The sequence below is a fragment of the Thalia democratica genome, chromosome 3 (genome assembly GCF_965202585.1).
Source record: "Thalia democratica chromosome 3, ktThaDemo2.hap1.1, whole genome shotgun sequence".
NCBI classification, from domain to species: Eukaryota; Metazoa; Chordata; class Thaliacea; order Salpida; family Salpidae; genus Thalia; species Thalia democratica.
The window spans coordinates 44,542,461-44,614,549 of record NC_139167.1 but is presented as its reverse complement, the minus strand read 5'-3'; positions in this window follow the sequence as shown (position 1 = coordinate 44,614,549).

The window sequence follows — 72,089 nt, the reverse complement described above, 5'->3', positions numbered from 1 at the left end:
TTCTTGTAATCAATCATATATCTAATTATAGAAACCTCATAGGTTAGGAATATTAGTTTTAATGTATTAAAAATCCTTTTGACGTCAAAATCAGCAGTTTCAGACGAAATACTTGCAATAAATATTGTTTATCATACATTATTTGAGTTATTTTGATTTTTGTTATTTCGATTTATGGTTATTCTATTCTAGTAATAATTTGTATAGCTAATTTAATGAACGTCTTTGAATAAAATTCTAACTTTAAACATATTAAAATTACTATAGACGTTATAATAGGCTTTTTTAAACAGAATATTTGTATTAAACCATTTTTATCGTACGCTATTTAAATTATTTTGATTAATTGAATTAATATTCTCGTAATATATCATACAGCTAAATATATGAACCTCTTTGGTTAGGAATATTAATTTTAAAGTATTAAAATTCCTTTTGACGTCAAAATCGGCTGCTTAAGTCGAAATACTTGCAATAAACATTATTTAACTTATATTATTTAATCTATTTCGATTTTAGGTTTTAATATTCTTGTAATATTTCTTAAAGATAATTTAATAAACGTTTTCGGTTAAAAATATTAGTTATAAAGTATTGAAACTTCTTTAGACGTCAAATACGGCTGTTTAAGTCGAAAAACTGCAATAAACATATTTTATCGTACATTATTTGAGTTATTTTAATTTTTGGTTATAAAATTCTTGTAGTATTTTGTAATAATTATTTACTAAAAGTCTTTGGTTGAATATATTTGTTTTAAAGTATTATAACCTCAGTTGACGTCAAAATCGGCTGTTTAAGACGAAATACTTGCAATAAACATTGTTCATCGTACATTCTTTGAGTTATTTCGATTTTGATTATAATATTCTTGTAATATTTCATAAAGGTAATTTAATAAAAGTTTTTGTTTAGTAATCTTATTTTAAATACATTATAAGTACTAAAGACGTTATTTGAGGCTGTTCTAAACAAAATACTTGTATTAAAACCTTTTTTATCATACACTATTTGAATTATTTTGATTATTAGTATTAATATACTTATAATATATCATACAGCTGATTATATGAACCTCTTCTGTTAGGAATATTAGTTTTAATGTATTAAAACTCCTTTTACGTCAAAATCGGCTCTTTAAGCCTAAATACTTGCAATAAACATTGTTACTCTACATTATTTAAGTTATTTAGATTTTTGGTAATAATATTATCGTAATATTTCGAATAGTTAATTTAATAAACGTCTCTTGTTAGTAATCTAACTTTGAACACATTAAAATTACTGTAGACGTTATATTAGGCTGTATTAAACAATTTTTTTTATTTTTTGTCGTACACTATTTGATTATTTTGATTATCAAGTATTAATATTAATGTAATATCACAGACAGCTAATTAAATAACCTTATTCGGTTAGTAATGATAGTTTTTAAAGTATTAAAACTCCTTTTGACTTATTTAACTTATATTTGAATTATTTCAACTTTTGGTTAAAGTATTCTTGTATTATTTCTTAGAATTAATTTGTTAAAAGTTCTCGGTCATAAATATTAATTTTAAAGTATTCAAACTCATTTTGACGTCAAAATCGGCTGTTTAAAACGAAATTCAAATATTAAACATTGTTTATCTTACATTAATGAGTTATTACGATTTTTGGTTATAATGTTATTATAGTATTTCGTAAAGGTAATTTAATAAAAGTATTTGGTTAAAACTATTAGTTTAAAGTGTTAAAATCTAATTTGACGTCAAAATCGGCCGTTTAAGACGAAATACTTGCAAAAAACATTGTTTATCGAACATTATTTGTATTATTTCAATTTTTGGTTATAAAATTATTTTGATATTTCTTAAAGGTGTTTAATAAGCGTTTTTTTTTTGACAATATTAGTTTTAAAGTATAAAAATCTCATTTGACGTCAAAATCGGCTGTATAAGACGAAAAACTTGCAATAAACATTTTTTATCGTACATTAATTAAGTTATTTCAATTTTTGGTTCTAATATTACTTAATATTTCGTATAGGTAGTTTAATTAACGTCTTTGGTTAGTAATGTAACATAAAATATAATTAAAGTACTAAAGACGTTATAATATGCAGTTTTAAAAAAGTACTAGTATTTAACAATTTTTTATCCTACACTATTTGAGTTATTTTGATTATTGGTATTTATATTCTTGTAATGTATCTTATAGCTAATTATATGAACCTCTTCGGTTACGAATATTATTTTTTAAGTATTATAAACTCCTTTTGACGTCAAAATCGGCTGTTTAATTTAAAATATTTGCACTAAACATTGTTTAACGTATATCATTTAATTTATTTAGATTTTAGGTTTTAATATTCTTGTAATATTTCTTAAAGGTAATTTAATAAACATTTTCGGTTAAAAATTTTAGTTATAATGTATTAAAACTCCTCCCAATGTCAAAATTGGCTGTTTAAGTCGAAAAACTGCAATAAACATTTCTTATCGTACATTATTTGAGTTATTTTAATTTTTGGTTATAAAGTTTGTTCTTATAGTATTTCGTAAAGGTAATTTACTAAAAGTCTTTCGTTGAAAATATAAGTTTTAAAGAATTATAACCTTAATTGACGTCAAAGTTGGCTTGTTAAGACGAAATACTTGTATTAAACATTGTTTATCGTATATTATTTGAACTATTTTGATTTTTCTTATAATATTCTTGTAGTATATCGTAAAGGTAATTTAATAAACTTCTTAGGTTAAAAATATTAGTTTTAAAGTGTTAAAATCACAATTAATGTCAAAATAGGCTGTTTAAGACGAAAAACTTGCAATAATCATTGTTTATTGTACATTATTTGAGTTATTTTAATTTTTCGTTATAATATTCTTGTGATATTTCGTATAGGTAATTAAATAAACGTCTTTGGTTAGTAATCTAACTGTAAACACATTAAAATTACTATAGACGTTACAATAGGCAGTTTTGAAGAAAATACTTGTACTTAACCATTTTTTATCGTACACTATTTGAATTATTTTGATAATTGGTATTAATATTCTTGTAATATATCATAAATATACTTATATAAACCTCTTCGGTTAGGAATATAAGTTTTAATGAATTAAAACTCCTGTTAATGTCAAAATTGGCAGTTTGAGACGAAATAGTTGTATAAACATTGTTTATCGTACATTTATTGAGTTATTTTAATTTTAGGTTATAATATTCTTGTAATATTTTGTATAGCTAATTTAATAAATGTTTTTAGTTAGTAATCTAACTATAAACATATTTAAAGTACTAAAGACGTTATAATAGGCAGTATTAAAGAAAATACTAGTATTTAACCATTCTTTAGCGTACGCTATTTAAATTATTTTAATTATTAGTATTAATATTTATGTAATATATCATGCAGCTAATTAAACAAACGTTTTGTTAGGAATATTAGTTTTAAAGCACTAAAACTCCTTTTGATGTCAAAATAAGCTATTTTAGACGAAATAGTTGCTATAAACATTGCTTATCAAACGTTATTAGAAATATTTCAATTTTTGGTTATAATACTCTTGAAATATTTCTTAAAGGTAATTTAAGAAACGTTTTCGGTTGACAATATTAGTTTTAAAGTTTTAAAACTCCTTTTGACTTCAAAATCAGCTTTTTAAGACGAAATACTTGCAATAAACATTTTTTAATGTACATTATTTTAGTTTTTACGATGTTTGGTTTAAATGTTCTTGCAATATTTTGTAAAGGTAAAATAATTAACGTTTTAAGTTAGAAATATTAGTTTTAAAGTATTAAAACTCCTTTTTACGTCAAAATCGGCTGTTTAAGACGATATACTAGCAATAAACATTTTTTATCGTACATTATTTGAGTTTTTTAAATTTTTAACGAAAAACTTTCACTAAACATTGTTTATCGTTTATTATTTGAGTTTATTCGATATTTGGTTATTATATCTCTGTATAGATTTTATAGCTAATTTAATAAACGTCTTTGGTTAGTAATCTAGCTTTAAACACATTTTAAGTACTATAGACGTTATAATACGCTGTTTTAAACAAAACACTTGTAATAAACCCTATTTTATAGTACACAAGTTAAATTACTTCGAATATTGGTATTAATATTATTTACAATACTAGTTTTAAAGTATTAAAACTCCTTTTGACGTCGAAATCGGTTGTTTAAGACGAAATACTTGCAATAAACATTGTTTAACGTACACTATTTGAGTTATTTTGATTTTTGGTTATAATATTCTAGTAATATTTCGTATAGCTAATTTATTTAACATCTTTGGTTAGTAATCTAACTCTTAACACATTTAAAGTACTATAGACATTACACTAGGCAGTTTTGAAGAAAATACTTGTATCAAACCCTTTTTATAGTACACTATTTAAATTATTTCGATAATTGGTATTAATATTCTTGTAATATATCATACAGCTGATTATATGAACCTCTTCAGTTAGAAATATTAGTTTTAAAGTATCAAAACTCCTTTTGACGTCAAAATTAGATTTTTAAGACGTAATACTTGCAATAAACATTGTTTAAAGTACAGTATTTGAGTTATTTCAATTTTTGGTTTTATTATTCTTGTAATATTTCGTAAAGGAAATTTTATAAACATTTTAAATTCAAAATATTATGTTTAAAGTATTATAACTCTTTTTGACGTCAAAATCAGCAGTTTAAGACGAAATTCTTGCAGTAAACATTGTTTATTATACAATACCTGAGTTATTTCGATTTTTAGTTATAATATTCTTGTAATATTTTGTAAAGGTATCTTAATAAATGTTTATGTTTAAAAATAATAGTTTTAAAGTATTTAAACTTCAATTGACGTCAAAATAAGCTGTTTAATACTGAATACTTGCAAAAAACATTGTTTATCGTACATTATATGGATTATATCGATATTGTGGTTACAATATTCTTGTAATAATTCTCACAGCTAAATCATCAAACGTCTTTGGTTAGTAATCTAGCTTTAAACATATTAAAAGTACTATAGACGTTATAATAGGCTGTTTTAAACAAAATACTTGTATTAAACCTTTTTTTATCGTACACTAGATGAATTATTTTGATTTTTGGTACTAATATTCTTGAAATATATTATATAGCTGGCAATATGAACGTCTTCGGTTATTAATATTTGTTTTAAAGTATTAAAACTCCTTTTGACGTAAAAATCGGCTGTTAAAGACGAAATACTTGCAATAAACATTGTTTATCGTATATTACTTCAGTTATTTCGATTTTTGGTTAAAATATTCTTGGAATATTTTATACTGCAAATAAAATAAACGTCTCTCGTTAGTAATCTAACTCTAATCATATTAAAAGTACTATACACGTTAGAATAGGCCTTTTTAAACAAAGTACTTGAAATAAACTCTTTTTTATCGTACACTAGTTAAATTATTTTGAGTATTGGTATTAATATTCTTGTAATAAATTAAACAGCTAGTTAAATGCACTTCTTCGGTTAGGAATATAAGTTTTAAAGTATTTAAACCTTATTTGACGTAAAATCGAATGATCAAGACATATACTTGCAATAAACATTGTTCATTGTACATTATTTGAGTTATTTTGATTTTTGGTTATAATATATTTGTAATATTTTCTATAGCTAATTAAATAAACGTCTTTCGTTAGTAATCTAACTTTAAACACATTAAAAGTACTATAGAAGTTATAGTAGGCTGTTATAAACAAATAACTGGTATTAAATTCTTTTTTATCGTACAGTATTTGATTATTTTGATTACTGGTATTAATATTCTTGAAAGATATCATACATATAATTCAATAAATGTATTCGGTTAGGAAAATTAGTTTTAATGTATTAAAGTTCATTTTGACGTCAAAGTCGGCTGTTTAAGACAAAATACTTTCAATAAACATTGATTATCGTACATTATTTGAGTTATTCTGATTTTCATTTAAAATATTATTGTAATATTTCGTACAGCTAATTTAATAAATGTCTTTGGTTAGTAATCTAACTTTAAACATATTAAAAGTACTATAGACGTTAAACTAGGCTGTTTTAAACAAAATACTAGTAATAAATCTTTTTTTTATCGTATACTATTTAATATTTAAAATTCTTGTATATATCAAACAGCTAATTATATATACCTCTTCGGTAAGGAATATTAGTTTTAAAGTGTTAAGACTACTTTTGACGTCAAAATCGGCTGTTTAATACGAAATACTTGCAACAAACATTGTTTATTGTGCATATATTAAGTTATTTCGATTTTTCGTTTTAATATTCTTGTAATATTTCTTATAGCTAATTTAATAAACGTCTTTGGTTAGTAATCTAACTTTAAACACATTAAAAGTACTATAGACGTTATAATAGGCTGTTTTAATACAAAATACTTGTATTAAATCGTTTTTTATCGTACACTATTTAATTATTTCGATTATTGGTATAAATATTATTTTAATATATTATACATTTAGATAAACAAACCTCTTCGGTTAAAAATATTAGTTTTAAAGTATTCAAACTCCTTTTGACGTCAAAATCAGCTGTTTAAGACTTAATACTTGCAATAATCATTGTTTAAAGTACAGTATTTGAGTTATTTCAATTTTTGGTTTTATTATTCTTGTAATATTTCGTAAAAAGTAATTTAATAAAAGTTTTTAGTTAAAAATATTAGATTTAAAGTATTATAACTCTTTTTGAAGTCAAAATCGGCAGTTTAAGACGAAATACTTGCAATAAACATTGTTTATCATTCAATAATTGAGTTATTTCGATTTTTGGTTATAATATTTTTGTATCATTTCATAAAGGTAAATTAATAAATGACTTTAGTTAAAAATATAAGTTTTAAGGTATTAAAAATCTTTTTGACTTCAAAATCAGCTGTTTAAGACATAAAACTTGCAATAAACATTGTTTATCGTTCATTATTTGATTTATCTAGATTTATGTTTATAATATAGTTGTAATATGATATAAATGTAATTTAATAAACGTCTTTAGAAAGTAATCTAACTATAATCATATCAAAAGTACAGTATACCTTATAAAAGGCTGTTTTAAACAAAATACTTGAAATAAACCATTTTTCATTGTACAATACTTAAATTATTTTGAGTAATGGTATTAATATTCTTGTAATAAATCAGACAGCTAATTAAATACACCTTTCGGTTAGGAATATTAGTTCTAAAGAATTAAAACTCTTTTTGACGTCAAAATCGGCTTTTTATGACGAAATACTTGCAATAAACACTGTTTATCGTACACAAATTGAATTATTTTGATTATTGGTAATAAAATTCGTGTAATATATCATATAGCTGATAATATGAACCTCTTCGGTTAGGAATATTAGTTTTAAAATATTAAAACTCATTTTGACGTCAAAGTCGGCTGTTTAAGAATAAATACTTTCAATAAGCATTGTTTATTGTATATTATGTGAGTTATTTCAAATTTTGGTTATAATATTCATGTAATATTTCGTAAAGGTAATTTAATAAACGTTTTAGGTTGAAATTATAAGTTTTATTGTATTAAAACTCCTTCTGACGTCAAAATCGGCTGTTTAAGACGAAATACATGCAGTAAACTTATTTATTGTACATTTTTTGATTTATTTAGATTTATAGTTATAATATTCTTGTAACACTTTGTAAAAGTAACTTGATAAACGTTTTTGGTCAAAAATATTAGTTTTAAAGTATTAAAACTTCATTTGACGTCAAAATTAGCTGTTTAACACTAAATACTTGTAATAAACATTGTTTAAAGTACAGCATTTGAGTTATTTCAATTTTTGGTTTTATTATTCTTGTAATATTTCGTAAAAGTAATTTTATAAACATTTCAGTTAAAAATATTAGTTTTAAAGTATTGAAACTCCCTTTGACGTCAAAATTGTTTGTTTAAGACAAAATACTTGCAATAAACATTGTTTATCGTGCAATAATTGTTTGTTTCGATTTTTTGTTATAATATTATTGTAATTTTGGTACAGTTAAATTAATAAACATCTTTAGTTAGTAATCTAACTTTAAAGGCATTAAATGTAATATAGACATTATAATAGGCTGTTTAAAACATAATAGTGTTGTAAAACCCTTTTTTGTCGTATACTATTTAAATTATTCTTAATATTGGTATTAATATTTTTGTTATATATCATATAGATGATAATATGAACCTCTTCGGGTAGGAATTTTAGTTTAAAAGTATTAAAACTCTTTTTAACGTCATAATCGGATTTTTAAGACAAATAAATTGCAAAAAACATTGTTTATAGTACATTGTTTGAGTTATTTCGATTTTTAGTTATAATATCCTTGTATATTTGTTACAGCTAATTTTATAAACGTCTTTTGTTAGTAATCTGTTTCTAAAGACATTAAAAGTACTATAAACGTTAAAATAGTCTGTTCAAAACAAAAAACGTGTATTAAACTCTTTTTTATCGTACACCATTGAATTATTTTGATTATTGGGACTAATATTCTTGTAATATATCATACATCTTTTTAAATAAACCTCTTCGGTTAGGAATATTAGTTTTAAAACATCAAAACTCCATTTGACGTCAAAATCGGCTGTTCAAGACGTAATACCTGTAATAAACATTGTTTATCGTACATTATTTGAACTATTTCTATTTTTAGTTATAATATTGATGTAGTTTTTCGTAAAAGCAATTTAATAAATGTTTTTGGTAAAATATATTAGTCTTAAAGTATTAAAACTCTTTTTGACATCAAAATCGGATGTTTAAGACGAAATACTTGCAATAAACATTGTTTGTCGTACATTATTTGAGTTATTTTGATTTTTGGTTGTAATATTATTGTAGTAAATTGTAAAGATATTTTAATAAAAGTCTTTGTTGAAAAAATTGATTTTAAAATATTAAAATCTTTTTTGACGTCAAAATCGGCTGTTTAAGACGAAATACTTGCAATAAATATGTTTATCGTACATTATTTGAGTTATTTTGATTTTTGGGTATAATTTTCTTGTAATATTTTATACAGCTAAATAATAAACGTCTTTGGTTAGTAATCTATTTCTAAAGACATTAAAAGTATTATAGACGCCATAACAGGCTGTTTCAATCAAAATACTTGTACTCAACCCTTTTTTAGCTTACACTGTTCGAATTAAATTGATTATTAGTATTATTATTCTTTGATATATAATACACCTAACTATATGAACCTTTTCAGTCAGGAATATTAGTTTTAAAGTATTAAAACTACATTAGACGTCAAAATCGGCTGTTTAAGACGAAATACCTGCAATAAACACTGTTTATCGTACATTATAAGAGTTATTTCAATTTTTAGCAATAATATTCTTGTAATATTTCGTTAATGTAGTTTAATAAACGTTTTCGGTTGAAAATAATAGTTTTAAAGTATTAAAACTACTTTTAATGTCAAAATCGGCTGTTTAAGACGAAATACTTGGAATAAACATTGTTTAACGTACAATATATGAGTTATAATAGGCTGTTTTAAACAAAATACTTGTATTAAACCAGTTTTTATCTTACACTATATGAAATATTTTGATTAATAGTATTATTATTCTTGTAATATATCATACAGCTAATTATATGAGCCTCTTCAGTGAGAAATATTAGTTTCAAAGTATTAAAACTCCTTTTAACGTCAAATCGGCTGTTAAAGACGAAATACTTTCAATAAACATTAGTTAACTTACATTATTGAGTTATTTTGATTTCAGGTTGTAATTTTATTGTAGTAATTCGTAAATGTAATTTAATAAAAGTCTTTGGTTAACAATATGAGTTTTAAAGTATTATAATCTCATTTGACGTCAAAATCGGCTGTTAAAGATGAAATACGTGCAATAAACATTGTTTATCTGACATTATTATAGTTTTTACGATTTTTGGTTATGATATCCTTGTAATATTTCGTACAGCTAATTTAATAAACGTCTTTGGTTAGTAATCTATTTCTGTTAAAGACCAAATACTTTCAATAAACATTGTTTACCTTACATTATTGAGTTATTTTGTTTTTGGGTTCTAATAATATTGAAGTAATTCGTAAATGTAATTTAATAAAAGTCTTTGGTTAACCATATAAGTTTTAAAGTATTATGATCTCATTTGACGTCAAAATCGGCTGTTAAAGATGAAATACGTGCAATAAACATTGTTTATCGGACATTATTTAGTTTTTTCGATTTTTCGTTATGATATCCTTGTAATATTTCGTACAGCTAATTTAATAAACGTCTTTTGTTAGTAATTTATTTCTAAAGATATTAGAAGTACTATAGACGCTATAATAGTCTGTTTTAAACAAAAAACGTGTATTAAACCCTTTTTTATTGTACACTATTAGAATTATTTTGATTATTAGTATTATTATTCTTGTAATATATCATGTAGCTAATTATATGAACCTCCTAAGTCAGGAATACTAGTTTTAAAGTGTTAAAACTCCTTTAAACTTTAAAATCGGCTTTTGAAGCCGAAATACCTGCAATAAGCATTGTTTATAGTATATTATTTGAGTTATTTAAATTTTTGGTTTTATTATTCTTGTAATATTTCGTAAAAGTAATTTTATATTTGTTTTCGGTTGAAAATATTAGTTTTAAAGTATTAAAACTCCTTTTGATGTCAAAATCGCCTGTTTAAGACGAAATACTTGTAATAAATATTGTTGAACGTACATTATTCGAGTTATTCCGTTTTTGGTTTTAATATCTTTTCATATTTTGTAAAAGTTATTAACTAAACATTTTGGTTAAAAATATTAGTTTCAAAGTATTAAAACTTCTTTCGACGTCGAAATCGTCTGTTTAAGACAAAAGTTTTGCAATAAACATTGTTTATCGTACATTATTTGAGTTATTTTGGTTTTTGGTCAAAATATTATTGTATTAATTCGTAAAAGTAATTAAATAAAACTCTTAGTTTAAAAATAATAGTTTTAAAGTATTAAAACTTTATTTGACGTCAAATTCGGCTGTTTAAAATAAATATACTTACAATAAACATTGTTTATCGGACATTATTTAAGTTAATTCGATTTTTAGTTATAATATCCTTCATATACTTCGTACAACTAATTTAATAAACGTCTTTTATTAGTAATCTATTTCTAAAGGCATAAGAAGCACTTTAGATGTCATAATAGGCTGTTTTAAACAAAATAAATGTATTAAACCCTTTTTTATCGTACACTATTTGAATTATTTTGATTATTAGGGTTAAAATTCTTGTAATAAATCATATATCTAATTAAATAAACCTCATCGGTTAGAAATATTAGTTTAAATGTATTAAAACTCCGTTTAACGTCAAAATCGGCAGTTTAAGAAGGAAAAATTAAAATAAACATTGTATATTGTACATTTTTTGAGTAATTTAGAAATATAGCTAAAATATTCTTGTAATATTTTGTACAGCTAATTCAATAAACGTCTTTAGTTAATAATCGAACTTTAAACATACTAAAAGTACTAAGATGCTATAATACGCTGTTTTAAACAAAATACTTGTAATAAACACTTTTTTATCGTGCATTATTTGAATTATTTTGATTATTAGTATTAATAATCTTGTAATATATCATACAGCTAATTATATGAACCTCTTCGGTCAGGAATATTTAGTTTAAAGTATTAAAACTCCTTTTGACGTCAAAATCGGCTGTTTAAAACCAAATACCTGCAATAAACATTGTTTATCGTTCATTATTTGAAATTTTCGATTTTTGGTTATAATATTCTTGTAATGTTGGTACAGCTAATTTAATAAACGTCTTTGGTTAGTAATCTAACTTTAAAGACATTAAAAGTACTAGAGACAAAATAATAGGCTATCTTAAACATGATAGTTCTATTAAACCCTTTTTTATCGTACACTATTTGAATTATTTTTAATATAGGTATTAATATTCTTGTAATATATCATATAGATGTTAATATGAACCTCTTCGGGTAGGAAAATTAGCTTTAAAGTATCGAAACTCCTTTTAACGTCAAAATCTGCTTCTTAAGACAAAATACTTGCAAAAGACATTGTTTATCGTACATTGTTTGAGTTATTTCGATTTTTATTTATAAGACTCTGTATATTTCGTACAGGTAATTTAATAAACGTCTTTAGTTTAGTAATCAATTTTTAAAGACATTAAAAGTACAATAGACGTTTTAATAGTCTGTTAAAAAAAAAAACGTGTATTAAACCCTTTTTTATCGTACACTATTTGAATTATTTTGATTATTGGAATTAACTTTCTTCTAATATATTATACATCTAATTTAAAAAACCTCTTCGGTTAGGAATATTAGTTTTAATGTATTAAAACTCCTTTTGACGTCAAAATCGGCAGTTTAAGACGAAATACTTGCAATAAAATTGTTTATCGTACATTATTTTAGTTATTATATTTTTGTAATATTAGTAATAATAAACGTCTTTGGTTAGAAATCTAACTTCAAACATATTAAAAGTACTCTAGACGTTATATTAGGCTGTTTTTAAACAAAATATTTGCAAAAAACCCTTTTTTTCTGTACACTAGTTGAATTATTTTTAGTATTGATATTAACATTCTTGTAATATATCATACAGCTAGTTATATGAACCTTTTCGGTTAGAAATATTAGTTTTAAAGTATTAAAACTCTTTTTAACGTCAAAATCAGCTTCTTAAGACGAAATACTTACAAAAAACATTGTTTACTGTACATTATTTATGTCTTTAGTTAGTAATCTAATTAAAAACACATTAAAAGTACAATAGACGTTTGATAGGCTGTTTTAAACAAAATACTTGTATTAAATAATTTTTTATCGTGCACTATTTGATTATTTTGATTACTGGTATTAATATTCTCGTAATATATCATACATATAATTTAATAGACCCCTTCGGTTAGGAATATTAGTTTTAAAGTATTTTAACTCCTTTTGACGACAACATCGGTTGATTAAGACGAAATACTTGCAATAAACATTGTTTATCGTATATTATTTGAGTTATTTCGATTTTCTCTTATTTTTTATTCTTGTAATTTTTCGTAAAGCAAATTTAATTATTGTCTTTGGTTAGTAATCTAATTTTAAACATATTAAAAATACTTTAGACGTTTTACTAGGCTGTTTTAAACAAAATACTTGTAATAAACCCTTTTTTATCGTACACTTTGAATTTAATAGAGTATAGGTATTAATACTTTTGAAATATATGAGACAGCTTATTAAATACACCTCGTCGGTTAAAAATATTAGTTTTAAAGTATTAAAACTCCTTTTGACGTAAGATCGGCTGTTTTAAACAAAATACTTGCAATAAACATTGTTTTTCGTACATTATTTGAGTTATTTCAATTTTTGGTTCTAATATTCTTGTAATATTTCGTAAAGGTAATTTAATAAACATTTTCGGTTGAAAATATTACTTTTAATGTATTAAAACTCCTTTTGACGTCAAATTGGATGTTTAAGACGGTATACTTGCAGCAAAAAATGTTTATTGTACATTAATTGAGTTTTATTGATTATTGGTTATAAAATTATTGTTGTATTTCGTAAAGGTAATTTAATAAACGTCTTTTGTTGAAAGTATAAGTTTTAAAGTATTTTAACCTTATTTGTCGTCTAAGTCGGCTGTTTAAGACGAAATACTTGTTTTAAACCCTTTTTTATCGTACATTATTTTAGTTTTTTTTGATATTTAGTCATAATTCTCTCGTAATACTCGTACAGCCAATTCATTTACCGTCTTTCGTTAGTAATCTAACTTAAAACATATTAAAAGTACTATAGACGTTATATAAGGTTGTTTTAAACAAAATTCTTGTAATAAACCTTTTTGTATCGTACAATAGTTGAATCATTTTGAGTATAGATATTATTAGTGATGTAATATATCAGACAGCTAATTAAATATACCTCTTCGGTAAGCAATATGAGTTTAAAGTATTAAGACTACTTTTGACGTCAAAATTGGCTGTTAATATGTAATACTTGCGACAAACATGGTTTATCGTACATTTATTTAGATTTTTCGGTTTTCCGTTTTAATATTCTCGTAATATTTCTTAAAGCTAATTTTATAAACGTCTTTGGTTAGTAATCTAAATTTAAACACTTTAAAAGTACTAAAGACGTTATAAAAGGCTGTTTTAAACAAAATACTTGTAATAAATCCTTTTTTATCGTACACTATTTGATTATTTAGATTATTAGTATAATTAAAATTGTAATATATTATACATATTTTTAAATAAACCTCTTCGGTTAGGAATATTAGTTTTAAAGTATTAAAACTCCTTTTAACATCAAAATCGGCTGTTTAAGACGAAATACTTACATTAACATTGTTTATCGTACATTATTTGAGTTATTTTGATTTAAATTTATAATATTGTTGTAATAATTCGTAAAGGTAATTCGATAAACGTCTTTAATTAGTATTCTAACTTTAATCATATTAAAAGTGCTGTAGACGTGATAAAAGGCTGTTTTAAACAAAATAATTGTATTAAATCATTTTTCATTGTATAATACTTAAATTATTTTTTGTATTGATATTAAAAATGTTGTAATATATCAGACAAAATTGTAATATATCAGACAGCTAATTAAATACACCTCTCGGTGAATATTAGTTCTTAAGTATTAAAACTATTTTTGACGTCAAAATCGTCTTTTTATGACGAAATACTTGCAATAAATATTGTTTATCGTACATTTTTTGAGTTATATTGATTTTTTGTTATAATATTCTTGTGATATTTTGTAAAAGTAATATAATAAACGTCTACGGTTAAAAATATTATTTTAAAGTATTAAAACTCCTTTTGATGTGAAAATCGGCTGTTTAAGACGGATAATTTGCAAAAAACATTGTTTATCGTACATTATTTAAGATATTTGGATTTTTGGTTATAATATTATTGTAATATTTCGAAAAAGTATCTTGATAAACGTTTAAGTTTAAAAATATAAGTTTTAAAATATTAAAACTTCATTTGACGTCAAAATTAGCTATTTAACGCTAATTACTTGAATAAAACAATGTTAATCGTACATTATTTGCTTTATTTCAAAATGTGGTTATAATATTCTTGTAATATTTTGTACAGCTATATCATTAAACGTCTTTGGTTAGTAATTTAACTTTAAACATTTTAAAAGTATTATAGACGCCATAATAAGCTGTTTTAAACAAAATACTTGTAATAAACTCTTTTTTATCGTACACTATTTGAATTTATTCGAGTATTGGTATTAATATTTTTTATAATATATCAAACATTTAATTAAATACACCTCTTCGGTTAGAAAAATTAGTTTTAAAGTATTAAAACTCCTATTGACGTCGAAATCGGCTGTTCAAGACAATAAACATTGTTTATCGAACATTATTTAAGTTATTTTGATTTCTGGTTATAATATTATTTTAATATTTTGTAAAGGTATCTTAATAAACGTTTTCAGTTAAAAATAATAGTTTTAAAGTATTGAACTTCAATTGACGTCAAAATTAGCTATTTAACGCTAAATACATGCAAAAAACATTCTTTATCGTACATTACTTGAGTTATTTCGAATTGTGGTTATAAAATTCTAGTAATATTTCTTACAGCTATTTCATTAAACGTCTTTGGTTAGTAATCTAACTTTAAACCTATTAAAAGTACTATAGACGTTATAATGGGCTGCTTTAAACAAAATACTTGTAATAAACCCTTTTTTATCGTACACTAGATGAATTATTTTGATTTTAAGTATTAATATTCTTGGAATGAATTACATAGCTGATAATATGAACGTCTTCGGTTAGTAATATTAGTTTTAAATTATTAAAACTCCTTTTGACGTCAAAATCGGCTTTTTATTATGAAATACTTGCAATAAACCTTTTTTATCGTAAATTATTAAAAGACGTTTATTAAATTAGCTGTACAAAATATTACAAGGATAATATAACCAAAAATCGAAAAAACTAAAATTATGTCAAATAAACAATGTTTATTGCACGTATTTCATCTTTAACAGCCAATTTTGACGTCAAATGAGATTATAATACTTTAAAATTTATATTGTTAACTAAAGACTTTTATTAAACTACATTTACGAATTACTACTATAAAATTACAACCAAAAATCAAAATAACACATGATAAGTTAACTAATGTTTGTTGAAAGTATTACGTCTTTAACAGATGATTTGACGTCAAAAGGAGTTTTAATACTTTAAAACTAATATTCCTGACTGAAGAGGTTCATATAATTAGCTGTATGATATATTACAAGAATAATAATGCTAATAATCAAAATATTTCAAATAGTGTAAGATAAAAACAGGTTTAATACAAGTATTTTGTATAAAACAGCCTTTTATAACTCAAAAAAGGTACGTTAAACAATATTTATTCAAAGTATTTCGTCTTAAACAGCCGATTTTGACATTAAAAGTAGTTTTAATACTTTAAAACTATTATTTTCAACCGAAAACGTTTATTAAACTACATTAACGAAAAATTACAAGAATATTATAGCTAAAAATCGAAATTAATCTAATAATGTACGATAAACAATGTTTATTGCAAGTATTTCGTCTTAAACAGCCGAATTTGACGTCTAATGTAGTTTTAATACTTTAAAACTTATATTCCTGACTGAAGAGGTTCATATAGTTAGGTGTATGATATATTAAAGAATAATAATACTAATAATCAAAATAATTTGAACAGTGTAAGCTAAAAAGGGTTTAGTACAACTATTATGTTTAAATCAGCCTATTATAATGTCTATATTACTTTTAATGCCTTTAAATTTAGATTACTAACCAAAGATGTTTATTAAATTAGCTGTACCAAAATTACAATAATATTATAACAAAAATCGAAACAATCAAATATTGCACATAAACAATGTTTATTGCAAGTATTTCGTCTTAAACAACCGATTTTGACGTCAAAGGGAGTTTCAATACTTTAAAACTAATATTTTTAACTGAAACAGTAATAAAATTACTTTTACGAAATATTACAAGAATAATAAAACCAAAAATTGAAATAACTCAAATACTGTACTTTAAACAATGTTTATTACAAGTAATTAGTGTTAAACAGCTAATTTTAACGTCAAATGAAGTTTTAATCCTTAAAAACTAATATTTTTGACCGAAAACGTTTATCAAGTTACTTTTACAAAATGTTACAAGAATATTATAACTATAAAAGTAAATAAATTAAATAATGTTCGATAAACAATGTTTATTGCAAGTATTTCGTCTTAAACAGCCGATTTTGACGTCAGAAGGAGTTTTATTACTTAAAAACTAATATTATTAATCGAAGAGGTTTGAATAATTAGCTGTATGATATATTACAAGAATTTAAACACCAATACTTAAAATAATTCAACCAGTGTACGATAAAAAATGATTTATTATAAGTATTTTGTTTAAAACAGTCTATTATAATGTCTATAGTACTTTTAATATGTTTAAAGTTAGATTACTACCAAAAGACGTTTATTAACTGAGCTGTATGAAATATTACAAGAATATTAAAACCAAAAATCGAAATAACTCAAATAATGTACGATAAACATTGTTTAATGAAAGTAGTTCGTCTTAAACTGCCGATTTTGACGTCAAATGGAGTTGTAATACTTTAAAACGAATATTTCTATCCGAAATCGGTTATTAAATTATTTTTATGAAATATTACAACAATATTAAAAACAAAAATTAAAATAAATCAGATAATGTACGTTAAACTATGTTTATAGCAAGTATTTCGTCTTAAACAGTAGATTTTGACTCCAAGGAGTTTTAATACATTAAAACTTATACTTTCAATCTCAAACGTTTATTAAATTACGTTTACAAAATATTACATAAATATTATAACCAAAATTTGAAATAACTCAAATAATATACAATAAACAAAATATATTGAAAGTATTTTGACTTAAACAGCCGACTTTGACGTCAAAATGAGTTCTAATATTTCAAAACTAATATATCTAACCGAAGAGGTTCATATTATCAGCTATATGATATATTAAGAGAATTTTATTAACAGTAATCAAAATAATTCAATTTGTGTACGATAAACAGTGTTTATTGCAAGTATTTCGTCTTAAAAAGCCGATTTTGACGTCAAAAAGAGTTTTAATTCTTAAGAACTAATATTCCTAACCGAAGAGGTGTATTTAGTTAGCTGTCTGATATATTACAAGAATATTAATACCATTACTCAAAATTATTTAAGTATTGTACAATGAAAAATGGTTTATTACAAGTATTTTGTTTAAAACAGCCAATTATAACGTCTATAGTACTATTAATATGATTAGAGTTAGATTACTAACTAAAGACGTTTATTTTATTTGCAGTATGAAATATTGCAAGAATATTTTAACCAAAAATCGAAATAACTAAAGTAATGTACGATAAACAATGTTTATTGCAAGTATTACGTCTTAAAAAGCCAATTTTGAAGTCAAAAGGAGTTTTAATATTTTAAAACTAATGTCTTTAACCGAAAACGTTTATTAAATTACCTTTACGAAATATTACTAGAATATTATAACCAAAAAATAAAATAAATGAAATAATATACGATAAACAATGTTTATTGCAAGTATTTCGTCTTTAACAGCCGATTTTAACGTCAAAAGGAGTTTTAATACTTTAAAACTAATATTACTAACCGAAGACGTTCATATTATCAGCTATATAATATATTACAGGAATATTAATACCAAAAATCAAAATAATTCATCTAGTGTACAATAAAAAAAGGTTTAATACAAGTATTTTGTTTAAAACAGACTATTATAACGTCTATAGGACTTTTAATATGTTTAAAGTTAGATTACTAACCAAAGACGTTTGATGATATAGCTGTGAGAAATATTACAAGAATATTGTAAGCACGATTCTATATTATTCTAATAATGTACGATAAACAATGTTTTTTCTATGTATTCTGTGTTAAACAGCTGATTTTGACGTCAATTGAAGTTTAAACACTTTAAAACTAATATTTTTAAACATAAACGTTTATTAAGATACCTTTACAAAATATTTAAAGAATATTATAACCAAAATCGAAATAACTCAGGTATTGTATAATAAACAATGTTTACTGCAAGTATTTCGTCTTAAACTGCTGATTTTGACGTCAAAAAGAGTTATAATACTTTAAATCTAATATTTTGAATTGAAAATGTTTATAAAATTACCTTTACGAAATATTACAAGAATAATAAAACTAAAAAATTGAAATAAATCAAATACTGTACTTTAAACAATGTTTATTGCAAGTATTACGTTTTAAAAAGCCGATTTTGACGTCAAAAGGAGTTTTAATACTTTAAAACTAATATTTCTAACTAAAGAGGTTCATATAATTAGCTTTATGATATATTACAAGAATATTAATACCAATTATCGAAATAATTTAAATGGTGTACGTTAAAGTATGTTTATTGTAAGTATTTCGTCTTTAACAACCGATTTCGACGTCAAAAGGAGTTTTATTACTTTAAAACTAGTATTGTAAACCGAAAACGCTTATTAAATTACCTTTTAGAAATATTACAAGAATATTAAAACCCAAAATCAAATTAACTTAAATAATGTACGTTAAACAATGTTTTTTGCAAGTTTATCGTCTTAAACAGCCGATTTTGCGGTCAAAAGAAGTTATAATATATTATAAGTTTTAAAAATAAGTAATAAGGAGTAATAGTAGTCTATTTCTAAAGGCATAAGAAGTACTTTAGATGTTATAATAGGCTGTTTTAAACAAAATACATGTATTAAACCCTTTTTTAGCGTACTTTATTTAATTTATTTTGATTTTTACGATTAAAAATATTGTAATAAATCATACATCTAATTAATTAAACCTCTTCGGTAAGAAATATTAGTTTAAATGTATTAAAACTCTGTTTAACGTCAAAATCGGCAGTTTAAGACGGAAAAATTGAAATAAACATTGTTTATTGTACATTTTTTGAGTTATATAGTATTATAGCTAAAATATTCTTGTAATATTTTGTACAGCTAATTCAATAAACGTCTTTAGTTAATAATCTAACTTTAAACATACTAAAAGTACTAAGATGCTATAATACGCTGTTTTAAACAAAATACTTTTTAATAAACACTTTTTTATCGTGCACTATTTAAATTATTTTGATTATTAGTATTAATATTCTTGTAATATATCATACAGCTAATTATAAGAACCTCTTCGGTCAGGAATATTTGTTTTAAAGTATTAAAACTCCTTTTGACGTCAAAATCAACTGTTTAAAACGAAATACCTGCAATGAACATTGTTTATCGTACATTATTTGAAATTTTCGATTTTAGGTTAATATATTCTTGTAATGTTTGTACAGCTAATTTAATAAACGTCTTTGGTTAGTAATCTAACTTTAAAGAAATTAAAAGTACTGGAGACAATATAATAGGCTTATTTAAACACAATAGTTGTATGAAACCCATTTTTATCGTACACTATTTGAATTATTTTTAATATAGGTATTAATATTCTTGTTATATATTATACAGATGTTAATATGAACCTCTTCGGTTAGAAATATTAGTTTTAAAGTATTAAAACTCCTTTTAGCGTCAAAATCAGCTGTTTAAGACGAAATACTTACAAAAAACATTGTTTATCGTACATTATTTATGTCTTTAGTTAGTAATCTAATTTTAAACACATTAAAAGTACTATAGACGTTTGATAGGCTGTTTTAAACAAAATACTTGTATTAAATCCTTTTTTATCGTGCACTATTTGATTATTTTGATTACTGGTATTAATATTCTTGTAATATATCATACATATAATTTAATAGACCCCTTCGGTTAGGAATATTAGTTTTAATGTATTTTATCTTTTTTTGACGTCAACATCAGTTGATTAAGACACTTGGAAATACTTGGAATAAACATTGTTTATCGTACATTATTTGAGTTATTTCGATTTTCTATTATAATATTCTTGTAATTTTTCGTAAAGCAAATTTAATTATTGTCTTTGGTTAGTAATCTAATTTTAAACGTATTAAAAGTACTATAGACGTTATACTAGGCTGTTTTAAACAAAATACTTTTTATAAACCCTTTATTTTATCGTACACTATTTGAATTCAATTGAGTATAGGTATTAATACTTTTGAAATATATGAGACAGCTTATTAAATACACCTCGTCGGTTAAAAATATTAGTTTTAAAGTATTAAAACTCCTTTTGACGTCAAAATCGGCAGTTTTAAACAAAATATTTGCAATAAACATTGTTTAACGTACATTATTTGAGTTATTTCAATTTTTGGTTCTAATATTTTTGTAATATTTTGTAAAGGTAATTAAATAAACATTTTCGGTTAAAAACATTACTTTTAATGTTTTAAAACTCCTTTTGACGTCAAAATTGGCTGATTTAGACGGTATACTTGCAGTAAAAATTGTTTATCGTACATTATTTGAGTTTTATCGATTTTTGGTTATAAAATTATTGTAGTACTTCGTAGTGGTAATTTAATAAACGTCTTTGGTTAAAAGTATTAGTTTTAAAGTATTTTAGCCTTATTTGTCGTCTAAGCCGGCTGTTTAAGACGAAATACTTGTATAAAACCCTTTTTTATCGTACATTATTCTAGTTTTTTTCGATATTTAGTCATAATTCTCTCGTAATACTCGTACAGCCAATTCATTTACCGTCTTTCGTTAGTAATCTATTTTAAGCATATCAAAAGTACTATAGACGTAATCAAAGGCTGTTTTAAAGAAAATTCTTGTAATGAACCTTTTTTTATCGTACACCAGTTAAATCATTTTGAGTATAGGTTTTAATATTGATGTAATATATCAGACAGCTAGTTAAATAAACCTCTTCGGTAAGGAATATGAGTTTACAGTACTAACACTACTTTTGACGTCAAAATCGGCTCTTTTATACGTAATACTTGCAACAAACATTGTTTATCGTACATTTATTTTGTTTTTTCGGTTTTCCGTTTTAATATTCTCGTAATTTTTCTTATAGCTAATTTAATAAACGTCTTTGGTTAGTAATCTAAATTTAAACACATTAAAAGTACTAAAGACGTTATAAAAGGCTGTTTTAATCAAAATACTTGTATTAAATCCTTTTTTTCCGTACACTAGTTGAATTAGTTCGAGTATAGGTATTTGTATTCTTGTGATATATCAGACAGCTAATTAAATATACCTCTTCGATAAGGAATTTGAGTTTTTTTAAAGTATTAAGACTACTTTTGACGTCAAAATCGGCTGTTTGGTACGAAATACTTGCAACAAACATTGTTAATCGTTCATTTATTAAGTTATTTCAATTTTTCGTTTTAATATTTTCTTAATATTTCGTATAGCTAATTTAATTATTGTCTTTGGTTAGTAATCTAACTTTAAACATAATAAAAGTACTATAGACGTTATAATAGGCTGTCTTAAACAAAATACTTGTATTAATCCTTTTTTATCGAACACTAGATGACTTATTTAGATTTTTGGTATTAATATTCTTGTAATATATTATATAGCTGATAATATGAATTTCTTCGGTTAGTAATATTAGTTTTAAAGTATTAAAACTCCTTTTGACGTCAAAATCGGCTGTTAAAGACGAAATACTTGCAATAAACAAATTTTATCGTATATTATATCATTTATTTTAATTTTTGGTTATAATATTCTAGTAAAATTTCGTAAAGGTAATTTAATATACGTTTTCGGTTAAAGACATTAGTTTTAAAGTATTAAAACTCCTTTTTACGTAAAAATCGGCTTTTTAAGACGAAATACTCGCAATAAACATTGTTTATCGTAAATTACTTTAGTTATTTCGATTTTTTGTCATAATATTCTTGCAATATTTCATACTGCAAATAGATTAAACGTCTTCAGTTATTAATCTAACTCTAATCATACTAAAAGTATTATAGACGTTAGAATAGACCTTTTTAAACAAAATACTTGTAATAAACCCTTTTTTATCGTACACTAGTTGAATTATTTTGAGTATTGGTATTAATATTCTTCTAATAAATTAAACAGCTAACTAAATACACTTCTTCGGTTAGGAATAATAGTTTTAAAGTATTAAAAATTTTTTTTACTTCAAAATTTGCTGTTCAAGATAAAATACTTCAATAAACTTTGTATATCGTACATCATTTGAGTTATTTTGATTTTTGGTTATGATATTCATGTAATATTTCGTAAAGCTAATTTAATAGATGTCTTTGGTTAGTAATCTAACTTTAAACATATTAAAAGTACTAAAGACGCTATAATTGGCTGTTTTAAACAAAATACTGTTAATAAACCCTTATTTTATCGTACACTAGTCGAATTATTTTAAGTATTGGTATTAATTTTCTTGTAATATATCAGACAGCTGATTATATGAACCTCTTCGGTTAGGAATATTAGTTTGAAGGTATTAAAACTCTTTTTGACATCCAAATCGGCTGTTTGATACAAAAAACCTGCAACAAACATTGCTTTACGTACATTATTGAGTTATTTCAATTTTTCGTTATATATTCTTGTAATATTTCGTATGGTATATGTAAACTTTTCGGTTAAAAATATTAGTTTTAAAGTATTAAAAAACTTTTCGACGTCAAAATCGGCTGTTTAAGACGAAACACTTGAAATAAACATTGCTTAACGTACATTATTTTAGTTGTTTAGATTTTTGGTCATATTAATCTTGTAATATTTCGTAAAGTTGATTCAATAAATGTCTTCGGTTAAAAATATTAGTCTAGAGAATTAAAACTCCTTTTAACGTCAATATCAGCTGTTTAAAAACGGAATACTTGCAATAAACATTGTTAATTGTACATTATTTGAGTTGTTTTAATTTTTGATTAAAAAATTCTTTTGGTATTCTGTAAAGGTAGTTTAATAAAAGTCTTTGGTTAAAAATATTAGTTTTAAAGAATTTAAACCTTATTCGACGTCAAAATCGGCTGATCCAGACGAAATACTTGCAATAAACATTGTTCATCGTACATTAACTGAGTTATTTTGATTTTAGGTTATAATATTTTTGTAATATTTCCTATAGCTTATTAAAAAAACGTCTTTCGTTAGTAATCTAACTATAAACATATTAAAAGTACTATAGACGTTAAACTAGGCTGTTTTAAATAAAATACTAGTAATAAATCTTTTTTTTAATCGTATACTATTTGAATTTAATTGAGTATTAATATTAATATTCTTGTTATATATCAAACAGCTAATTAAATATAGTTCTTCGATAAGGAATATGAGTTTTAAAGTGTAACGACTACTTTTGACGTCAAAATCGGCTGTTTAATACGAAATACTTGCAACAAACATTGTTTATCGTGCATTTACTGAGTTATTTCGATTTTTCGTTTTAATATTTTTGTAATATTTCTTATAGCTAATTTAATAAACGTCTTTGGTTAGTAATCTAACTTTGCACACATTAAAATTACTATAGACGTTATAATAGGCTGTTTTAAACAAAATACTTTTATTAAATTGTTTTATATCGTACAGTATTTAATTATTTTGATTATTGGTATAATTATTATTGTAATATATTATACATATAATTAAATAAACCTCTTCGGTTAGAAATATAAGTTTTAAAGTAATAAAACTCCTTTTCACGTCAGAATCGGCTGTTTAAGACGTAATACTTGCAATAAACAGTGTTTAAAGTACAGCATTTGAGTTATTTCAATTTTTGGTTTTATTATTCTTGTAATATTTCGTAAAAGTAATCTAATAAAAGTTTTTAGTTAATAATATTAGATTTTAAGTATTATAACTCTTTTTGAAGTCAAAATCGTCAGTTTAAGACGAAATACTTGCAATAAATATTGTTTATCGTACATTATATGAGCTATTTTAATTTTTTGTATAACTTTCTTGTAATAATTCTTATTGCTAATTTAATAAACATCTTTGGTTAGTAATCTAACTTTAAAAACATTAAAACTCCTTTTGACGTCAAAATAGGCTGTTTTAAGCAAAATACTTGTATAAAATCTTTTTTTATCGTACACTATTCAATTATTTTAATTATTGGTAGTAATATTCTAGTAATATATCATACATATAATTAAATAAACCTTTCGATTAGGAATATTAGTTTTAAAGTATTAAAACTCCATTTGACTTCAAAATTGGTCGTTTAAGACGAAGTACTTGCAATAAACATTGTTTATCGTACATTATATGAGTTATTTTAATTTTTCGTATAACTTTCTTGTAATAATTCTTATAGCTAAATTAATAAACTTCTTTGGTTAGTAATCTAACTTTAAACACGTTAAAACTCCCCTTGACATCAAAAAAGGCTGTTTCGAACAAAATTCTTGTATAAAATCCTTTTTTATCGTACAGTATTCGATTATTTTGATTATTAGTAGTAATATTCTAGTAATATATCATACATATAATTAAATCAACCTTTCGATTAGGAAAATTAGTTTTAATGTATTAAAATTCTTTTTGACGTCTAAATCGGCAGTTTAAGACGAACTACTTTCATTAAACAATGTTTATCGTACATTATTTGAGTTATTTCGATTTTTGGTTATAATATTCTTGTAACATTTCATACAGCTAAGTTAATAAAAGTCTTTTGGTAGTAATCTAACTTTAAACATATTAAAAGTACTATAGACATTATAATAGACTGTTTTAAACAAAATACTAATAATAAATCATTTTTTATCGTACACTGGTTGAATTATTTTAAGTATTGGTATTTAAATTCTTGTAATATATCATACAGCTGATTATTTAAACCTCTTTGATTAATAATATTAGTTTTGAAATAATAAAACTCCTTTTGACGTCAAAAGCGGCTGTTTATAACGAAATTTTGCAATAAACATTGTTTATCGGAAATTATTTGAGTTTCACAATTTTCGGATAAATTATTCTTGTAATATTTATTAAAGGTAATTTAATAAACGTTTTTGGTTAAAAGTATTAGTTTTAAAGTATTAAAGTATTAAAACTCCTTCTGACGTCAAAATCGGCTGTTTATGACGAAATACTTGCAGTAAACATTGTTTATCGTACATTATTTAATTTATATAGTTTTTTAGTTATAATATTCTTGTAACATTTTGTAAAAGTAACTTGATAAACGTTTTCGGTCAAAAATATTAGTTTTAAAGTATTAAAACTTCATTTGACGTCAAAATCAGCTGTTTAACACTTAATACTTGTAATAAACATTGTTTAAAGTACAGCATTTGAGTTATATCAATTTTTGGTTTTATTATTCTTGTAATTTTTCGTAAAAGTAATTTTATAACTGTTTCAGTTAAAAATATTAGTTTTAAAGTATTGAAACTCCCTTTGACGTCAAAATCGGTTGTTTAAGACGAAATACTTGCAATAAACATTTTTTATCGTGCAATATTTGATTGTATCGATTTTTTGTTATAATATTATTGTAATTTTGGTACAGCTAATTTAATAAACATCTTTGGTTAGTAATCTAACTTTAAAGGCATTAAAAGTAATATAGACATTATAATAGGCTCTTTGAAACATAATAGTTGTATAAAACCCTTTTTTACCGTACACTACACTATTTGAATTATTCTTAATATTGGTATTAATATTCTTGTAATATATCATATAGACGATAGTATGAACCTCTTCGGAAGGGAAAATTAGTTTAAAAGTATTAAAACTCCTTTTAACGTCAAAATCGGCTGTTTAAGACAAAATAATTGCAAAAAACATTGTTTTTCGTACATTGTTCGAATTATTTCGATTTTTAGTTATAATATCCTTGTATATTTGTTACAGCTAATTTTATAAACGTCTTTGGTTAATAATCTGTTTCTAAAGACATTAAAATGACAATAAACGTTATAATAGTCTGTTTTAAACAAAAAAAGTGTATTAAACCCTTTTTTATTGTACACTATTTGAATTATTTTGATTATTGAAATTAATATTTATGTAATATATCATACATATAATTAAATAAACCTCTTCGGTTAGGAATATTAGTTTTAAAATATCAAAACTCCATTTGACGTCAAAATCGGCTGTTTAAGACGAAATACCTGTAATAAACATTGTTTATCGTACATTATTTGAACTATTTCTATTTTTGGTTATAATATTGATGTACTATTTCGTAAAGGTAATTAAGTAAATGTTTTTGGTAAAAGATATTAGTCTTAAAGCATTAAAACTCTTTTTGACCTCAAAATCGGCTGTTTAAGACGAAATACTTGCAATAAACAGTGTTTGTCGTACATTATTTGAGTTTTTTGGATTTTTGGTTGTAATATTATTGTAATAATTTGTAAAGATAATTTAATAAAAGTCTTTGTTAAAAAATTTAGTTTTAAAGTATTAAAACCTTTTTTGACGTCAAAATCGGCTATTTAAGACGAAATACTTGCAATAAACATTGTTTATCTGATATTTTTTGAGTTATTTTGATTTTTGGTTATAATATCCTTGTAATATTATATACAGCTAATTAATAAACGTCTTTGGTTAGTAATCTATTTCAAAAGACATTAAAAGAATTTTATACGCTATAATAGGCTGTTTCAATTAAATCACTTGTACTAAACCCTTTTTAGCTTACACTGTTCGAATTATTTTGATTATTAGTATTATTATACTTTAATATATCTTACACCTAACTATATGAACCTCTTCAGTCAGGAATATTAGTTTTAAATTATTAGAACTACATTAGACGTCAAAATCGGCTGTTTAAGACGAAATACCTGCAATAAACATTGTTTATCGTACATTCTAAGAGTTATTTCGATTTTTAGCTATAATATTCTTGAAATATTTCGTTAATGTAGTTTAATAAACTTTTTCGGTTGAAAATAAGAGTTTTAAAGTATTAAAACTACTTTTAATGTCAAAATCGGCTGTTTAAGACGAAATACTTGGAATAAATATTGTTTAACGTACATTTTTTGAGTTATAAAAGGCTGTTTTAAACAAAATACTTGTATTAAACCTGTTTTTATCTTACACTATTTGAAACATTTTGATTATTAGTATTATTATTCTCGTAATATATCATACAGCTAATTATATGAACCTCTTCAGTCAGGAATATTAGTTTTTAAGGATTAAAACTCCTTTTGACGTCAAATCGGCTGTTAAAGACGAAATACTTTCAATAAACATTAGTTAGCTTATCATGAGTTATTTTTATTTTTGGTTGTAATTTTATTGTAGTAGTTCGTAAATGTAATTTAATAAAAGTCTTTAGTTAACAATATAAGTTTTAAAGTATTATTAGTTTGAACCTCTTCGGTTAGGAATATTAGTTTGAAGGTATTAAAACTCCTTTTGACATCAAAATCGGCTGTTTGATACAAAAAACCTGCAACACACATTGCTTTACGTACATTATTGAGTTATTTCAATTTTTCGTTATATATTCTTGTAATGGATGGTGACCCTACACAAGAAACTTCCGACCGTGAGGCCGGAGGGAACAACGCATATTCGGAGTTAGATTCACAGAACATAACTGACGCTGAAGGAAACAATACGATGAACGTCGAATTACACCAAGCAGACGGTAACAAAGAAAGAGAGCAACAACAGCCAACAATGGACATACCGGCAGACCACACTGAACATCAAAAAGGAGTTGATCTGACTCAAAATCCATCTTATGACCTGAGTATCGAAGAATTAAACCGTTTAAACAGGGAATGGGAAGAGAGAGCACTCAAGGCGAAGCTGATCAAGAATATCTTTAGAAATCAGGAAAAAAGCCGTGAACAGGAAAATTTTAACACTTCCACAAAGGCAAACCGCGACATCGCAACCCAAGATATTCAGACTTCACGCCCAGTTTCCACGAACCAGGGCCCTCAAGTCTTAAGGCCACGTGATCCATCAGTGAGCCGATTGCCAAGTCACCCCCCCCTAAACTATAATAGACCTTCAGTTGAGCAGGGAGAGTCAAGTGTGAGAGGGAACTTCGAACACCATGTCCGCAGTCCAATTTACAATTGCCAACCTCATCATGAGGAAAATAGGTATAATGCAGACACTTATGGCGGTACTCCCCACACTACAACAAGCCAATATCCCCAACTGAGAATAAACGATCTCGTCAGCCAAATAGGATATATAAGGCGAAATACAGAACACCTATCGATCAGGCTGCAACACTTTGAAAAAATTGTATATGATTACGGGGTTCAGTCAGATCGAGATCTCTTCAAATGGCTGGAAGCTATAGTAGACTGGGGTGAGAGAGCTATTTATTATAATAAACATGTAGAACATGAGAGAAACTATAGAACGTTAACGAAGTTCCTGATGAGCGGGCAACCACCAGTTAGCGACATACTTCTAGCAAGAGGAGCAAAGCCTTCCATGTCAAGCAGGGAACTCGGAGATGAAATCAGTCACTGGTTAGCGGAGTTCCGGAAAGAGGGGGTGTTGAAGAAATTTGTCACAATACATTTGGCACCCAATCACTTGAAAAGTCATTTGAGGCGCAAACTTAACCTTAATGATGAAGAATTCGAAGATGCGTGGAGGGTAATGCTCGACGCAGATGAGCAAGAAGCGAAAGCGAGAGCCAGAAACATAAACTACAATGTCTCACACCCAAATCGAAACAAATCAGACCGACAACAATGGCAGCAGGGAACCAATAACAATCAAAGAGTATGCTATAACCATCGGAAATATGGTAAAAAGTGTTACAACTGCTCAGACAACAACTGCATCATGAAGGATCAAACTGTCCCCCCAACTCAGGCAAAAAACGAGCACCCCGACTCTCCAAAGTGAGAGGGAGAGTGACTGGGGCTACACCATCTCACACAAAGACTGTCGCATGTGTACATATAACCGCCCCTCGACAGCAACCACCACCTCAACCTAAACCGACCAAGGATTCCTCAGATGATATTATCAGTCGTCCAGCAGATGGAGCGTCCACACCTCCAAACAAACCAAACGTGACCTTCCTTATAAAGCAAACAATGCCACACAGTGCAGCGAATAAACCTATTAAGAACCAACGTTCTGGGCAACCAAGGCCAGAGTCAAAGACCAGCGCCACAGATCAAAGCCACGCCAACCAGCACCACAACGGGAAGCCCAAACAGTCCAGGCAACCGCAGCTAGAATCGACAGGGCCAGAGTCATCAGTCAGAGCCACAGCAGCCAGTACCTACACGACCGCCACCACCGATCAAAGCCATCATAGCCAATATCACGTCCGGGTCACCATGTCTTTCTCGCTGTGTGGCTACTTGGCCTATAGTAGCCTGTTTATGCGATGAAGAGTAATTCGGGTCAATAGGACGTTTGGATACGCCCGCTTTTTCTAACCTCTTGCTCTTACGAGCCTTGATTTCTGTGGTCTCGCCAAAAGCGGCTTGCATGTTCTCTTTGGAGAACATGCCGTCATTATCACTAACCTTAGGCTTACTGCGATTACTTGTACTCATAGTGCTATTCTGAGGGAGTTGCTAATATATCTATTGTATTTTATTAACTAGCCAGAGGAACGTGTCTAACTATGGCCAACGACAAATTTAGTAAGTTACGTTAGTTTATGATTACGTTAATTATGTTAAGTGATAACGAAGCTGCTAGCGATCTTATTTAAGTCTAAACAACTATACTTAAGTTATTAAATCTTATGTGAAACTAAGTGTACAACTGAGTTTAATTAAATGTTAGCAATCTTTAAAGCAACTTGTTTATTTAAAATTATGTAAACAAATACAATATTTTACACTAAACAAATTCAAATGTACAGTTTATATTAGAGAAACAGAAATAACATGCAAAAGATAAAACAATACTCACGATTACAAAAGGTCTCTCACGAAAGGCTGCTGCAACTGACTGAACGTCATGCTAAAGCAGTTCAAGAAGTAAACAAGCGATAAAAAAGTCCCTAATTTGAGAAAACTCTCTAGCGCCCTTTTTTATTTAAACGCGAAGTCGTTACAGTATGGTATATTTAAACTTTTCGGTTAAAAATATTAGTTTTAAAGTATTAAAAAACTTTTCGACGTCAAAATCGGCTGTTTAAGACGAAACACTTGAAATAAACATTGCTTAACGTACATTATTTTAGTTGTTTAGATTTTTGGTCATATTAATCTTGTAATATTTCGTAAAGTTGATTTAATAAATGTCTTCGGTTAAAAATATTAGTCTAGAGAATTAAAACTCCTTTTAACGTCAATATCAGCTGTTTAAAAACGGAATACTTGCAATAAACATTATTAATTGTACATTATTTGAGTTGTTTTAATTTTTGATTAAAAAATTCTTTTGGTATTCTGTAAAGGTAGTTTAATAAAAGTCTTTGGTTAAAAATATTAGTTTTAAAGAATTTAAACCTTATTCGACGTCAAAATCGGCTGATCAAGACGAAATACTTGCAATAAACATTGTTCATCGTACATTAACTGAGTTATTTTGATTTTAGGTTATAATATTTTTGTAATATTTCCTATAGCTTATTAAAAAAACGTCTTTCGTTAGTAATCTAACTATAAACATATTAAAAGTACTATAGATGTTAAACTAGGCTGTTTTAAATAAAATACTAGTAATAAATCTTTTTTTTTATCGTATACTATTTGAATTTAATTGAGTATTAATATTAATATTCTTGTTATATATCAAACAGCTAATTAAATATACTTCTTCGATACGGAATATGAGTTTTAAAGTGTAACGACTACTTTTGACGTCAAAATCGGCTGTTTAATACGAAATACTTGCAACAAACATTGTTTATCGTGCATTTACTGAGTTATTTCGATTTTTCGTTTTAATATTTTTGTAATATTTCTTATAGCTAATTTAATAAACGTCTTTCATTAAAAGTAATTTAGCGGTTTAATAGTCTGTTAAAAAAAAACGTGAATTAAACCCTTTTTTATCGTACACTATTTGAATTATTTGATTATTTGGATTAATATTCTTCTAATATATTATACATCTAATTTAATAAACCTCTTCGGTTAGGAATAATAGTTTTAATGTATTAAAACTCCTTTTTACATCAAAATTGGCAGTTTAAGACGAAATACTTGCAATAAACATTGTTTATCATACATTATTTGAGTTATTTTGATTTTTAGTTATTATATTTTTGTAATATTGGTAATAATAAACGTCTTTGGTTAGTAATGTAACTTCAAACATATTAAAAGTACTCTAGACGTTATATTAGGCTGTTTTAAACAAAATACTTGCAATAAACACTTTTTTTCTGTACACTAGTTGAATTATTTTTAGTATTGATATTAACATTCTTGTAATATATCATACAACTAATTATATGAACCTCTTCGGTTAGAAATATTAGTTTTAAAGTATTAAAACTCCTTTTAACATCAAAATCAGCTGTTTAAGACTAAATACTTACTAAAAAAATTGTTTATCGTACATTATTTATGTCTTTAGTTAGTAATCTAATTTTAAACACATTAAAATAACTACAGACGTTATAATAGGCTGTTTGAAACAAAATACTTGTATTAAATCCTTTTTTATCGTGCACTTCTTGATTATTTTGATAACTGGTATTAATATTCTTGTAATATATCATACATATAATTTAATAGACCTCTTCGGTTAGGAATATTAGTTTTAATGTATTTTAACTCCTTTTGACGTCAACATCGGTTGATTAAGACGAAATACTTGCAATAAACATTGTTTATCATACATTATTTGAGTTATTTCGATTTTCTATTATAATATTTATGTTATTTTTCGTAAAGTAAATTGAATAAACGTCTTGGTTAGTAATCTAATTTTAAACATATTAAAAGTACTATAGACGTTATACTAGGCTGTTTTAAACAAAATACTTGTAATAAACCCTTTTTTGTCGTACATTATTTGAATTTAATTGAGTAATGGTATTAATACTCTTGAAATATATGAGACAGCTTATTAAATACAACTCTTCGGTTAAAAATACTAGTTTTAAAGTATTAAAACTCCTTTTGACGTCAAAATCAGCTGTTTTAAACAAAATACTTGCAATAAACATTATTTAACGTACATTATTTGAGTTATTTCAATTTTTGGTTCTAATATTCTTGTAATATTACGTAAAGGTAATTTAATAAACATTTTCGGTTAAAAAAATTAGTTTTAATGTATTAAAACTCCTTTTGACGTCAATATTGGCTGATTAAGACGAAATACCTGCAATAAACATTGTTTATCGTACATTATAAGAGATATTTTAATTTTTAGCAATAATATTTTTGTAATATTTCGTTAATGTAGTTTAATAAACGTTTTCGGTTGAAAATAATAGTTTTAAAGTATTAAAACTACTTTTAATGTCTAAATCGGCTGTTTAAGACGAAATACTTGCAGTAAATATTGTTTATCGTACATTATTTGAGTTCTTTCGATTTTTGGTTATAAAATTATTGTAGTATTTTGTAAAGGTAGTTTAATAAACGTCTTTGGTTAAAAATATTAGTTTTAAAGTATTTTAACCTTATTTGTCGTCTAAATCGGCTGTTTAAGACGAAATACTTGTATTAAACCCTTTTTTATCGTACTTTATTTTAGTTTTTTTCGATATTTAGTCATAATTCTCTCGTAATACTCGTACAGCTAATTCATTTACCGTCTTACGTTAGTAATCTTACTTAAAACATATTAAAAGTACTGTAGACGTTATAAAAGGCTGTTTTAAACAAAATTCTTGTAATAAACCTTTTTTTAACGTACACTAGTTAAATCAATTTTAGTATAGTTATTAATATTGTTGAAATATATCAGACAGCTAATTAAATATACTTCTTCAGTAAGGAATATGAGTTTAAATTATTAAGACTAAAATAAACTAAAATAATGTCAGTTAAACAATGTTTGTTGCACGTATTTCATCTTTATCAGCCAATTTTGACGTCAAATGAGATTATAATACTTTAATACTTATATTGTTAACTAAAGACTTTTATTAAATTGCATTTACGAATTACTACAATAAAATTACAACCAAAAATCAAAATAACTCATGATAAGTTAACTAATGTTTATTGAAAGTATTTCGTCTTTAACAGCCGATTTGACGTCAAAAGGAGTTTTAATACTTTAAAACTAATTTCCTGACTGAAAAGGTTCATATAATTAGCTGTATAAAATATTACAAGAATAATAATACTAATAATTAAAATATTTCAAATATTGTAAGATAAAAACAGGTTTAATACAAGTACTTTGTTTAAAACAGCCTTATATAACTCAAATAATATACGTTAAACAATATTTATTCCAATTATTTCGTCTTAAACAGCCGATTTAGACATTAAAAGTAGTTTTAATACTTTAAAACTATTATTTTCAACCGAAAACGTTTTTAAACTACATTAACGAAATATTACAAAAATATTATTGCTAAAAATTAAAATATCTCTTATAATGTACGATAAACAATGTTTATTGCAGGTATTTCGTCTTAAACAGCCGAATTTGACGTCTAATGTAGTTTTAATACTTTAAAACTTATATCCCTGACTGAAGAGGTTCATATAGTTAGGTGTATGATATATTAAAGAATAATAATACTAATAATCAAAGTAATTCGAACAGTGTAAACTAAAAAGGGTTTAGTACAAGTATTTTGATTGAAACAGCTTATTATAGCGTCTAGAATACTTTTAATGTCTTTAGAAATAGATTACTAACCGAAGACGTTTATTTATTAGTTGATAAAATATTACAAGGATATTATAACCAAAAATCAAAATAACTCAAATAATGTCAGATAAACAATGTTTATTGCAAGTATTTCGTCTTAAACAGCCGATTTTGACGTCAAAAAAGGTTTTAATACTTTAAAACTAAATATTTAACAAAGACTTTTATTAAATTATTTTTACAAATTACTACAATAATATTACAACCAAAAATCAAAAAAACTCAAATAATGTACGACAAACAATGTTTATTGCAAGTATTTCGTCTTAAACAGCCGAATTTGATGTCAAAAAGAGTTTTAATACATTAAGACTAATATCTTTTACCAAAAACATTTACTTAATTACCTTTACGAAATACTACATCAATATTATAACCAAAAATAGAAATAGTTCAAATAATGTACGATAAACAATGTTTAGTACAGGTATTTCGTCTCGAACAGCCGATTTTGACGTCAAATGGAGTTTTGATATTTTAAAACTAATATTCCTAACCGAAGAGGTTTATTTAATTACATGTATGATTTATTACAAGAATATTAATCCCAATAATCAAAATAATACAAATAGTGTACGATAAAAAAGGGTTTAATATACGTTTTTTGTTTAAAACAGACTATTATAACGTTTATTGTACTTTTAATGTCTTTAGAAACAGATTATTAACCAAAGACGTTTATAAAATTAGCTGTAACGAATATACAAGGATATTATAACTAAAAATCGAAATAACTCGAACAATGTACGAAAAACAATCATTTGCAATTATTTTGTCTTAAACAGCCGATTTTGACGTTAAAAGGAGTTTTAATACTTTTAAACTAATTTTCCAACCCGAAGAGGGTCAAACTATCATCTATATGATATATTACAAGAATATTAATACCAATATTAAGAATAATTCAAATAGTGTACGTTAAAAAAGGGTATTATACAACTATTATGTTTAAAACAGTCTATTATAATGTCTATATTACTTTAAATGCCTTAAAAGTTAAATTACTAACCAAAGATGTTTATTAAATTAGCTGTACCAAAATTACAATAATATTATAACAAAAATCGAAACAATCAAATATTGCACGATAAACAATGTTTATTGCAAGTATTTCGTCTTAAACAACTGATTTTGACGTCAAAGGGAGTTTCAATACTTTAAAACTAATATTTTTAACTGAAAACGTTTATAAAATTACTTTTACGAAATATTACAAGAATAATAAAACCAAAAATTTAAATAACTCAAATGCTGTACTTTAAACAATGTTTATTACAAGTATATAGCGTTAAACAGCTAATTTTGACGTCAAATGAAGTTTTAATACTTTAAAACTAATATTTTTGACCGAAAACGTTTATCAAGTTACTTTTACAAAATGTTACAAGAATATTATAACTATAAAACTATATAAATTAAATAATGTACGATAAACAATGTTTACTGCAAGTATTTCGTCTTAAACAGCCGATTTTGACGTCAGAAGGAGTTTTAATACTTTAATACTTTAAAACTAATACTTATAACCAAAAACCTTTATTAAATTACCTTTAATAAATATTACAAGAATAATTTATCCGAAAATTGTGAAACTCAAATAATTTCCGATAAACAATGTTTATTGCAAAATTTCGTTATAAACAGCCGCTTTTGACGTCAAAAGGAGTTTTATTATTTCAAAACTAATATTATTAATCGAAGAGGTTTAAATAATCAGCTGTATGATATATTACAAAAATTTAAATACCAATACTTAAAATAATTCAACCAGTGTACGATAAAAAATGATTTATTATTAGTATTTTGTTTAAAACAGTCTATTATAATGTCTATAGTACTTTTAATATGTTTAAAGTTAGATTACTACCAAAAGACTTTTATTAACTTAGCTGTATGAAATGTTACAAGAATATTATAACCAAAAATCGAAATAACTCAAATAATGTACGATAAACATTGTTTAATGAAAGTAGTTCGTCTTAAACTGCCGATTTAGACGTCAAAAAGAATTTTAATACATTAAAACTAATTTTCCTAATCGAAAGGTTGATTTAATTATATGTATGATATATTACTAGAATATTACTACTAATAATCAAAATAATCGAATACTGTACGATAAAAAAGGATTTTATTCAAGAATTGGTTCAAAACAGCCTTTTTTGACATCAAGGGGAGTTTTAATGTGTTTAAAATTAGATTACTAACCAAAGAAGTTTATTAAATTAGCTATAAGAATTATTACAATAAAGTTATACAAAAAATTAAAATAACTCATATAATGTACGATAAACAATGTTTATTGCAAGTATTCCGTTTTAAACGACCAATTTTGAAGTCAAATGGAGTTGTAATACTTTAAAACGAATACTTCTATCCGAAATCGGTTATTAAATTATTTTTATAAAATATTACAAGAATATTAAAAACAAAAATTAAAATAATTCAGATAATGTACGTTAAACTATGTTTATAGCAAGTATTTCGTCTTAAACAGCAGATTTTGACGCCAAGGAGTTTTAATACATTAAAACTTATACTTTCAACCTAAAGCGTTTATTAAATTACCTTTACAAAATATTACATAAATATTATAACCAAAATTTGAAATAACTCAAATAATATACAATAAACAATACATATTGAAAGTATTTTGTCTTAAACAGCCGACTTTGACGTCAAAATGAGTTTCAATATTTTAAAACTAATATTCCTAACCGAAGAGGTTCATATTATCAGCTATATGATATATTAAGAGAAATTTATTACCAATAATCAAAGAAATTCAATTTGTGTACGATAAACAGTGTTTACTGCAAGTATTTCGTCATAAAAAGCCGATTTTGACGTCAAAAAGAGTTTTATTTCTTTAGAACTAATATTCCTAACCGAAGAGGTGTATTTAATTAGATATTACAAGAATATTAATACCAATACTCAAAATAATTAAAGTATTGTACAATGAAAAGTTGTTTATTACAAGTATTTTGTTTAAAACAGCCTTTTATAAGGTATACAGTACTTTTGATATGATTAAAGTTAGATTACTTACTAAAGACGTTTATTAAATTACCTTTACAAAATATTACAACTGTATTATAAACATAAATCTAGATAAATCAAATAATGTACGATAGAAAATGTTTATTGCAAGTATTATGTCTTGTACAGCTGATTTCGACGTCAAAAGGATTTTAAATACCTTAAAATTTATATTTTTTACCAAAGACATTTATCAAATTACCTTTATAAAATAATACTAAAATATTATAACAAAAAATCGAAATAACTCAATTATTGAATGATAAACAATGTTTATTGCTAGTATTTCGTCTTAAACTGCCGATTTTGACTTTAAAAAGAGTTATAATACTTTAAATCTAATATTTTTAACCAAAACATTTATTAGATTATTTTACGAAATATTACAAGAATATGAAACCAAAAATTGAAATATCTCAAATACTGTACTTTCAACAATGATTATTGCAAGTATTACGTCTTAAACAGCTGATTTTGACGTCAAAAGGAGTTTTAATACTATAAAACTAATATTTCTAACCGAAGAGGTTTGTTTATCTAAATGTATAAAATATTAAAATAATATTTATAACAATAATCAAAATAATTAAATAGTGTACGATAAAAAACGATTTAATACAAGTATTTTGTGTAAAACAGCCTATTATAACGTCTAAAGTACTTTTAATGTGTTTAAAGTTAGATTACCAACCTAAGACGTTTATTAAATTAGCTATAAGAAATATTACAAGAATATTAAAACGAAAAATCGAAATAACTGAATATATGCACGATAAACAATGTTTGTTGCAAGTATTTCGTATTAAACAGCCGATTAGGACGTCAAAAGTAGTCGTAACACTTTAAAACTAATATTCCTTACCGAAAGGTATATTTAATTAGCTGTTTGATATATTACAAGAATATTAATATTAATACTCAATTAAATTCAAATAGTATACATAAACAAAAATTTATTACTTGTATTTTGTTTAAAACAGCCTAGTTTAACATCTATAGTACTTTTAATATGTTTAAAGTTAGATTACTAACCAAAGACGTTTATTGAATTAGCTGTACGAAATATTACAATAATATTTTAAATGAAAATCAAAATAACTCAAATAATGTACGATAATCAGTGTTTATTACAAGTATTTCGTCTCAATCAATCGATTTTGACGTCGAAAGGAGTTTTAATACATTAAAACTAATTTTCCTAACCGATGAGGTTTATTAAATTATATGTATGATATATTTTAAGAATATTAATACCAGTGATCAAAATAATCAAATAGTGTACGATAAAAAAGGATTTAATACCAGTTATTTGTTTAAAACAGCCTATTATAACGTCTATAGTACTTTTAATGTGTTTAAAGTTAGTTTACTAACGAAAGACGTTTATTTAATAAGCTATAGGAAATATTACAAAAATATTATAATCAAAAATCAAAATAACTCAAATAATGTACGATGAACAATGTTTATTGCAAGTATATTGTCTTAATCATTCGATTTTACGTCAAATAAGGTTTAAATACTTTAAAACTAATATTCCTAACCGAAGAAACGTATTTAATTAGCTGTTTAATTTATTACAAGAATATTAATACCAATATTCAAGTGTACGATTAAAAAGAGTTTATTTCAAGTATTTTAATTAAAAAGGCCTATTCTAACGTGTATAGTACTTTTAATATAATTAGAGTTAGATTACTAACTAAAGACGTTTATTTTAATTGCAGTATAAAACATTGCAAGAATATTTTAACCAAAAATCGAAATAACTAAAGTAATGTACGATAAACAATGTTTATTGCAAGTATTTCGTCTTAAACAGCTGAATTTGAAGTCAAAAGTCATTCTAATACTTTAAAACTATTAGTTTTAATCAAAGACTTTTATTAAATTACCTTTAAGAAATATTAAAAGAATATTATAACCAAAAATCGAAATAACTTAAGTAATGTACGATAAACAAAGTTTATTGCAAGTATTTCGTCTTAAAAAGCCGAATTTGACGTCAAATGGAGTTTTAATAGTTTAAAATTAAAATTTTTAAAGCGAAAACGTTTATTGAATTACCTTTACGAAATATTACAAAAATATTACTACCAAAAATCGAAAAAACTCAAATAATGTACGATAAACTATGTTTATTGCAAGTATTTCGTCTTAAGGAGCCGAGTTTGAGGTCAAAAGGAGTTTTAAAACTTTAAACCTAATGTGTTTAACCGAAAACGTTTATTAAATTTCCTTTATAAAATATAACAGGAATATTATAACCATAAATTAAAATAACTTAAATACTGTACTTCAAACAATGTTTATTGCAAGTATTACGTCTTAAAAAGCCAAATTTGACGTCAAAAGGAGTTTTAATACTTTTAAACTAATATTCCTAACTGAAATGGTTCATATAATCAGCTGTATGATATATTACAAAATATTAATACCAATTATCGAAATAATTTAAATAGTGTACGATAAAAAAGGTTTTGATACAAGTATTTTCTTTAAAATTGCCTAGTGTAATGTCTATAGTACTTTAAATGTGTTAAGAGTTAGATTACTAACCAAAGACGTTAAATAAATTAGCTATACGAATATAATCGTATTTAAATATTTTACTATATAATTTCAATAAAATATTACTAGAATATTATAATCAAAAATCAAAATAATGTCCGATAAAAAATGTTTATTATCAGTTTTTCGTCTTTAACAGCCGATTTTGACAAAATCGGCAGTTTAAGACGAAATACTTGCAGTAAACATTGTTTATTATACAATACCTGAGTTATTTCGATTTTGGTTATAATATTCTTGTAATATTTTGTAAAGGTATTTTAATAAACGTTTATGTTTAAAAATATTAGTTTTAAAGTGTTTAAACTTCGATTGTCGTCAAAATCAGCTGTTTGACAATGAATACTTGCAAAAAACATTGTTTATCGTACATTATTTGAGTTATACCGAATTGTGGTTACAATATTCTTGTAATATTTCTCACAGCTATATCATCAAACGTCTTTGGTTAGTAATCTAACTTTAAACATATTAAAAGTACTATAGACGTTATAATAGTCTGTTTTAAACAAAATACTTGTATTAAACCTTTTTTTATCGTACACTAGATGAATTATTTTGATTTTTGGTATTAATGTTCCTGTAATATATTATATAGCTGATAATATGAACATCTTCGGTTGGTAATATTAGTTTTAAAGTATTAAAACTCCTTTTGACGTCAAAATCGACTGTTGCAGACGAAATACTTGCACTAAACATTGTTTATCGTATATTATTTCATTTATTTTATTTTTTGGTTATAATATTCTAGTAATATTTCGTAAAAGTAATTTAGTAAACGTTTTCGGTTAAAGACATTAGTTTTAAAGTATTAAAACTCCTTTTGACTTCAAAATTGGCTTTTTAAGACGAAATGCTTGCAATAAACATTGTTTATCGTACATTACTTAAGTTATTTCGATTTTTGGTTAAAATATTCTTGCAATGTTTTCTACTGCAAATAAAATAAACGTCTTTAGTTAGTAATCTAACTCTAATTATATTAAAAGTACTATACACGTTAGAATAGGCCTTTTTAAACAAATAACTTGAAATAAACTCTTTTTTATCGTACACTAGTTGAATTATTTTGAGTATTGGTATTAATATTCTTGTAATAAATTAAACAGCTAATTAAATACATTTCTTCGGTTAGGAATATTAGTTTTAAAGTATTTAAACCTTATTTGACGTAAAATCGAATGATCAAGACAATATACTTGCAATAAACATTGTTCATCGTACATTATTTGAGTTATTTTGATTTTTGGTTATAATATTTTTGTAATATTTCCTATAGCTCATTAAATAAACGTCATTCGTTAGTAAACTAACTTTAAACACATTAAAAGTACTATAGACGTTATAATAAGCTGTTTTAAACAAATAACTGGTATTAAATCCTTTTTTATCGTACACTATTTGATTATTTTGATTACTGGTATTAATATTCTTGAAATATATCATACATATAATTCAATAAACCTCTTCGGTTAGGAAAATTAGTTTTAAAGTATTCAAACTCCTTTTGACGTCAAAATCAGCTGTTTAAGACGTAATACTTGCAATAATCATTGTTTAAAGTACAGCATTTGAGTTATTTCAATTTTTGGTTTTATTATTCTTGTAATATTTCGTAAAAGTAATCTAATAAATGTTTCGGTTAAAATTATTAGATTTAAAGTATTATAACGTTTTTTAAAGTCAAAATCGGCAGTTTAAGACGAAATACTAGCAATAAACATTGTTTATCATTCAATAATTGAGTTATTTCGATTTTTTGTTATAATATTTTTGTATTATTTCATAAAGGTAATTTGATAAATGTCTTTGGTTAAAAATATAAGTTTTAAGGTATTTAAAATCCTTTTGACGTCAAAATCAGCTGTTTAAGACATAATACTTGCAATGAACATTTTTTATCGTACATTATTTGATTTATCTAGATTTTTGTTTATAATACAGTTGTAATATTTTGTAAAGGTAATTTAATAAACGTCTTTAGTAAGTATTCTAACTTTAATCATATCAAAAGTACTGTATACCTTATAAAAGGCTGTTTTAAACAAAATACTTGTAATAAACCATTTTTCATTGTACAATACTTAAATTATTTTGAGTATTGGTATTAATATTCTTGTAATATATCAGACAGGTAATTAAATATACCTCTTCAGTTAGGAATATTAGTTCTAAAGAATTAAAACTCTTTTTGACGTCAAAATCGGCTTTTTATGACAAAATGCTTGCAATAAACACTGTTTATCGTACATAAATTGAATTATTTTGATTATTGGTAATAAAATTCCTTTAATATATCATATAGCTGATAATATGAACCTCTTCGGTTAGGAATATTAGTTTTAAAATATTAAAACTCATTTTGACGTCAAAGTCGGTTGTTTAAGACAAAATACTTTCAATATATATTGTTTATTTTATATTATTTGAGTTATTTGAAATTTTGGTTATAATATTCATGTAATATTTTGTAAAGGTAACTTAATAAACGTTTTAGGTTGAAAGTATAAGTTTTAATGTATTAAAAATCCTTGGCGTCAAAATCGGCAGTTTAAGACGAAATACTTGCAATAAACATTGTTTATCGTACATTATTTGAGTTATTTCAATTTTCGGTTATTATATTCTTTTAATATTTCTTATAGCTAATTTAATAAAGGTCCTCGGGTAGTAATCTAACTTTAAACATTTTAAAAGTGCTATAGAAGTTATAATAAGCTGTTTAAAACAAATACTTGTATTAAACCCTTTTTTATAATACAGTATTAGAATTATTTTGATTATTAGTATTAATATTCTTGTAATATATCATACAGCTTATTATATGAACCTCTTCTGTTAGGAATATTAGTTTTAATGTATTTAAAATCTTTTTACGTCAATATCGGCTGTTTAAGACGAGATACTTGCAATAAACATTGTTTATTCCACATTAAATGATTTTTTTTGTTATTTTTCTCGTAATATTTTGTATAGTTAGTTTTATAAACGTCTTTGGTTAGTAATCTAACTTTAAACACATTAAAATAACTATAGACGTTTTAATAGGTAGTTTTAAAGAAAATACTTGTAAAAACCCTTTTTTTTCGTACAATTTTTGAATTATTTTGATTATTAATATTAAGATTCTTGAAATAGATCATACAGCTGATTAAATGAACGTCTTCGGTTAGGAATATTAGTTTTAAACTAATAAAACTCCTTTTGACGTCAAAAAAGGCTGTTTAAGATGAAATCTTGCTATAAAATTCTATATCAGACATTATTTTAGTTTTTTCAATTTTTGGTTATAATTTTCTTGTAATATTTCTTAGAGGTAATTTAATAAACGTCTTTGGTTAGTAATCTAACTTAAAACATATATAAAGTACTATAGACGGTATAATAGGCGGTTTTAAAATAAATACTAGTATTAAACCCTTTTTTATCGTACACTACTTGTTTTATTAGATTATTGATATTAGTAATCTTGTAATATATCATACAGCTAATTAAACAAACCTCTTCGGTTAGGAATATTAGTTTTAAAGTATTCAAACTTCTTTTGACGTCAAAATCAGCTGTTCAGAGGAAATAATTGCAATAAACACTGTTTATCGGACATTATTTGAGTTATTTCCTTTTTGGTTATAATATTCTTGTAATATTTCTTAAAGGTAATTTTATGAACTTTTTCGTTTGACAATATTAGTTTTAATGTATTAAAACTCCTTTTGACGTCAAATTAGGCTGTTTAAGACAAAATACTTGCTATAAACTATGTCTATCGGACATTATTTGAGTTATTTCAATTTTTGGTTATAATTTTCTTGTTATATTTCTTAAAGGTTATTTAATAAACTTTTTCGGTTGACAGTGTTAGTTTTAACGTTTTAAAACTCCTTTTAACGTCAAAATCGGCTGTTTAAGGCGAAATAATTGCAAAAAACATTGTTTAACGTACTTTATTTTAGTTCTTTAATTTTTTGGTTTTAATATTCTTGTAATATATCGTAAAGGTAATTTAATAAACGACTTGGATAAAAAATATTAGTTTTAAACTATTAAAATTCCTTTTTACGTCAAAACGGCTGTTTAAGACGAAATACTAGCAATAAACATTTTTTATCGTACGTTATTTGAGTTTTTTTAATTTTTAGTTATTAAATTCTCGTAGTATTTTCTAAAGGTAGTATACTAAAAGACTATGCTTAAAAGTATAAGTTTTAAAGTATTAAAACCTTATTTGACTTAAAATCGGCTGTTTAAGACGAAATACTTGCATAAACCTTTTATATCGTACATTATTTGAGTTATTTCGATTTTTGGTTATAATATTTTTTTAATATTTCGTAAAGGTAATTTTATAAACGTATACGGTTGACAATATTAGTTTTAAAGTATTAAAACTTTTTATGACGTAAAATTTGGCTTTTTCAGACGAATTAATTGCGAAAAACACTGTTTATCGTACATTATCTAAGTTATTTCGATTTTTCGTTATATTATTCTTGTACAATATCATACAGCTAAGTTTATAAACGTTTCGAATTAGTAGTATAACTTTAAACATATTAAAAGTATTGTAGACGTTATATTAGGCTGTTTTAAACAAAATACTTAAATTAAACCCTTTTTTATTGTAATTTGTTTGAACTATTTCGATTATTGGTTTTAATATTTTTGTAATCAATCATATATCTAATTAAAGAAACCTCTTCGGTTAGAAATATAAGTTTAAATGTATTAAAAATCCTTTTGACGTCAAAATTGGCAGTTTAAGACGAAATACTTGCAATAAACATTGTTTATCGTACATTATTTGAATTATTTCTATTTTTGGTTATTATATTCTTGTAATATTTAGAAAAGGTATCTTGATAAACGTCCTTGGTTAGTAATTTGACTTTAAACATTTTAAAAGTACTATAGACGTTATAAAAATATAAGAATGTTTATACAAGGCTGTTTTAAACAAAATACTTGTAATAAATCATTTGTTATCGTAAACTATATGAATTTATTTAAGTATTGGTATTAATGTGCTTGTAATATATCAAATAGCTAATTAAATACACCTCTTCAGTAATAAATATTAGTTTTAAAGTATTAAGACTACATTTGATGTCAAAATAGGCTGTTTAAGAAGAAAAACTTGCGAAAAAATTGTTTATCGGACATTATTTGAGTTATTTCAACTTTTGGTTATAATATTCTTGTAATATTTCGTATAGCTAATTTAATAAACGTCCTTGGTTTTAATCTAACTATAAACATATAAAGTTCCTATAGACGTTATAATAGGCTATTTTAAAAAAATATTCATATTCATATTATTACCTGTTTTATCGTACACTAAATGAATTATTTTGATTATTTATATTAATATTCTTTTAATATATCATACATCTAATTAAATAAACCTTTTCAGTTAGAAATTTTAGTTTTAATGTATAAACTTCCTTTGACGTCAAAATCAGCAGTTTGAGACGAAATACTTTAAATAAACATTGTTTATCGTACATTATTTTAGTTATTTCAACTTTTGGTTATAATACTTTAGTAATATTTTGTAAAGGTAATTTAATAAACGTTTTGGGTTGAAAATATTAGTTTTAAAGTATTTAAACTCTTTTTGGCGTCAAAATCGGCTGTTTAGGACAAAATACTTGTAACAGACCCTATTTTATCGTACACTAGTTGAATTATTCTGAGTATAGGTATTAATATAGTTGTAATATATCAGACAGCTAATTAAATACACCTTTTCGTTAAGGATTATTAGCTTTAAAGTATTAAAACTCCTTTTGACGTCAAAATCAACTCCTTAAGACGAAATACTTTTAATAAACATTGTTTATCTTATATTAATTGAGTTAAGTCCCTTTTTGGTTATAAAATTCTTGTAATATTTCGTATAGCTAGTTTCACAAACTTCTTTGGTTAGTAATCTAACTTTAAAAACATTAAAAGTACCATAGACGTTATAATAGGCAGTTTTAAACAAAATACTTGTATACAACCTTTTTTTATCTTACACTATTTGAATTAATTTGATACTTGGTATTAATATCCTCGTAATAAATCATAGAGCTGATTATATGTAGCTGTTCGGTTAGGAGTATTAGTTTCAAAGTATTTAAACTCATTTTGACGTCAAAGTCAGCTGTTTAAGACGAAATACTTGCAATATATATTGTTAATCGTACATTATTTCCGTTATAAAATTTTGTGGTTATAACTTTCTTTAAATATTTTGTAAAGGTAATTTAATAAACGTCTTCGGTTAAGTTATTAGTTTTAAAGTATTAAAACTTAATTTGACGTCAAAATCGGCTGTTTAAGACGAAATACTTGCAATAAACATTGTTTAACATACATTATTTTAGTTATTTCGACAATTGGTTATAACTTTTTTTCAATATTTCTCATAGCTAATTAAATAAACGTCTTTGTTTAGTTATCGAATTTAAACACATTAAAAGTACTATAGTTGTTATAATTGGCTGTTTTAAACAAAATACTTGTGATAAACCCTTTTTTTATCGTACATTAGTTGAATTTTTAAAAGTATTGCTATAAACATTTATGTAATACATCAGTCAGCTGATTATTTAAACCTCTTCGATTAGAAATATTAGTTTTAAAGTATAAAAATTATAAATGTCATCTTTTGACAACTAAATCGACTGTTTAAGAAGACAAAATACCTGCAACAAACATTGCTCATTGTTTATATTGAGTTTTTTCAATTTTTAATTATATATTCTTGTAATATTTCGTAAAGGTATTTAATAAATGTTTTCGGTTGAAAATATTAGTTTTAAAGTATTAAAATTTATTTTGACGTCAGAATCGGCTGTTTAAAACGAAATACTTAAAATAATCATTGTTTAACGTACATTATTTTAACTATTTTAGTCATAATTTTCTTGTAATATTTTTGGAAGGTGATTAAATAAATGTTCTCGAATAAAAATATTAGATTCAAAGTATTAAAATTCCATTTAACGTCAATTTCGGCTGTTTAAGACAGAATACTTGCAATAAACGATGTTAATCGTACATTATTTGAGTTATTTGGTTTTTGGTTATAAAATTCTTTTGGTATTCCGTAAAGGTAACATAATGCAAGTCTTTGGTTAGAAATATTAGTTTTAAAGTATTTAAACCTTATTTGACGTAAAAATCGGCTGTTCAGGACGAAATACTTGCAATAAACATTGTTCATCGTAAATTATTTGAGTTATATTGATTTTTAGTTATAATATTCCTAACATTGGGTACAGCTAATTTAATAAACGTCTTTGGTTAGTAATTTAACTTTAAACATATTAAAAGTACTCTACAAAATATAATAGGCACTTTTAGACAATACAGTTGTAATAAAAATTTTTTTTTGAACACTAGTTGAATTGTTTTGAGTATTGGTATTAATATTCTTGTTATAAATCAAACAGCTAATAAGATACACTTCTTAGGTTAGGAATATTAGTTTTAAAGTATCAAAACTTCTTTTTACTTCAAAATCGGCTGTTCAAGATAAAATACTTCAATAAACTTTGTTTATCGTACATCATTTGAATTATTTTGATTTTTGATTATGATATTCATCTAATATTTCGTAAAGCTAATTTAATAAATGTTTTTGGTTAGTAATCTAAACTTAAACATATTAAAAGTACTACAGACGTTATAATTGGCTGTTTTATCAAAATACTTGTAATAAACCCTTTTTTATCGTACACTAGATGAATTATTTAGACTTTTGGTATTAATATTCTTGTAATATATTATATAGCTGATAATATGAACGTCTTTGGTTAGTAATATTAGTTTTAAAGTATTAAAACTTCTTTTGACGTAAAAATCGGCTGTTAAAGACGAAATACTTGCAATAAACAAATTTTATCGTAAATTATGTCATTTGTTTTAACTTTTGGTTATAATATTCTAGTAATATTTCGTAAAGGTATTTTAATAAACGTTTTCGGTTAAAGACATTAGTTTTAAAGTATTAAAACTCCTTTTTACGTCAAAATCGGCTTTTTAAGACGAAATACTTAAAATAAACATTGTTTATCGTACATTACTTTAGTTATTTCGATTTTTGGTTGTAATATTCTTGCAATATTTCTTACTGCAAAAAGAATAAACGTCTTTAGTTATTAATCTAACTCTAATCATACTAAAAGTACTATAGACGTTAGAATAGACCTTTTTAAACAAAATACTTGTAATAAACCGTTTTTTATCGTACACTAGTTGAATTATTTTGAAAATTGGTATTAATATACTTCTAATAAATTAAACAGCTAATTAAATACACTTCTTCGGTTAGGAATATTAGTTTTAAAGTATTAAAAAATTTTTGACTTCAAAATCGGCTGTTCAAGATAAAATACTTCAATAAACTTTGTATATCGTACATCATTAGAGTTATTTTGATTTTTGGTTATGATATTCATGTAATATTTCGTAAAGCTAATTTAATAAATGTCTTTGGTTAGTAATCTAACTTAAACATATTAAAAGTACTAAAGACGTTATAATTGGCTGTTTTAAACAAAACACTGTTAATAAACCCTTTTTTTATCGTACACTAGTCGAATTATTTTAAGTATTGGTATAAATATTCTTGTAATATATCAGACAGCTGATTTAATGAACCTCTTCGGTTAGGAATATTAGTTTGAAAGTATTAAAACTCATTTTGACATCAAAATCGGCTGTTTGATACAAAATACCTGCAACAAACATTGCTTTACGTACATTATTAAGTTATTTCAATCTTTTGTTATATATTCTTGTAATATTTCGTATGGTATCTGTAAACTTTTCAGTTAAATATTAGTTTTAAAGTATTAAAATACTTTTCGACGTCAAAATCGCCTGTTTAAGACGAAACACATGAAATAAACATTGATTAACGTACATTATTTTAGTTGTTTAGATTTTGGTCATAATAATCTTGTAATATTTCGTAAAGTTGATTTAATAAATGTCTTCGGTTAAAAATATTAGTCTAGAGAATTAAAACTCCTTTTAACGTCAATATCAGCTGTTTAAAAACGGAATACTTGTAATAAACATTGTTAATTGTACATTATTTGAGTTATTTTAATTTTTGATTAAAAAATTCTTTTTGTATTCTGCAAAGGTAGTTTAATAAAAGTCTTTGGTTAAAAATATTAGTTTTAAAGAATTTAAAACTTATTCGACGTCAAAATCGGCTGATCAAGACGAAATACTTGCAATAAACATTGTTCATCGTACATTAACTGAGTTATTTTGATTTTAGGTTATGATATTTTTGTTATATTTCCTATAGCTTATTAAAAAACGTCTTTCGTTAGTAAACTAACTTTAAAAACATTAAAAATACTATAGACGTTATAATAGGCTGTTTTAAACAAAATATTAGTTATAAATCTTTTTTTATTGTATACTATTTGAATTTAATTGAGTATTAATATTAATATTCTTGTAATATATCAAACAGATAATTAAATATACTTTACTGATAAGGAATATGAGTTTTAAAGTGTAACGACTACTTTTGACGTCAAAATCGGCTGTTTAATACGAAATACTTGCAACAAACATTGTTTATCGTGCATTTATTGAGTTATTTCAATTTTTCGTTTTAATATTCTTGTAATATTTCTTATAGCTAATTTAATAAACGTCTTTGGTTAGTAATCTAACTTTAAACACATTAAAAGTACTACAGACGTTATAATAGGCTGTTTTAAACTAAATACTTTTGTTAAATTGTTTTTTATCGTACACTATTTAATTATTTTGATTATTGGTATAATTATTATTGTAATATATTATAAATATAATTAAATAAACCTCTTCGGTTAGAAATATTAGTTTTAAAGTATTAAAACTCCTTTTCACGTCAGAATCGGCTGTTAAAGACGTAATTCTTGCAATAAACATTGTTTCAAATACAGCATATGAGTTATTTTAATTTTTGGTTTTATTATTCTTCTAATATTTCAAAAAATGAATTTAATAAAAGTTTTTAGTTAAAAATAAAAGATTTAAAGTATTATAACTCTTTTTGAAGTCAAAATCGGCAGTTTAAGACGAAATACTTGCAATAAACATTGTTTATCATTCAATAATTGACTTATTTTGATTTTTGGCTATAATATTTTGTATTATTTCATAAAGGTAATTTAATAAATGTTTTTGGTTAAAAACATAAGTTTTAAGGTATTAAAATTCCTTTTGACGTCAAAATCAGCTGTTTAAGACATAAAACTTGCAATAAACTTTGTTTATCGTACATTATTTGATTTATCAAGATTTTAATTATAATACAGTTGTAATATTTTGTAAAGGTAATTTAATAAACGTCTTTAGTAAGTAATCTAACTTTAATCATTATAAAAGTACTGTATACCTTATAAAATGCTGTTTTAAACAAAATTCTTGTAATAATCATTTTTCATAAAACAATACTTAAATTATTTTGAGTATTGGTATTAATATTCTTGTAATATATCAGACAGCTAATTAAATACATCTATTCGGTTAGAAATATTAGTTCTAAAGTATTAAAACTCTTTTTAACGTCAAAATCGGCTTTTTATGACGAAATACTTGCAATAAACATTGTTTATCGTACACTAATTAAATTATTTTGATTATTGGTATTAATATTCATGTAATATATCATATAGCTGATGATATGAACCTCTTCGGTTAGAAATATTAATTTTAAAATATTAAAACTCATTTTGACGTCAAAGTCGGCTGTTTATGACAAAATACTTTCAATAAACATTGTTTATTGTATATTATTTGAGTTATTTCAAATTTTGGTTATAATATTCTTGTAATATTTCGTAAAGTTTATTTAATAAACGTTGTTGAAAATATAAGTTTTAATGTATTTAAACTCCTTGGGGTCAAAATCTGCTGTTTAAGACGAAATACTTGCTATAAACATAGTTTAACGTACATTATCTGAGTTATTTTGATTTTTGTATTTAGTATTCTTGTAATAATTCGTAAAAGTAATTTAATAACTGATTTCGGATAAAAATTTTACTTTTAAAGTATTAAAACTCCATTTGACGTCAAAATTGGTCGTTTAAGACGAAACACATGCAATAAACATTGTTTATCGTACATTATATGAGTTATTTTATTTTTTTGTATAACTTTCTTGTAATAATTCTTATTGCTAATTTAATAAACTTTATTGGTTAGTAATCTAACTTTAAACATATTACAACTCCTTTTGTAGTCAAAAAAGACTGTTTTAAACAAAATACTTGTACAAAATCCTTTTTTATCGTTCACTACTCGATTATTTTGATTATTGGTAGTAATATTCTAGTAATATATCATACATCTAATTAAATAAACCTTTCGATTAGGAATATTAGTTTTAATGTATTAAAACTCCTTTTGACGTCAAAAGCGGCTGTTTATAACTAAATTTTGCAATAAACATTGTTTATCGAAAATTATTTGAGTTTCACAATTTTTGGATAAAATATTCTTGTAATTATTATTAAAGGAAATTTAATAAACGTTTTCGGTTAAAAATATTAGTTTTAAAGTATTAAAACTCCTTCTGACGTCAAAATCGGTTGTTTAAGACGAAATACTTGCAGTAAACATTGTTTATCGTACATTATTTGATTTATTTAGTTTTATAGTTATATTATTCTTGTAACATTTTGTAAAAGTAAATTGATAAACGTTTTCGGTCAAAAATATTAGTTTTAAAGTATTAAAACTTCATTTGACGTTAAAATTAGCTGTTTAACACTAAATACTTGTAATAAACATTGTTTAAAGTACAGCATTTGAGTTATTTCAATTTTTGGTTTTATTATTCTAGTATATTTTGTAAAAGTTATTTGATAAACGTTTTCAGTTAAAAATATTAGTTTTTAAGTATTGAAACTCCCTTTGACGTCAAAATCGGTTGTTTAAGACGATATACTTGCAAAAAATTTTGTTTATCGTGCAATATTTGATTGTTTCGATTTTTAGTTATAATATCCTTGTATATTTGTTACAGCTAATTTTATAAACGTCTTTGGTTAGTAATCTGTTTCTAAAGACAATAAAAGTACTATAAACGTTATAATAGTCTGTTTAAACCAAAAAATGTGTATTAAACCCTTTTTTATCGTACACTATTTGATTTATTTTGATTATTGGAATTAATATTCTTGTAATAATATTCTTACATCTAATTAAATATACCTCTTCGGTTAGGAATATTAGTTTTAAAATATCAAAACTCCATTTGACGTTAAAATCGGCTGTTTAAGACGAAATACCTGTAATAAACATTTTTTATCGTACATTATTTGAACTATTTCTATTTTTAGTTATAATATTGATGTACTATTTCGTAAATGTAATTTAATAAACGTTTACGGTTGAAAATAATAGTTTTAAAGTATTAAAACTACTTTTAATGTCATAATCGGCTGTTTAAGACGAAATACTAGGAATAAACATTGTTTAACGTACAATATTTGAGTTATAGTAGGCTGTTTTAAACAAAATACTTGTATTAAACCCGTTTTTATTTTACACTATTTAAAATATTTTGATGATTAGTATTATTATTCTTGTAATATATCATACAGCTCATTATATATGCTCTTCAGTCAGGAATATTAGTTTTAAAGTATTAAAACTCCTTTTGACGTCAAATCGGCTGTTAAAGACCAAATACTTTCAATAAACATTGTTTACCTTACATTATTGAGTTAATTTGATTTTTGGTTGTAATATTATTGTAGTAATTCGTAAATGTAATTTAATAAAAGTCTTTGGTTAACAATATAAGTTTTAAAGTATTTTAATCTCATTTGACGTCAAAATCGGCTGTTAAAGATGAAATACGTGCAATAAACATTGTTTATTGGACATTATTTTAGTTTTTTCGATTTTTGGTTATAATATCCTCGTAATATTTCGTACAGCTAATTTAATAAACGTCTTTGGTTAGTAATCTATTTCTAAAGATATTAGAAGTACTATAGACGCTATAATAGGCTGTTTTAAACAAAATACTTATATTAAACCCTTTTTTATCTTACACTATTAGAATTGTTTTGATTATTAGTATTATTATTCTTGTAATATATCATATAGCTAATTATATGAACCTCTTCAGTCAGGAATACTAGTTTTAAAGTATTAAAACTCCTTTAAACATTAAAATCAGCTTTTTAAGACAAAATACCTGTAATAAACATTGTTTATCGTACATTATTTGAGTTATTTCAATTTTTGGTTTTATTATTCTTGTAATATTTCGTAAAAGTAATTTTATATTTGTTTTCGGTTAAAAATATTAGTTTTAAAGTATTAAAACTCCTTTTGATGTCAAAATCGCTTGTTTAAGACGAAATACTTGCAATAAACATTGTTTATCGTACATTATTTGAGTTATTTCAATTTTCTCTTATAATATTTTTGTAATTTTTCGTAAAGCAAATTTAATAAACCTCTTGGTTAGTAATCTAACTTTAAACATATTAAAAATACTATAGACACTATACTAGGCTGTTTTAAACAAAATACTTGTAATAAACCCTTTTTTATTGTACACTATCTGAATTTAACTAAGTAATGGTATTAATACTCTTGAAATATATAAGACAGCTTATTAAATACACCTCTTCGGTTAAAAATATTAGTTTTAAAGTATTAGAACTCCTTTTGACGTCAAAATCAGCTGTTTTAAACAAAATACTTGCAATAAACATTGTTTAACGTACATTATTTGAGTTATTTCAATTTTTGGTTCTAATATTCGTGTAATAATACGTAAAGGTAATTTAATAAACATTTTCGGTTGAAAATATTAGTTTTAATGTATTTAAACTCCTTTTGACGTCAAAATTGGCTGATTAAGACGGTATACTTGCAGTAAATATTGTTTATCGTACATTATTTGAGTTTTTTCGATTTTTGGTTATAAAATTATTGTAGTATTTCGTAAAGGTAATTTAATAAACGTCTTTGGTTAAAAGTATTAGTTTTAAAGTATTTTAACCTTTTTTGTCGTCTAAATCGGCTGTTTAAGACGAAATACTTGTATTAAACCCTTATTTATCGTACATTATGTTGGTTTTTTTCAATATTTTGTCATAATTCTCTCGTAATACTCGTACAGCCAATTCATTTACCGTCTTTTGTTAGTAATCTAACTTAAAACATATTAAAAGTACTAAAGACGTTATAAAAGGCTGTTTTAAACAAAATTCTTGTAATAAACCTTTTTTTATCGTACACTAGTTGAATCAATTTAGTATAGGTATTAATATTGTTAAAATATATCGGACAGCTAATTAAATATACCTCTTCGATAAGGAATATGAGTTTAAAGTATTAAGACTACTTTTGACGTTAAAATCGGCTGTTTAATACGTAATACTTGCAATAAACATTGTTTATCGTACATTTATTTAGTTTTTTCGGTTTTCCGTTTTAATATAATTGTAATATTACTTACAGCTAATTTAATAAACGTCTTTGGTTAGTAATCTAAATTTAAACACATTAAAAATACTAAAGACGTTATAAAAGGCTGTTTTTAACAAAATACTTGTATTAGATCCTTATTTATCGTACACTATTTGATTATTTAGATTATTGGTATAATTAATTTTGTAATATAATATACATATTTTTAAATAAACCTCTTCGGTTAGGAATATTAGTTTTAAAGTATTAAAACTCCTTTTTATGTCAAAATCGGATGTTTAAGACAAAATACTTACAATAAACATTGTTTATCGTACATTATTTGAGTTATTAAGATTTTGGTTATAATATTTTTGTAACATTTCGAAAAAGTATCTTGATAAACGTTTAAGTTTAAAAATATTAGTTTTAAAATATTAAAACTTCATTTGACGTCAAAATTAGCTATTTAACACTAATTACTTAAATAAAACATAGTTAATTGTACATTATTTGCTTTATTTTAAATTGTGGTTATAATATTCTTGTAATATTTTGAACAGATATATCATTAAACGTCTTTGGTTAAAAATTTCACTTTAAACATTTTAAAAGTATTATAGACGTCATAATAGGCTGTTTTAAACAAAATACTTGTGATAAACTCTTTGCTATCGTACATAATTTGAATTTATTTAAGTATTGGTATTAATATTCTTGTAATTTATCTAACATCTAATTAAATACACCTCTTCGGTTAGGAATATTAGTTTTAAAGTATTAAAACTCCTATTGTCGTCGAAATCGGCTGTTTAAGTGGAAATCTTTACAATAAACAGTGTTTATTGTACATTATTGAAGTTATTTCGATTTCTGGTTAGAATATTCTTGTAATATTTCGTAAAGGTATCTTAATAAACGTTTTCAGTTAAAAATATTAGTTTTAAAGTATTAAACTTCAATTGACGTCAAAATTAGCTGTTTAACGCTAAATACTTTCAAAAAACATTGTTTATCGTACATTATTTAAGTTATTTCGAATTGTGGTTATAATATTCTAGTTATTTTTTTTACAGCTGATTCATTAAACGTCTTTGGTTAGTAATCTAACTTTAAACCTATTAAAAGTATTATAGACGTTATAATGGGCTGCTTCAAACAAAATACTTGTTTAAATACTTTTTTATCGTACACTAGATGAATTATTTTGATTTTTAGTATAAATATTCTTGATATTAGCTGACATAGCTGATAATATGATCGTCTTTGGTGAGTAATATTAGTTTTAAAGTATTAAAACTCCTTTTGACGTCAAAATCGGCTTTTTATGATGAAATAATTGCAATAAACTTTTTTTTATCGTAAATTATTTAAGTTAGTTTAATTTATGGTTATAATATTCTTATAATATTTTGTAAAGGAAATTTAAGAAACGTTTTCGGTTAAAAACATTAGATTTAAAGTTTTTAAACTCCTTTTGACCTCAAATTCGGCTCCTTAAGACGAAATACTTAAAATAAACATAGTTTATCGTACATTATTTGAGTTTTTTCGATTTTTGGTAATAATATTCTTGTAATATTCCGTAAAGGTAATTCAATAAACGTTTTCGCTTTAAAAATTTTAGTTTTAAACTATAAAAACTCCATTTGACGTCAAATTCGGATTTTTATGACGAAGTACTTGCAATAAACATTGTACATCGTACATCACTTGAGTTATTTCGATTTTTGGTTATAATATTCTTGTAATATTTATTAAAGGTAATTTAATAAAAGTCTTTGATTAAAACTAATAGTTTTTAAGTAATAAAATTCCTTTTGACATCAAATTCAGCTGTTTAAGACGAAATACTTGCAATAAACATTGTTTATCGTACATTATTTGAGTTATTTTGATTTTTAGTTATAATATTCTCGTAATATTTCGTATAGTTAGTTTAATAAACGTCTCTTGTTAGCAATCTAACTTTGAAAACATTAAAATTACTTTAGACGTTATAATAGGTTTTAAACAGTTTTTTTTATTTTTTGTCGTACACTATTTGATTATTTTGATTATTAAGTATTAATATTTATGTAATATATCAGAAACTAATTAAATAACCTTATTTGGTTAGTAATGATAGTTTTAAAGTATTAAAACTCCTTTTGACGTCAAAATCGGCTGTTTAAGACGAAATATTTGCAATAAACTATGTTTATCGGACATTATTTGAGTTATTTTAATTTTTGGTTATAATATTCTCGTAATATTTCTTAAAAGTAATTTAATAAACGTTTTCAGTTGACAATATTAGTTTTCACGTTTTAAAACTCCTTTTGACGTCAATATCGGCTGTTTATGACGAAATACTTTCAATAAACATTGTGTAACGTACTTTATTTAAGTTCTTTCGTCTTTTGGTTTTAATATTTTTGTAATATTATGTAAAGGTAATTTAATAAACGACTTTGGTAAAAAACATTAGTTTTAACTATTAAAATTCTTTTTACGTCAAAATCGGCAGTTTAAGTCGAATTACTTGCAATAAACATTATTTAACGTATATTATATAATCTATTTCGATTTTAGGTTTTAATATTCTTGTAATATTTCTTAAAGATAATTTAATAAACGTTTTTGGTTAAAAATATTAGTTATAAAGTATAGAAACTTATTAGACGTCAAAATCGGCTGTTTAAGTCGAAAAACTGCAATAAACATTTTTTATCGTACATTATTTGAGTTATTTTAATTTTTGGTTATAAAATTCTCGTAGTATTTTGTAATAATTATTTACTAAAAGTCTTTGGTTGAATATATTAGTTTTAAAGTATTATAACCTTAGTTGACGTCAAAATCGGCTGTTTAAGACGAAATACTTGCAATAAACATTGTTCATCGTACATTTTTTGAGTTATTTCGATTTTTGATTATAATATTCTTGTAATATTTTGTATAGCTAATTTAATAAAAGTTTTTGTTTAGTAATCTTATTTTTAATACATTATAAGTACTATAGACGTTATAATAGGCTGTTCTAAACAAAATACTTGTATGAAACCTTTTTTATCATACACTATTTGAATTATTTTGATTATTAGTATTAATATTCTTATAATATATCATACAGCTGATTATATGAACCTCTTCTGTTATGAATATTAGTTATAATGTATTAAAAATCCTTTTACGTCAAAATCGGCTCTTTAAGACAAAATACTTGCAATAAACATTGTTTATCGTTCATTATTTGAGTTATTTAGATTTTTGGTTATAATATTCTCGTAATATTTCGTATAGTTACTTAATAAACGTCTCTTGTTAGTAATCTAACTTTGAAGACATTAAAATTACTATAGACGTTATATTAGGCTGTATTAAACAATTTTTTTTATTTTTTGTTGTACACTATTTGATTATTTTGATTATTAAGTATTAATATTTATGTAATATATCAGACAGCTAATTAAATAACCTTATTCGGTTAGTAATGATAGTTTTTAAAGTATTAAAACTCCTTTTGACTTATTTAACTTATATTTGAATAATTTCAACTTTTGGTTATAGTATTCTTGTATTATTTCTTAGAATTAATTTAATAAACGTTCTCGGTTATAAATATTATTTTTAAAGTATTAAAACTCATTTTGACGTCAAAATCGGCTGTTTAAAACGAAATTCAAATATTAAACATTGTTTATCTTACATTAATGAGTTATTACGATTTTTGGTTATAATGTTATTATAGTATTTCGTAAAGGTAATTTAATAAAAGTCTTTTGTTAAAACTATTAGTTTAAAGTATTAAAATCTTATTTGACGTCAAAAACGTTTAAGACGAAATACTTGCAAAAAACATTGTTTATCGTACATTATTTGTATTATTTCAATTTTTGGTTATAAAATTATTTTGATATTTCTTAAAGGTGTTTAATAAGCGTTTTTTTTTGACAATATTAGTTTTAAAGTATAAAAATCTCATTTGACGTCAAAATCGGCTGTATAAGACGAAAAACTTGCAATAAACATTTTTTATCGTACATTAATTGAGTTATTTCAATTTTTGGTTCTAATATTACTTAATATTTCGTTAACATCTTAGAAAGAGCTGTGACGAAAATAAGATACGCGTCAAGATTGGTCCAGTCGAAAAACTCATTTGAAGTAATCGAATGGTTCAATAATGTACAAAATAAATCAAAAAAATGCTTTATAAACTTCGATATTGTAAATTTCTACCCCAGTATCACTGAAAATCATTTAACTAACGCTATAAACTTTGCAAAAAAATACACCATAATAGAAGACAGAGACATAAAATTAATTAAGCACACCTGCAAAACAATTTTGACTTTTAACAAAAAAACCTGGATCAAAAAAGATAACAACAACCTATTCGACGTTCCCATGGGCTCCTTCTTCGGCGCCGAGTTATGCGATTTAATCGGGCTATATGCATTGAGCAAGCTTGAATCTCTTTATGATACTAAAGAGATCGGTTTGTATAGAGACGACGGCCTTGCAATTATCCAACCAAAAAACAACCAAGATTTAGAAAATAAAAAGAAAAAAACAATAAAAATATTCAGAGATATTGGAGTTAAAATAACGTTAGACACCGGTGCAACTATATGCAACTTTTTAGATATAACATTAGACCTTTCAAATAACTTATTTAAACCGTACAAAAAAGAAAACACAGAAATTAGATACATTAATAGAAACTCTAACCATCCTAAAATTATTAAAAAGAACTTACCGGCAATGATAGAAAATAGACTGATTAAATTATCTAAAAACAAAAATATTTTTGATCAAAATGCATACACATACCAAAACGCTTTAGACAAATCAAATTTTAAACATAAACTGACTTATAAGGAAGATTTTAACAAACAGAAAAAGAAAAGAAACAGAACAAGAAAAATAATTTATTTCAACCCACCATTTTGCGAATCAGTAAAAACAAACATAGGAAAAATGTTTTTTGAATTAATCAACAAGCATTTTAATCAGAACAACAGTCTAAACAAGTTAATAAATAAAAGCAACTGTAAGTTAGCGTATAGTTGCATGAGTAACATAAAACGGCTAATCCAAGGACACAACAAAAAAACTTTAAATAATGCAGAAAAAACTGAAAATACCGACAAAGAAGAGTCACTATGTAATTGTAGAAACAAAAACTTATGCCCGCTAAAAAACAAATGCCTAACTAAGATTGTTATCTATAAAGCTACGGTCACGACGAAAAAAGAATTAAAGCAATACGTAGGAAGCACAGGAGGAACTTTCAAGAAAAGGTGGTATAGCCACATAAGAGATATAAAAATTTACAATGAGAACGGAAGCGAACTATCCAAATATATTTGGAAGCTAAAACGCAACAAGACTAACTACAACATCAAATGGGAAATTTTACACCACATCGGACACATAAGGAAACCGCAGAGAATCTGCAGGACCTGCTCCTATGAAAAAATGGAAATAGCGAACGCTGACGGGGAAACATCATTAAATAAAAGGAACGAGTTAATATGCTCTTGTATACACTTTAAGAAGCTTTATTTCAAAACTTAAGAGCGTTTTGATAAAAAAATATCTATTTTAATGTGCACCAGTACTTAAACCAATATATAAATACGTCATAATACAATAGCCAAACTTTTTTTTAAACGAGTAAACTTAAAGGTTTAGTTAAAGAGATGTTTTTCTTTGTTAGTTATCTAAAGATTACCTGTAATAAACATTGTTTATCGTACATTATTTGAACTATTTCTATTTTTGGTTATAATATTGATGTAGTTTTTCGTAAAAGTAATTTAATAAATGTTTTTGGTAAAAGATATTAGTCTTAAAGTATTAAAACTCTTTTTGACATCAAAATCGGCTGTTTAAGACGAAATGCTTGCAATAAACATTGTTTGTCGTACATTATTTGAGTTATTTTGATTTTTGGTTGTAATATTATTGTAGTAATTTGTAAAGATAATTTAATAAAAGTCTTTGTTGAAAAAATTGATTTTAAAGTATTAAAACCTTTTTTGACGTCAAAATCGGCTGTTTAAGACGAAATACTTGCAATAAATATGTTTATCGTACATTATTTGAGTTATTTTGATTTTTGGTTATAATATTCTTGTAATATTTCGTTAATGTAATTTAATAAACGTTTTCGGTTGAAAATAATAGTTTTAAAGTATTAAAACTACTTTTAATGTCAAAATCGGCTGTTTAAGACGAAATACTTGGAATAAACATTGTTTAACGTACAATATATGAGTTATAATAGGCTGTTTTAAACAAAATACTTGTATTAAACCAGTTTTTATCTTACACTATATGAAATATTTTGATTATTAGTATTATTATTCTTGTATAATATCATATAGCTAATTATATGAACCTCTTCAGTCAGAAATATTAGTTTCAAAGTATTAAAACTCCTTTTAACGTCAAATCGGCTGTTAAAGACGAAATACTTTCAATAAACATTAGTTAACTTACATTATTGAGTTATTTTGATTTCAGGTTGTAATTTTATTGTAGTAATCCGTAAATGTAATTTAATAAAAGTCTTTGGTTAACAATATGAGTTTTAAAGTATTATAATCTCATTTGAAGTCAAAATCGGCTGTTAAAGATGAAATACGTGCAATAAACATTGTTTATCTGACATTTTTATAGTTTTTTCGATTTTTGGTTATGATATCCTTGTAATAATTTGTACAGCTAATTTAATAAACGTCTTTGGTTAGTAATCTATTTCTGTTAAAGACCAAATACTTTCAATAAACATTGTTAACCTTACATTATTGAGTTATTTTGTTTTTTTGTTGTAATATTATTGAAGTAATTCGTAAATGTAATTTAATAAAAGTCTTTGGTTAACCATATAAGTTTTAAAGTATTATGATCTCATTTGACGTCAAAATCGGCTGTTAAAGATGAAATACGTGCAATAAACATTGTTTATCGGACATTATGAAGTCAGCAGATACTGATGGCTCAGTATCTGCATGACCTGTTAACTTAATTTTTTGTCTTAAGCCCTTCTTAGTCTTAATCATTCTAATGGTATAGTAATCACTTAAATAGTAGCTTAAACTAAAAACAACCGGTTATAATTTACACAGCACAGTTTAATCAACAATATTTAATAACAAATGTGATTTAAAAAATACGTATTAACTCAAGTAAAATTATACAAAAAGTTGTAAAAGCTAAAGAATAATTTAATAATTTCTTCAATAAGCAACAAAGTTTAATTTATAATTTGGTACTTCTTTTAAAGCAACAAATTTACAAAAGTTTAAACACTCAACTGCAATCCACTCAGAGTTCCAATCCAAAGATATGTCATCAGCCAGAGATCAACAATAAAACTGACCGTTGCTACAACAAGAATAGCATTTTGTACTAAAAATTCGTCGTTAAGCAAACGTCATAGTGCTTTAATAAATTTAAACTTGTCAGTGTTTACAACTAGTTATTTTGTAAATTTATTAACTATTATCACAACGCAGGGCAGATAGCGTTACATTTTCCTTTCTTTTTACCCTTTTTTGGCATTCTTGGCCAGGCTCCAATGATAAGCATCAAGGTCATGAGTAGACAGGAAAGAAAAATCGAACATACTGGTTTGCTAAACAACTACTGACGTAACTCATTAAACTGCTTCTTTTCTCTTGCAGCTGAAACAGGTTGCCCGCCTGCAACTCGTCACACTTCTCTAGACACTGCTGGTGATTTCAAAAATGTCACGAATCCATGACTTGTCAGTTTTTTTTTATTTTTTTTTTAGTACCAAATTAAAAATTAACCACTTTTGAAAATATAAAAAAAAAAGAAAAATTAATTAAAAAGAAGAGAAAAACTTTATTAAATTTGTACAGGTATTTTAACCAAAAATAATATTTTAATTGCAACAACTAAAAAAAAAATCAACTACTAATAAATCATTAAATAAATTAGTTACCAAAGAAATAAATAGAAAGAAAATAAAATTATAACCAGTTGTTTTCCATTCACTACCCCTAAATATACATAAACGCTTAAAAGCAGTAAAAAAAAAGATACTTACGCCGAATGAACGCTTAGAATTCATCTGAGCTAGATGCTTCGGCATAACTTATGGGGACTTTTCGTTCCCTTAAACTGTATGTTTTAGTTTCCTCACAAGTTGTAACTCTGGGAACATACGCTTTCACGTTCCTTATAGAAACCTTTACCAACCCAGAATTCTTTTGAATAATCATACTTTGCTCTGAACAAGAAAGCACTTTATATGGACCATGGTAGAGTGTGCTAAGTTTCCGCTTGTTTTGTCTCATACTTATGATCATCAACTTTATGTGCTAAAAGGTACTTGCATATAACAACATTTTTGAGCTAATTCAAAATCTGGATTTAAACACTCTACTAGCTATTTTTAAAGTAAAATTAAAACTATAAGTATTTAAATGTAGTAAATGCTTAAGACACTTTTTAAGTGTGGTAAAAATGCTTTTTTTAACAAAATAAAAAAGAAATTCTAAAGAAATTGTAAAGAAAAGACTTTTTTTGAATATAAATTTACAAATTCCTAATTACAATCATGAGTCAAAAGTTTGTTTAAAAGTCAATGTTTACCGTTCATGATGATGGTTCCTTACTCTTACACTGGAGGTTGAGGCTCGGCCTCTTCTTACTCGCCTTCTCCTCCTCTTCTCTGGTTGCTCCAGCTGCGGCCGCTCTTCTTGTAGCGGTTCTCCCGGAACTCTGGCGGGAAGTTTGGCTCCACTGACGTCCTTCTCCGCGAATTAATCGCTGGCGACCTGGCGTTGTTCACCATCGTCATCAACGCCAACGGATTTGAGGGTCTGCTTGACATCATCAGCAGACGGGTTGGCATTGCCCCCATGGGATCCGAAGGTGTGCTGCCATGTATGCATTTCCAGACGAATCGACATCGTCACTACAATTCTGCTGTACGTAGTGGCAGCTTGTTCTTATTAGAATGGTTCATTCTGAGGTCTCTGGGGTGTGGCAGTTCGACTTACCCCACCAAACTAGATGAGTGAAAGTTACTGAGCCATGATTTTTACAATTTGCTTGGCAAGCTTTCCCAGTGCTAAACAGGAGACAACCAAAACTCAATGCAATATAGAACATTTTAGATTTTTATATAAAACATCACACAGTACCTATTTTAGCTAAGATAATTACAAAAAAAAAACACATGTCTATAAGATACCAATTTTTAATGGTTGTACAAATAAATATAAAATCAAAAACCCCATTAATTTTCAAATTAAAAAATTAAAAAGTTAAGTCATTTAACAGTAATATAAAAAATGCAAGCAGCTTCTAGGTGTTGTACAAAATAATCAGTGAAAATCAACTGTTGCTTATTTGAATAAGCCCTTAAGTAGTATTCATCTAAAAAGTACCAAATATCTTTCTATGCTTGTACAAAAAAACACCAGGTCTCCTGGCTTTGACCATGGTAGGCTTGTAATTATCCAATCTTATCTCGAGCCCGTAGTTGTGTTTTGGCTTTGCGTGGTAGGTTGGCTTCCAGGTAATTTCAGGGAAGTCCATTAATAGTCTTTTGCATTTTTCTTCTAACGGAGTCGTATTCTTACCACCCAGATTGATGTGGTTGACTGAAGCGACTATAGGGGTGGGCAACTCAGCAGGTGCGAACAGTCTAGCTGATTCGTTTGACCCCATCTTGCATAGTTGAGAGGTAGATGGCAGGATCGCTAGTTCGTTCTTTCTTAACAGGTCCATGCCAATAATGCCAAAGTGGCGTGATTCTTGAGTAACCCAGAACGAGTGGTTGATGGGTTCTAAATTCCCCAATTGAAGTTCGACATCCGCGCTACCAATAGGGTGGGTTGTTTTGTTACCCAACCCTTGGATGGTTCTACTTTGTTTAGGAAAATATTTGTCTATACCGTTAGTCAATTCCTTCGGCAGGATTGAAATTTCGGATCCGCTGTCAACCAAAAAGATGACATTTGTGTTTGAATCTGCTACAAATAGTAGGCCCTGAGGGAGGTTCTTCGGTTTGGGTGCAAGGAATTTATTCAGTTGAAATGTCCATTTTTCTACACTTTTATCTTTTTTGTGATTGGTAGTGTCGAGAGATTTTTGTTGTGATTCTGGCTGCGGTTGCGCTGACCGTTGGGACTGCCCGTTGTGGTGCTGGCTAAGGTAGCTCGGATCGTTGGCGCTGGTCGTTGAGGTGCTGGCTTCGGTGGCGCTGACCATTGTCGCTGGCCCTGGTGATGCTGGCTGTGTTTGCGCAGACCGTTGGGACTGCCCATTGTGGTACTGGCTAAGGTGGCTCAGATCGTTGGCGCTTGTCGTGGAGGTGCTGGCTAAGGTGGCGCTGACCGTTGACGCTGGCCCTGGTGATGCTGGCTGTGTTTGCGCTGACCGTTGGGACTGCCCGTTGTGGTGCTGGCTAAGGTAGCTCGGATCGTTGGCGCTTGTCGTGGAGGTGCTGGCTAAGGTGGCGCTGACCGTTGACGCTGGCCCTGGTGATGCTGGCTGTGTTTGCGCTGACCGTTGGGACTGCCCGTTGTGGTGCTGGCTAAGGTAGCTCGGATCGTTGGCGCTTGTCGTGGAGGTGCTGGCTAAGGTGGCGCTGACCGTTGACGCTGGTCCTAGTGATGCTGGCTGTGTTTGCGCTGACCGTTGGGACTGCCCATTGTGGTACTGGCTAAGGTGGCTCAGATCGTTGGCGCTTGTCGTGGAGGTGCTGGCTAAGGCGGCGCTGACCGTTGACGCTGGCCCTGGTGATGCTGGCTGTGTTTGCGCTGACCGTTGGGACTGCCCGTTGTGGTGCTGGCTAAGGTAGCTCGGATCGTTGGCGCTTGTCGTGGAGGTGCTGGCTTCGGTGGCGCTGACCATTGACGCTGGCCCTGGTGATGCTGGCTGTGTTTGCGCAGACCGTTGGGACTGCCCATTGTGGTACTGGCTAAGGTGGCTCAGATCGTTGGCGCTTGTCGTGGAGGTGCTGGCTAAGGTGGCGCTGACCGTTGACGCTGGCCCTGTTGATGCTGGCTGCGGTTGCTCAGAACTTTGGTTCTCATCAGGTGTTTCTGCTGCACTACGTGAGGCTGTTTGCTTTATATGAATAGTCATCTTCGGTTTGTTTGAAGATGTGGACACTTCATTTCCTAGATGACTTATAGTGCAGTTTGAGGCATTTCTAGTTGGTCTCGGTTGAGATGGGGGTTGCTGTCGAGGGGCGGTTTTATTTACCAATTGGACAGCTTTTGTGTGAGATAGTGTAGCCCCAATCACTCTCCCTCTCACTGCGGAGAGTTTGGGAGCTCGTTTTTTGCATGAGGCGGAGATATCACCTGGCTCCTTGGTAGGTCTTGAGCCTTTGAGGTGTGTGAAACCTGGTGGGGAACCTGGATTTGAGGATCCATGTATGTATTCTGTCTACCCTGAGTTGAGATGTCGTGATTTGTCCTTGTGGATGGATTTGGACTTCTCAATTCATGTAATTCTTCTTGTAATCTTCGAAATTCCTCTTGAAGTTTAGCCAGTCGAATTTGTTCCTTCAAATCTTTGATCCCCTGTACTATCTCCTCGGCACTCAGTTCTTGAGGTGGCACTTGAATAGGGGGTCTCCTGTTGTTTTGGAGGGAGTAGTCCATGTTTAAGTTGTTAGGTTGGAGTTGTTGTTGGAATGGCAAAGGAGAGGTTCTTGCTGGAGGAATGGAGCTGTTGCTAGGTGGTCCTGTCACCCTTGGTGGAGGCCCATAGTTGCTAGGTGTAGAATTTTGTTGGGGTGGGTAGCTTTGTCTTGGCAGACCACTTGGATTAGGCTGGTCTCTAGGTTGTTGATAACTTCCCATTGCTGCCAGGGGTTCTTCCTCCTTTTGGTTATTTCCTGACTGATCCCCCCCTACGTTCATGTCAATCTCGGCACTGATTTCTATACCCTGTGTATCAATTAAAGCGTGTTCACTCACGTCGTGGTCACCATATCTTTCGCACGTTGCTTGTGGTTGGTCTGATGGACCAGGTTGGCTACGGCGCGAAGAGTGTGGGTCAACACCCCTTTTGTTAATCCCTCTGTCTATGTTACGTTGGCTACAGCGAGTTTCGGGGTTGTTGACCTTGTCTAAAGTATGATGTATGTTCTCTTTAGAGAACATACTATCCTTTTTGGGGGGCTTGGATCTATTACTCATTGTGCTATACCAAGAGTTAGGTGTGGCCCACTAGTTTATTTTAAAATTAATTAAATTTGATTTGTAAATTTCAGAGATTATTAAGAGCACCAAGAGCAGCTTGCTACTTAATTAATTATCAACAACAAAGCTTATTTATTCAATTTTATGTAAAACCAAATTACAGATAATTTCAATATAATTAAGTATTAACACCAAAGTTTATTTATTCAAATTTATGTAAAATCAAATTACAGATAATTTCAATATAATCAACTATTAACACCAAAGTTTATTTATTTAAATTTATGCAAAACCAAAAGTACAATTAACTTCAATTTAATTTCATCAACAGCAGAGTTTATTTATTCAAATTTATGCAAACCAAAAGTACAATTAACTTCAATTTAATTTTATCAACAGCAGAGTTTATTTATTCAAATTTATGCAAACCACAGTAAAATTAACTTCAATTTAACTTTATTAGAAATTTCAATTTAAGAGACAGAACTAAAAAATAAGAGATTAATAACAATACTCACAATTTAGCACATAGAAAAGTTTTGCTTGAGCTGCCACAAATCTAATAACTTTAATCTAAGGCGGCAATTTAGAAAGTTAACAAATTAATAAAAAACCCCTAATTAGAGAAAACTCTTTTGCTGAATTTAATTTATAGCCAGAGGCGTTACATTTTCCCCTCTCATTAAATATTTTTAGAATTTTAACTTAGGTTTTTTAGATAAATATTAGTTTTAAGGTGTTAAACGTTTGTTAAACTGAAAAAAACTTTAAATATAGTCCAGGTGAAAACCATTATACACTAAAGCACTCAACTTAGAGATATATAAGCATGCAACATAAGTTTTTAACTTTCTTTTTGTAATTTACATGTAATAATCAGAAATAATATTTTAAGAGATACTTATGATCATCAACTTTATGTGCTAAAAGGTACTTGCATATAACAACATTTTTGAGCTAATTCAAAATCTGGATTTAAACACTCTACTAGCTATTTTTAAAGTAAAATTAAAACTATAAGTATTTAAATGTAGTAAATGCTTAAGACACTTTTTAAGTGTGGTAAAAATGCTTTTTTTAACAAAATAAAAAAGAAATTCTAAAGAAATTGTAAAGAAAAGACTTTTTTTGAATATAAATTTACAAATTCCTAATTACAATCATGAGTCAAAAGTTTGTTTAAAAGTCAATGTTTACCGTTCATGATGATGGTTCCTTACTCTTACACTGGAGGTTGAGGCTCGGCCTCTTCTTACTCGCCTTCTCCTCCTCTTCTCTGGTTGCTCCAGCTGCGGCCGCTCTTCTTGTAGCGGTTCTCCCGGAACTCTGGCGGGAAGTTTGGCTCCACTGACGTCCTTCTCCGCGAATTAATCGCTGGCGACCTGGCGTTGTTCACCATCGTCATCAACGCCAACGGATTTGAGGGTCTGCTTGACATCATCAGCAGACGGGTTGGCATTGCCCCCATGGGATCCGAAGGTGTGCTGCCATGTATGCATTTCCAGACGAATCGACATCGTCACTACAATTCTGCTGTACGTAGTGGCAGCTTGTTCTTATTAGAATGGTTCATTCTGAGGTCTCTGGGGTGTGGCAGTTCGACTTACCCCACCAAACTAGATGAGTGAAAGTTACTGAGCCATGATTTTTACAATTTGCTTGGCAAGCTTTCCCAGTGCTAAACAGGAGACAACCAAAACTCAATGCAATATAGAACATTTTAGATTTTTATATAAAACATCACACAGTACCTATTTTAGCTAAGATAATTACAAAAAAAAAACACATGTCTATAAGATACCAATTTTTAATGGTTGTACAAATAAATATAAAATCAAAAACCCCATTAATTTTCAAATTAAAAAATTAAAAAGTTAAGTCATTTAACAGTAATATAAAAAATGCAAGCAGCTTCTAGGTGTTGTACAAAATAATCAGTGAAAATCAACTGTTGCTTATTTGAATAAGCCCTTAAGTAGTATTCATCTAAAAAGTACCAAATATCTTTCTATGCTTGTACAAAAAAACACCAGGTCTCCTGGCTTTGACCATGGTAGGCTTGTAATTATCCAATCTTATCTCGAGCCCGTAGTTGTGTTTTGGCTTTGCGTGGTAGGTTGGCTTCCAGGTAATTTCAGGGAAGTCCATTAATAGTCTTTTGCATTTTTCTTCTAACGGAGTCGTATTCTTACCACCCAGATTGATGTGGTTGACTGAAGCGACTATAGGGGTGGGCAACTCAGCAGGTGCGAACAGTCTAGCTGATTCGTTTGACCCCATCTTGCATAGTTGAGAGGTAGATGGCAGGATCGCTAGTTCGTTCTTTCTTAACAGGTCCATGCCAATAATGCCAAAGTGGCGTGATTCTTGAGTAACCCAGATAGAGTGGTTGATGGGTTCTAAATTCCCCAATTGAAGTTCGACATCCGCGCTACCAATAGGGTGGGTTATTTTGTTACCCAACCCTTGGTTGGTTCTACTTTGTTTAGGAAAATATTTGTCTATACCGTTAGTCAATTCCTTCGGCAGGATTGAAATTTCGGATCCGCTGTCAACCAAAAAGATGACATTTGTGTTTGAATCCGCTACAAATAGTAGGCCCTGAGGGAGGTTCTTCGGTTTGGGTGCAGGGAATTTATTCAGTTGAAATGTCCATTTTTCTACACTTTTATCTTTTTTGTGATTGGTAGTGTCGATAGATTTTTGTTGTGATTCTGGCTGCGGTTGCGCTGACCGTTGGGACTGCCCGTTGTGGTGCTGGCTAAGGTAGCTCGGATCGTTGGCGCTGGTCGTTGAGGTGCTGGCTTCGGTGGCGCTGACCATTGTCGCTGGCCCTGGTGATGCTGGCTGTGTTTGCGCAGACCGTTGGGACTGCCCATTGTGGTACTGGCTAAGGTGGCTCAGATCGTTGGCGCTTGTCGTGGAGGTGCTGGCTAAGGTGGCGCTGACCGTTGACGCTGGCCCTGGTGATGCTGGCTGTGTTTGCGCTGACCGTTGGGACTGCCCGTTGTGGTGCTGGCTAAGGTAGCTCGGATCGTTGGCGCTTGTCGTGGAGGTGCTGGCTAAGGTGGCGCTGACCGTTGACGCTGGCCCTGGTGATGCTGGCTGTGTTTGCGCTGACCGTTGGGACTGCCCGTTGTGGTGCTGGCTAAGGTAGCTCGGATCGTTGGCGCTTGTCGTGGAGGTGCTGGCTAAGGTGGCGCTGACCGTTGACGCTGGTCCTAGTGATGCTGGCTGTGTTTGCGCTGACCGTTGGGACTGCCCATTGTGGTACTGGCTAAGGTGGCTCAGATCGTTGGCGCTTGTCGTGGAGGTGCTGGCTAAGGTGGCGCTGACCGTTGACGCTGGCCCTGGTGATGCTGGCTGTGTTTGCGCTGACCGTTGGGACTGCCCGTTGTGGTGCTGGCTAAGGTAGCTCGGATCGTTGGCGCTTGTCGTGGAGGTGCTGGCTTCGGTGGCGCTGACCATTGACGCTGGCCCTGGTGATGCTGGCTGTGTTTGCGCAGACCGTTGGGACTGCCCATTGTGGTACTGGCTAAGGTGGCTCAGATCGTTGGCGCTTGTCGTGGAGGTGCTGGCTAAGGTGGCGCTGACCGTTGACGCTGGCCCTGTTGATGCTGGCTGCGGTTGCTCAGAACTTTGGTTCTCATCAGGTGTTTCTGCTGCACTACGTGAGGCTGTTTGCTTTATATGAATAGTCATCTTCGGTTTGTTTGAAGATGTGGACACTTCATTTCCTGGATGACTTATAGTGCAGTTTGAGGCATTTCTAGTTGGTCTCGGTTGAGATGGGGGTTGCTGTCGAGGGGCGGTTTTATTTACCAATTGGACAGCTTTTGTGTGAGATAGTGTAGCCCCAATCACTCTCCCTCTCACTGCGGAGAGTTTGGGAGCTCGTTTTTTGCATGAGGCGGAGATATCACCTGGCTCCTTGGTAGGTCTTGAGCCTTTGAGGTGTGTGAAACCTGGTGGGGAACCTGGATTTGAGGATCCATGTATGTATTCTGTCTACCCTGAGTTGAGATGTCGTGATTTGTCCTTGTGGATGGATTTGGACTTCTCAATTCATGTAATTCTTCTTGTAATCTTCGAAATTCCTCTTGAAGTTTAGCCAGTCGAATTTGTTCCTTCAAATCTTTGATCCCCTGTACTATCTCCTCGGCACTCAGTTCTTGAGGTGGCACTTGAATAGGGGGTCTCCTGTTGTTTTGGAGGGAGTAGTCCATGTTTAAGTTGTTAGGTTGGAGTTGTTGTTGGAATGGCAAAGGAGAGGTTCTTGCTGGAGGAATGGAGCTGTTGCTAGGTGGTCCTGTCACCCTTGGTGGAGGCCCATAGTTGCTAGGTGTAGAATTTTGTTGGGGTGGGTAGCTTTGTCTTGGCAGACCACTTGGATTAGGCTGGTCTCTAGGTTTTTGATAACTGCCCATTGCTGCCAGGGGTTCTTCCTCCTTTTGGTTATTTCCTGACTGATCCCCCCCTACGTTCATGTCAATCTCGGCACTGATTTCTATACCCTGTGTATCAATTAAAGCGTGTTCACTCACGTCGTGGTCACCATATCTTTCGCACGTTGCTTGTGGTTGGTCTGATGGACCAGGTTGGCTACGGCGCGAAGAGTGTGGGTCAACACCCCTTTTGTTAATCCCTCTGTCTATGTTACGTTGGCTACAGCGAGTTTCGGGGTTGTTGACCTTGTCTAAAGTATGATGTATGTTCTCTTTAGAGAACATACTATCCTTTTTGGGGGGCTTGGATCTATTACTCATTGTGCTATACCAAGAGTTAGGTGTGGCCCACTAGTTTATTTTAAAATTAATTAAATTTGATTTGTAAATTTCAGAGATTATTAAGAGCACCAAGAGCAGCTTGCTACTTAATTAATTATCAACAACAAAGCTTATTTATTCAATTTTATGTAAAACCAAATTACAGATAATTTCAATATAATTAAGTATTAACACCAAAGTTTATTTATTCAAATTTATGTAAAATCAAATTACAGATAATTTCAATATAATCAACTATTAACACCAAAGTTTATTTATTTAAA